Below are 72089 nucleotides of genomic sequence, written 5' to 3'. Positions count from 1 at the left end.
CCTTGCTTATGTCTCAAACCCTTCTGTAGCTTGTGGATGTTGTCAATAGGCTGTTGAAGACTATCTTTGCCTTTTGACCTTGTGTGCATCAACAAACTCTACTACGGACTCGAACAGGTACACGGTCGAGCGCAGGCTCGAGTGGGTGGTCGAGTCGACTGGGAAGTAATGGCTAATTTGATCCGGATTCTGGCTCGATCAAGTGCTCGATCATAGCTCGGTCGAGTGGTGGTCGAGTAGGTGGTCGAGTGGGTACCTGAAACACAAAACAGCCAAGCAAAGGAAGATTCCAGTTCAGTAACTTCACAAGTGTTGAAAACGAACTTAATCTTAGACTAATAATGATCCTAAATGTCACAAAACACACTCAAATGGGCAACGACGCCAAATTGAAACTGACTTTCTTTGTGTATGAATGAATGATGTATGGAATGATGATGTATGGAATGAATAGAAGTCAGGGTGTTTCAATTCCCCTTATGCAGTTGCAGTATAAGAGGTGTCAATCCTATCTGAGTGATTGTGAACAATTAAGATGTGCATATGAGTCTAAGTCAAGCCAATTGTAAGATTGTTTGTCACTAACAATCCTAAAATGAGATATGAAATGGAGAAAGTAAAAACAACTAGAACAAGATACTAAATGCAAACAGAACAGACAAATTAAAGCTATAAAGAAACTAGAACAGAGATAGACACTATGCTAATGAACTAATGCAAGACAAGTAATGAAGAGGAAACTATGTGAATGCAATGGAAATGAAACAGGAATGAAACAAGACAATCACAAATCAAAAACACAAGTTCTGGGGATGAACTCGAGCAGCACTCGACCGAGTGTAGGTCGAGTACGTGGTCGAGCTAGACTTAAACGTGAAAACAGAGCAACACAAGAAAAACAGAGCAATGCTAAAACTAATCAAACAACAAGCAAGCAATGATATTTAGACTAGGATTTCAATAAACAAAGAAGGCCTTGAGGAGGGATTCATGGGCTGAGCTAATCATTGTGGTTATCTAACTTGGTCAACAAATCTCAAGCAAACATTGAGCTGATCTCTAGACATACTATTCTAATACATGTTTAATCCACTCTCATGGCAAGAAACAATCAAACCTATGCAATTCTAGACTTGTTCTCACAAAGAAAAGAATCTACACAAGCAGGCATTAAGCAATACATCTCAAACCAAACAAGACTTCTAATCTCTTAGCAAGCCTAATGGTAAGCTCTAGATCTAGCCTTATCTATGCTCCTTAGACATTGGTGTGATGCTAAGATGCTTGAAATCAAACCCTACCTTCTCAGATATAGGATCAGCATTAAGATCATCTAGCCTAGAAGAGATCTACAACAATCAAGCTTGACCAAATCAAACAAACCACAAGATCAACCCAGCCTAACCCATCCTCAAGGTCCTAAACAAACTACTCACAAGAACACATGGTGAAATATGTCAAAAACCCAGAAAATAATGAAACTTGCATCATTAGAAAGATGAAACAGAGATCTACAATATTGATGAAGGAATAAAACTCGAAATCTTAATACTTTGAAAGTTATGAAACAAACAAAATATAAGAATCTAGTCTTTCTCTCTCAAACAAGTACAAGATCTAAAAAAAATAAAATAAAAGTGCAAAAGGAATAATATCTAAAAAAGGTAAAAACTAGGTTTTAGACTCTCTAAAAAGCTGGACCCTTTGGTGGCTGCAAGTACAAGGGCCTTATATAGGAGGTGAGGTGGAAGCCCTAAAAATACAAAAAGTCAAAGTGGTCAACGGCTCGGTCAACTCGACCAGTGCTCGGTCGAGTGGCTGGTCGAGCTGGCTTCTCTCGTGCATTCTCCACTCGGTCGAGTCCTCCTCAGCACACGGTCGAGTGGTGGTCGAGTGGTGCGGTCGAGTTGGACTCCGGACCTTGATTCTACAGCCTTAACTCTCTTGTTTTCTCCTCAGGACAGCTTCACTTCTCCTCAGCATTGCTTCCATGCTCCTTAAGCTCCAAAATCACCTGTTTATGCATGAAAAGATGCAAATGCAATGCAACTATACTCTAATGCATGATTAGTCCTAAAGCTACACAATAATGGCCTAAATGGATAGCAAAAGATGCAAAAGTTGTGAATAAACTAAGGGAAAACAAGGTAAAATATATGAACATCAACACCCCCAAACTTAGTCTTTGCTTGCCCTCAAGCAAATAATCAAAGACAAAAGAAGGTAGGTGAGGTTTGAAAGTGGGATCTCAGCTTCTAAAGCTTGCAAATAGACTATCTAGAATCAATGTCCAAGTTACTAGTACTATGATGCAAGTTGAATGAGCTATACTTAAAGACTTTAGACAAGCATATCACAACCTTCACTGATTTGAGCCTTAGACATCCACATGCATTCAAATCAACCATTTCCTTTAACATTCATTAATCAAGAACATGAATCAATTCTATGCAATGCTTAAACTCATTTGGTTTGGCGGTAAAAGGTTTAGAGACAATGATGGTCTCTTTTTAGAGTAGGGCTTATCAATATCAATGTTTAAACTCATTTGATTGTTTCTATCACGAGAGTGTTTTAACAAGATTTTGGAGATTCATTGTCTAGGAAATATTTGCTTGAGCCATGTAAGACATTTGTACTGGTCAAGAATACTTAGGATTCAATTACCCCATCCTTAGAAGTTTTCGTATTTTAATTGCTTACATTTTCATTAATCACTCGATAACTTACCCGAACAGGTACACGATCACCTGCTTCGAGTAACCCCTCGAGTTGTTCATACCACATTTGCTTACTCGATCACCCCACCTGATCCTGTACTCGAATGCTTGCATCGAGTGCTTAGGTCGTGTGGTTCTTTATTTTTATTCTTCTCTTTTATTATTTTAGGATTGTTAGTTTAAAACCCTATTTGCTTGGCTTGACTTGCACTGTTTAGATCACATCATTCCTGCTAGCATAAACAACCATTTGGATTGATAACCCTTTGTACTACAACTACATACAGAATTGATATCCTTGGTGAAAACCTGTTTATCAATTTGGCGTCGTTGCCATTTGGTTGATTCTATTTTGCTGCGCTTAGGATTTCAACACTTGCTAGATCAAGTTCTTTTGTTTATATTGGTTCAGAATTTGACTTGTTTGCTTTCGCTTTTGCTTGTTTTGAATCTCAGGTACAACCCGAGCACCCACCCGACCCGTCACTCGATCATCTGGATCGGGTTGACCCTCGTGTACACACTCGGTCACCTACCTGTGCATGCAAACATGATCCAGAGGTAGCCAAAACTTGATTCCTTTCATCGACAACATCGACAGACCAAGGCTACTCAGACAACAACAAGTTCAACCGCAACCAGCAATAATTGAGGAGACAATGGACAATCAAAACGGTCCACCAGCTCCTCAAGCAAGGACCAACATAGAAGCAGGAGATGCTCCATCTACTCACACTCAGCATTGTGCCACCTGCTGTCCAGAACAACAATTTTGAGATCAAGAGTAGTCTCATCCAGATGATACAGAGCAACAAGTTTCATGGATTGCCAATGGAGGACCCATTGGATCATCTGGATGAATTTGATAGGCTCTGTAGCCTCACCAAGATAAATGGAGTTAGTGAGGATGGATTCAAACTTAGGCTTTTCCCATTCTCTTTGGGAGACAAAGCAAACATTTGGGAGAAATAACTCCCCAAGGAGTCCATCACCACTTGGGAAGCGTGCAAGAAGGCATTCCTGGCCAAATTCTTCTCCAACTCCAAATCCGCAAGGCTACAAAATGACATTTCCAGCTTTGTTCACAAGAACAATGAAACTTTCAGTGAAGCTTGGGAACGTTTCAAGGGATACACTACCCGATGTCCTCATCATGGCTTCAGCAATGCTTCATTGCTGAGTACCCTTTACAGAGGAGTGGTCCCCGACATACGGATGTTGCTGAACACCGCAAGTAATGGTAACTGTTAGAATAAGCGGAAGACTTATGAGTTTGATAGAGTTTGGTAGAATAAAGTGAGAGAGAAATCGTGTAACAAAGAGAATGAGAAGTAGAATTGAGTCAACTAGAATAGAATACAGCTAATGTGGTCTTACAACCCATAAATAGGCTATAGAGGTAGGGCAACCTCACTAAGACTAAATTAGAAACAACCGATAGTGACATTAAGAGAGAGGTGTATGCGACCGAGGTGATAGAGACATATCCGATTGCTTCAAGAGACATGTGACTTCTTCCTCTTCTCATACTAATGGCTAGAATAGATCATTCTAGAACTCTTGGATGGGCCGAGCACACACACACACACTCCTCTTGTCCCAACATTCGGCCCGTGTGATGTTGAGTTTGGTCTGATGTCCGTACGGTACGGATGGTACGGTCACCTCGGACACAACCTTGATCAATACTCCCCCTCAAGCTTAGCCGAATGCAATAGCTAAGCTTGGAACCCGTGAAGCAGCACCTCGTTAAAAACCTTGACTTAGAAAACCACATGGGACAAAACTAAGCCAAGGGAAAAAGAGTGTGCTGTCCACGGATTAGAGATGTCGATCAAGGTCTTGTGATGTCTACAAGCCCAAGTTTGTTATGAATATATTCACAAACCTTAGGACTTGCAGACTTGGTGAATATGTCAGCCAACTGATCTTGACTCCGAGTATGACACGGCAATACCACTCCTTCTTCGATCTTCTCCCGAACCTTGTGGCAGTCACTTTCAATGTGTTTGGTTCTTTCATGGAAAACAGAGTTGGTGGCTATGTGAATTGCAGCCTCATTGTCGCAATGCATATTAATCGGCTGTTTTGATTCAATACCAAGATCCTTGAGCAGCCCCTTTAACCAAGTCAATTCGTTGGTTAGCTTCCTCATCGCTCGATACTCGGCTTCGGCGCTTGAACAAGATACCACCTTTTGCTTCTTTGACTTCCATGTGACTAGGTTTCCACCAATTAAAGTACAATATCCAGTGGTTGGCCTTCTATCCAAGGTATCTCCATTGTAGTCCGCATCACAATAGCCTACTATCTCACTATTATCGTTCTTGCCCATCCAAATGCCTTGACCTGGACTGCCCTTGAGATAGCTGAGAATCCTCTCGACCATGCTCCATTGATACTTGCTTGGAGCCTTCAAGTGTTGACTAACCTGGTTCACAGCATAACATATGTCAGGTCGCGTGATGGTAAGATATATTAACTTACCTACATGCCGGCGATAACGCGTGACATCCGGGAACGGCTCGTCCATGGGTTCTCGCGGCTTGCCTTCTGTTGCCCGAATGCTCTCCCCCTTTCGCTTGAGCTGGTAGTCTTCATCAAGTGGTGTAGAAGCTGGAGACACGCCAAGCTTTCCCGTTTCAGCCAACAAGTCAAGAGTATACTTTCATTGGGAAAGGAAGAGCCCCTCCGAAGAGCGACATATTTCAATCCCGAGAAAGTATTTGAGCTCCCCTAAGTCCTTGATATCAAAGGCAGATTTGAGAGACTGTTTGGTGTCTTCAATACCAGCCTTATCATCTCCAGTGACGATAATGTCATCGACATAGATAAGCACCACCACACGGACAAGGGAGGTTTTAAGCGTGAAAAGGCTGTGATCAGCCTCCGATCGTCGAAAACCTTGAGTCTTGAGGGTGGAGCTCAGCTTGTGATACCAGGCTCGTGGAGACTGTTTGAGGCCATAGATGGCCTTACGAAGCTGCAAGACCTTCCCGGGAGCGACCAAGTCTTCAAGGCCCGGAGGGGGCGTCATATAAACCTTCTCGTCCAATTCGCCTTGAAGAAAAGCATTTTTGACATCCATTTGCCATAAGTCCCGCACCATATGGAGTTTGGCCACCAGGGCGAAGGTCTCCGTTTAGTCGTCGCCATACGTTTGGGTGAAACCACGGGCGACCAGTCGATCTTTATGTCTTTCAATGGCGCATGTGCTTAAGAACTTGATGGTGAACACCCATTTAGAGCTCACAGCCTTTTTGCCCATTTGGAAGGTCAGCTTCGTCCCACATGTGGTTCCGGATCATAGCACCAGATTCTTCTACGACAGCATCTAACCACTCCTTGTGCTCCTTAGCCTCATCATAAGTTTGAGGAACCCAATGAGCATCAACTTGGCCAAAGAAAGCTTGCTGCTCAACCGGAAGCAGCTCAAGTGAACAAACGGTCTGGATAGGATGCGCGATGGCTTGACTGTTGTAATATACTCGTTTATCCTTCCATGTGGACGGGTGAGACCTAACACGTTCACTTATGCGTAAAACAGGTTGAGTAGGCGGCTCTCCTTGATGTGAGTCAACAGCGTCGCTGGCCGTGGAGGCTTCTTCCAAGTGTTCCTCTGTCGGTGTTATGGGAACACCATGGGCTCCGGTCGTCATCGAGTTTGGCTCATGCAGAACATGATCTGGAGGCAAGACATCCTCAGGGACATCAACAGGCTCTGGCTCACCCTCGGTATGAGCCGGGCGTGACTCGGGCCGTGTAGAGGCTATCGGCGGAGGCAGTTACCAAGATGATCAAGAAGGAATTTTAGGCTGGAGGCCCGGTCATTTGGTGAAGAGGAGAGGTCCTTGAGACTGTTCCAGTCCTTGTTATCAAGGTAGACAACATTTTCCATGAACCGAACATCTCGAGAGACATATAAACGACTTGTTGTTGGATCATAGCACTTGTATCCCTTTTGATTCATGGAATAGCCAATGAACATACACTTTGTGCTTTAAGGATCGAGCTTACTCCACTGCTCTCCGGGCACTAATACAAAACAGACACAACCAAAGACACGTAAGTGATCGAGAGATGGTTTAAATTTATTCAATACCTCGAACGGTGATAAGTCGTTAAGGACTTTGGTCGGTGTCCGGTTAATCAAGTAGCACGCCGTCATCACGGCATCACCCCAATATCGCCTTGTAACGTGTGAGTGGAACATCATTGATCGTGCAACCTCCATGAGGTGTCGATTCTTCCTCTCGGCCACACCGTTTTGTTGGAGCGTATATGGACAGCTTGTTTGTTGTAGGATGCCGTGCTTAGCCAAATGTTCTTTGAACTTGTGACTTGTATATTCCCCACCATTGTCTGATCTAAGGACCTTAATTTTAGCATTGAAATGGTTAGTGACATAATTTTGAAAATTAATGAAGGCATCAAACACTCTATCCTTTGATGGTAACAAAGTAATCCATATGTACTTAGATTTTTCATCAATAAAAGTCACAAAGTATTTGATATTATCTCTAGAAAGACAGGGTGAAGTCCACACATCAGAATGCACTAGATCAAAACAATGCTCATAAATAGTAGTAGACTTAGGGAAAATAGACTTGCAATGTTTACCAAGAATACAAGACTCACAACTTGAGTTATCAAAAGAAACATTTGGTAACATTAAAGCAAGAGCACGAGAATGAGGGTGGCCTAGTCTAGCATGCCACATACTATCCGAATTAACAACAAAACAAGACTTAATAGAGGTAGATAAGATCGGTGAGGTTTTCTCTAGGACATAGAGATCTCCACTCCCTTGTCCTTCTCCAAGAACTTTCCCAGTCTCAATATCCTGAAAATGAACACTATTAGGACCAAAGATTGCATAACAATTTAAATCATTAGTGGCCCTTTTAATCGATAGAAGATTAGAGGTGAAGGTAGGCATAAAGAAATCTTTTGAGGTCTTATCAAATAGTTTCAAGTCCCCTATCCCTTTCACAGGTATTTGTTCTCCATTGGCAATAATAACATTCCCTAAAGCCGGTGTTATATTGTTAATTAGACTAGGGTTACTAATCATGTGGTGAGAAGCACCCGAGTCAATGACAAGTGATTTACTAGGCTTAGAGGTAAAGAAAGAGATACCAGACTCCTTGAGTGAGGCAATGGAGCGAATGAGCGCTTCAAGGTCTGATTTCCTCACCACCTCTCCATAGGCTGTGGTCATGGCCGCCTCATCTCCTTGCTTCGATGAACCGGCTCCCTTGTCACTAGTCGCTTCCTTCGAGAGGTTAGCCTTGAACTTGGCCGGTTTGAGATGGGGATGGAGTATCCAGCACTTGTCTTTCATATGACCTCGCTTCTTGCAATGGTCACATATCCACACCTTCCTATACTCTTGCTTGTACACTCCTTTGTTAGCCGTAACAAGCTCCCCCTTACCGCTAAACAAGTCGAGTGATCCTTGTTCCTTTTGGATTTGAGAGCAAATGTCTTCAAAGGAGGGTAGTTTTTCAGCCCTAAGGATGTGCTTCAAGAGGTCATTGAAGGATGGGTTCAAGGTGAGAAGAAGGCCAAAAACCTTGTCTTGCTCCTTCCTTTCACTCAGCACCGCCGGATCGAGTGTACTTGGCCGCAACATGTCGAGTTCGGACCATAGTGCTCGAAACTTACCAAATCATCTTGATTGAGCTCATTAATAGCCTTCTTGACTTCAAAAACTCGAGTCAAGTTAGAGACATTACCATAAACGTTTTTAAGCGTTTCCCAAAGTTCCTTGGCCGTCTCACAATAGGAGTAGGCTTCAAGGATTGGTGTGTCGAGAGAGTTTTGGTGAACAGACAGGACAACTTGGTCTTCTTGAAACCACTTGGCCTTCCTCTCGCTCTCTTCCTCTACTTCCACCTCGGAAGCGCACTCATCTTCTCCTTTGAGGTTTTTCTTTGGAACATAGTCCGTTTCAACATGACTCCAAAGGCCACGACCTCCAAGGGCGGTTCTTGTGGTTCTTGTCCACAGCAAGTAGTTTGTTCCCTTAAGAACAATCGATGTAACGATGGGCTTGGCATTTTCCATGGTTTGAATGCTATGGACCGTTGGATAAAACGTTTACCCGGAGAATAAAAGAAACAAGAATGAGAAATCGAGTGGGAAGGGTTGAAGAATAAGAGAATCGAAGAGTTAGATTGTCAAGAACAACAACCTAGCTCTGATACCATGTTAGAATAAGCGGAAGACTTATGAGTTTGATAGAGTTTGGTAGAATAAAGAGAGAGAGAAATCGTGTAACAAAGAGAAGGAGAAGTAGAATTGAGTCAACTAGAACAGAATACAGCTAATGTGGTCTTACAACCCTTAAATAGGCTATAGAGGTAGGGCAACCTCACTAAGACTAAATTAGAAACAACCGATAGTGACATTAAGAGAGAGGTGTATGCGACCGAGGTGATAGCGACATATCCGATTGCTTCAAGAGACATGTGACTTCTTCCTCTTCTCAGACCAACGGCTAGAATAGATCATTCTAGAACTCTTGGATGGGCCGAGCACACACACACACTCCTCTTGTCCCAACATTTGGTCCGTGTGATGTTGAGTTTGGTCCGATGTTCGTACGGTATGGATGGTACGGTCACCTCGGACACAACCTTGATCAATAGTAACTTCCTCAACAAGGATGTTGATGAAGTATGGGACCTAGTGGAGAACTTGGCTCAATCTGATGGCAATTACAATGAAGAATACGATCGCACAGTGCGATCTACAAGAGAGGAAGATGCCAAGTACAAGAGGGACATGAAAGCCCTCAATGACAAGCTCGATAAGCTCCTTAACCAGCAGCAGCATGTTCATGCAATATCAGAGGAAGAGCAGTTCTTACAACAAGATGGGGAGACTATACAGATAGAGGATGTCAACTACATCAACAACCAAGGAGGTTACAACAAAGGGTACAACAATTACAAGCCAAATCCGAATCTATCATACCGAAACCCGAATGTTGCCAATCCTCAGGACAAAACTTACCCATATGCAGTTCAAGGGAACCAGGTCCAACAGAAGCCTTTTGTCCAGTACAATCAAGGCTATGCACCTAAGCAGCAGTATTCTGGAAACTACCACCAACCCATTACACCACCTGGATTTCAACAAAACCAAGGCCCACAGAACAATTCACAAGAAGCTGACCTACGTGGCCTAATTCACAAAATGATTCAGAATCAGGCATCAGCTGCTATAGACACCGCAAAACGTTTTGCGGAGATGAGCAACAAGATCGATTCAGGATACAATGATTTGAACGCCAAGTACAATTCGCTCAACACTAAGCTGATGTACCTAGAAGCCCACCACAACAACCAACCAGCTCCAAAGATCAACCAGCTACCAGGTAAAGCTGTTCAGAACCCTAAGGACTATGCCTCTGCCCAAGCCATTTTCCTTGATGATGACTATGAGGATTACCTCACTGGGGACAATGATGATCAAGATGGGGAGGATATGGATCACTATGGGATAAATGAGGCCAAGTACTACATATCCGAGTATGAACCAGCTGGTGTCGACCAACAACGATGCCGAGCATTGATTTCTTTCGATCAGAAACTCTGAATCTCACCTCAAACCTTCTCCCATCTGATACATGCATCCTCAAAATCAAAACGCAACCATAGGAACCACGAAAACCCATAGAGAACTCAAAGGAAACAATCAAACAAGCACAAAATCACATAAAATAGAGATCTTAGCTTAGACAAAGCATGATCAAGCACTCACCTTAGCCAATCAACGAGATCTAAGCCCCAACAACAAAAACTAGCTCCACATCAACCTCCCTACACGTACCTAGCCTTGAAAGCTTACTCTCTAGGAAGAAAACCACACTAACAGTGACAAGAATCTCCAAAAACTCAAGAACGCTAAAACTCTCCCTTTTCCCTTTTCTCTCTAGAAGTGTTAAAAAGCAGCTAAAGAGGTGAAAGAAGTCGACTTTTCCCTTCTAAGCTCGGCACTAGGGCTCTCCTAAACCGAACACACGAACCAGAGAAATAAAATCGAACCAGCTAACCCGTCCACATAAGGTGTCAATCGACACCACCACTAGTGTCGCTCGACACCCTCACCGAATTCTTACAATTTTGTTATCTTTACTTTTCGCCATGATTTTTTTACCATATATACATATATATATTTAGATGATAAAAATTTAATTTTAAAATTTAAAATATGAAATGTAGAGATATTGTCACGTACATTATATCTTCTTTCATATTAATTCGCATATACTAATATAGAATTTTAGCGAAAACATATTCTAGTAGAAATCAAAATTGACTTACATTGTATGTTTTGCTTTCATGTTTGTTATCTTTGAATTAGTTTTGTTGACTAGAAAAATATAATTAGAAAGAATCCACACATTCATTGCACAATATAACACTTTTTTAGTTACAATTTCAGATCCTAGGCTATATATAATAAATTTATAATCACTAAACTCTTAAATAAAATTTTTAATACAAAAAAAACATTGGAATCAAAAAGAAAGTCAAAACATGAAGTTTACAACATTAGTTTGCATCACATTTGTTGTAATCTTCCTGTCATTTATGGTGCCGATCAAATCACAAAGGTTCGAAAACTCGGTGAAACCACCTTGCAACCAAATTGAGATCACAAAATGTGTACCATCGATACTTTTTGGAGATAAACCAACAGTAAAGTGCTGTGGAGAAATGAAAGCACAACAACCATGTTTTTGTGATTTCATTAAGAACCCGGTTTTTAATAAATACGTCACTTCACCAAAAGCTCGCCAAATTCTAAAATTTTGTGGTATTCCTTATCCTGTTTGTTAATGTATAAAATATTATTAAAGCAACTGTTGATGTTAAATAATGTTTTGTAACTCATTGTTATGTCATGAATATCTTAATTTCATTAAGTATTTTTAAAAATCATATTTAACTTATGATATACAAAGTAGTTGTGTTCTTGAAAAAAAATTGAATAATTCCTTGCATTTTAAAATCGGTAATTAACGTTGATTTTACTACTATTAGAGTAAAATCGATTATAAAACCTTGAAGCGGTTAAGATAAATATTATAAAGAGTAATCACAAATCTAAGAGTTTTTGCGTATGCCGTGAGAGAAAGTCTTTCAAACCCTAGTTTTCCGGTATTATGAGAAATCAACAGATCTCTAGTTTAATTCCTTATTAGATTATGCTCGACTATTGTTCCATATTATTCTTCCCATATATATCGGTCAAGAAAAATCTGGATAGATAGTCCTTGGCATTGAAACCAACTTCTATCATCGCAACATAAGTATGCTCAGAAATCCCAGTTATCACTTTGGCATATCAACATCTAGATATACCTCAAATATGTCATGTGTGCAACGTTATACTGTACATATATCCACATATTTATTCTCCAATGCAAGTATATTCAAAGCATATCTTGAAAATCTCCCTTGTGTTTAAATGATTTCTTATTACTCTTAAAAATATGTGTTATTATTCCTTGTCTCCTTATTGTTTTCAGCAATAGAACTATTGTTTGGATGGTGGTTGAGTTGACTGACTCAGTAGCTTTAATAAAATTGATATGATATAATTGCTATCAAAACTTCTTTGATATATTGCTATGATTAGTGTGTGACTCTATAATGTCTGTTTCCCGAAGCAAAGTGGAAGAACCGATCAATTTATGTGAAATCATGAAATTTACCGGTTTGGTTTTAAGTTTACCCGGTTTAGGGCCAGTTTTGGAAAGTCCTAGATTGACCTCTTCTATCTTGTTTTGTGGCTATTCTTCATTCCTGGTGTTAAGAGAAAGAAGGATAGAGAGAGAAGGAGAGAAACCTGTTGTGGTGTGAAGGAGATTTAAGTAGGAAGCATAATCGTTAGGGCTTAGGAGAAAAGAGATTTGACATAGAAAATAGTATGAAAATGTAATGAAATTTTGTGGAGTTATACATAAACCTTTCATATATATGCTTATTTTTACGGATTTGTATTTGAATTAATAATCGAGGAATTATTTGCAGTTTTGTTAGGTGCTTCGTCTCAGACATGAACTGAAACCAACGGAGACTGTAAATGAGATCGTGATCTCATATATTACCTAATCGGTACAAGATTTTGTGGGAAGCTTTGTGACGTCTAGGGTAAGATTTTCACTGGAGGGATTTGATAGTTAACTGTTGGTTTTAGTTTTAGGGTTTCGTCTTTGAGACTGTAATTTTTTGTTATTTCAGTGAGTTTTGCTTTAAAGTCATTTTGGTTGTGTGGCCTGTTGTAAGGCGTACCTGGGCTGTTGCAGATGCATTGAGAGTCTCTCATGATTGTAATTGTTTTTTGAAAACATCTTGATTAGGTGAGTGCGTGACCATGAGCTTATCTGAGCTATTGGGTTGTATGACTTGTTTGATGTGTTGATGTTTAGGTGTAGTGAATGTGTTATTGGGTGTTATTTTCAATAGCTGGTTTTTTATGTTTTATTTGTGGATGTACTCTTAATTTGCTTGTGTATATAGCTCGTAGATGGGATGATCGCCTCACTTGGTATTTCTTGTAATACTCACATATCCACTGTGTTTGTGGTGCAGGTAATGTGTGACGTTGAATCACGGCGATGAAAAGGTGGATGATCTAGAGTCTCAGGTTGTTGTGTTTTGTTTATGTTATTTTGTTGTTAGAACCTTTTTAGAAGTATGCTTCATTGATGGTTTATAATGATTGTTATTGTATTTTAATATATTGGAGTTGGTTTGATATGCCTTTCGCTGTGTATATTGGGTTAGTGTTGGTTTATTGGTTGGATTGTAATTAAATATTATGGAGTATTTAACTATATTATTATTATTATTAAAAAAACTGGTCGGGTTGTTTCAGACTCATTTGTTTATGATTAGATTAAGAAAAAAAAGAACTTATTTGTAAAAAAGAAGAAACAAATGAGGAAATATTGAATAGACACTACAATATTTCATATATATGATTATGAACTTTGAGGAATATTGTAGTGTCTATTCAAATAAGGGAATATAGGAAAAAGATGCAAACAAAATATTTATTTATATAGTATAGAATATGTCTTAATTTGCAAAAATTATATAAACTATTTGCTATAGCAATTTATGTTTTTGGTTTTTAATAGTATACATAAAAAATTAGAATATTTTTTGGTCAATATTGGTCAACGCCAGTTAACTGGTGTACCAGAATTGTATGTTTATAGTGTTAACCACATGACGTCATATAGTTCATGCATGTGGTCATGCAATACATCTACTTCGTGTAGTTAAGAGTACAATATTATACTTAGCATGTGTGACCATGCGTTCTCGCATACTTCGTGTAGTTAACAATATTGAATAGACACTATGCTAATCACATCATTTGGGTACATAATATTTTACTATCTGTATTGATTTATTATTATTATGTTTTTAAAAATTTATGAATACTTTAATATTAGAAATCATAATTTCATAATTTCTTATTAGTTTACATAAATAATTTATAAAAAAATTAGTTAACTTTCTTAAAATAGGTTCGTTAATAAATTAATCAAGTTAATTTAAATGGTTATTTTTCAAAAAAGTTGTGACTAAAGAATACAATTTAACTGGTTATTTTCAAAAAAGGAAAAAAATAATATTTAATTGTAATAAGTCATATATCCACTAGTTTCCTAACCATAATTAAACCAAACAGCGAATATAATACCAATACCATTAACCAATAAATTATCCATTAATTAATAACCAATAATTAAAACGTAACAATTACAATAGCAACCATCAGGAAACATAGAACCAGCAACCTAACAATGTTCTAGTGACCCAACTCTATCAACCTAACAATTCCAGACAACAACCAATCGAGTCCCTAGAACATCCTCCTCTTCGTTGCCTTGATTTCACGATAACACTTTGCCTTTACCTGCACCACAAACACAAATTGAGATGCATGAGTATTTGATAAACACTCAGTGATGCAATCCTCCCATCTACTGGGCTATACATACAAGCAATAAGATCTCTACATGCCACAAACAACAATCAATAAACAAACCATGCATTATACAAAGCATTGCATCATCCGTAGCAACTGAGGAAGGGTGTCGACCGACACCAGATGGTGTCGATTGACATTGACAATCTGGTGTCGACCGACACCATGCTCGACACATTCCCGAAACCCTAGTTTGTGTCGACCGACACCTCCTGATGTTCATATATTTTACCATGTTTTCCCTTAGTTTATTCACATCTTTTGCATCTTTTGCTAGCCATTTTCATCATTATTGTGTAGCTTTAGGACTAATCATGCATTAGAGTTTAGTTGCATTGCATTTGCATCTTTTCATGCATAAACAGGTGATTTTGGAGCTTAAGGAGCATGGAAACAATCCTGAGGAGAAGTGAAGCAATCTTGAAGGGAAAGCAAGAGAGTTAAGGCTGAAGAACCAAGGTCCAGAGTCCAACTCGACCAAGCACTCGACCGAGTGGGTAGATGGACTCGACCGAGTGGGTAGATGGACTCGACCGAGTGGAGTGTGCACGAGAGAAGCCAGCTCGACCATGGACTCGACCGAGCACTGGTCGAGTTGACCGAGCCGTTGACTACTTTGACTTTTTCTATTTTTAGGGCTTCCACCTCCTCACCTATATAAGGCCTTGTACCTGCAGCCACCAAAGTGTGCAACTTTTTAGATATTCCCTAAACCTAGTGTTTACCTTTTTTAGTTTTATTCCTTTTGCATATTTATTTTTAAGATCTTGTACTTCCTTATAAAAGAAGACTAGATTCTTATATTTTGTTGGTTCTATAACTTTCAAGATATTGAGAATTTGAGTTTCATCCTTTCATCAATATTGAAGATCTTTGTTTAATCTTTCTAATAATGCAAGTTTCAATATTTTCTGGGTTTTTGACTTTGATCACCATGTATTGTTGTGAGTAGTTTCCTTAGGATCTTGAGGATGGGTTAGGATGGATTGATCTTGTGGTTTGTGTGACTTGGTCAAGCTTGATTGTTGTAGATCTCTTCTAGGGTAGATGATCTTAATGCTGATTCTATATCTGAGAGGGTAGAGTCTGATTTCAAGCTTCTTAGCATCACACCAATGTTTAGGAAGCATAAATAAGGCTAGATCTAGAGCTTACCATTAGGCTTGCTAAGAGATTAGAGGTCTTATTTGGTTTGAGATGTATTGCTTAATGCATGCTTGTGTAGATTCTTTACTGTGTGAGAACAAGTCTAGAATTGCATAGGTTTGATTGTTTCTTGACCATGAGAGTGGGAGAAACTTGTCTTAGATTAATATGTCTAGAGGTTAGCTCAAAGTTTGCTTGAGATTTGTTGACCAAGTTAGATAACCACAATGATTAGTCCATCCCATGAATCCATCCTCAGGACCTTCTTTGTTTATTGAAATCTTAGTCTTAATCCTATTGCTTGCTTGTTGTTTGATTGGATTTAGCATTACTCTGTTTTTATTGCATTGCTCTGTTTCTGCGTCTAGTCTAGCTCGACCACCCACTCGACCTACACTCGGTCGAGTGCTGCTCGAGTTCATCCCCAGAACTCTGTGTCTATGATTTGTGTTTGTCTTGTTTCATTCCTGTTTCATTCCAGTTGCATTCATTTAGTTTTCAGTTCAATACTTATCTTGCATTAGTTCATTAGTAGTAGTCTCTGTTTCTGTTCTTGCTTTATCACTGTTTCAATCATTCAGTTTCATTTGCATCTAGTTGTTAGTTCTTGTAGTTTATTTTCTGCATTTTACATTTTCTTCCTAGGATTGTTAGTGACAAACAATCTTTACATTTGTCTTAACTTAGATTCATATGCATATCTTAATTGTTCACAAACACTCATTTAGGATTGATACCTCTTGTACTGCAATAGCATAAGGGGAATTGAAACACCCATCCATCATTCCATTCATATCTCACCATTGCATACATCATCATTCACACCACAACATAAATCTTGTTTCAATTTGGCGCCGTTGCCCATTTGAGTGTGTTTTTGTGACATTTAGGATCCATATTAGTCTAAGATTAAGTTCTTTTATACGCTTGTGAGGTTGATGTACTCGAATCTTCTGTTTCTGGGTTGAAGTTCCATTTCAGGTATCACTCGACCAGTCACTCGACCACCACTCGACCGAGTCGTGATCGAGCACCTGCTCGAGCCAGAAGCCGGATCTCTATAACCATCATTTTCCAGTCGACTTGACCTCCTACTTGAGCCTGTGCTCAGTCGCTTGCCTAGCAAAAATCGTTTGTGTCTGTTAATGCACACAAGGTCTAAAGCAAAGGAAAATCTTCTTAGGCCTATTGACAACATCAACAACAAGACCAAGAGTTTATGAGCTAAGCAAAGGAGAGTTGTTCAGCAACAACAAGAGGTTATAGTAGCTATGGATCACCAGGATCAGATTCAGAGACCAAGGAACATTGGTGCTGGAGATGCACCCAACACTCACAACCAAAGAGCTGGCATTGTGCCACCAACTGTTGCCAACAACAACTTTGAGATCAAGAGTGGATTGATCTCAATGATTCAGGCCAATAAATTCCATGGATTGCCTATGGAGGATCCACTAGATCATCTTGATGAGTTTGACAGAATCTGTGGTCTTACCAAGATCAATGGAGTAAGTGAAGATGGTTTCAAGCTGAGGTTGTTCCCTTTCTCACTTGGGGACAAGGCTCATTTATGGGAAAAGACTCTCCCTACTGGTGCAATCACTACTTGGGATGCATACAAGAAGGCTTTCTTGGCCAAGTTTTTCTCCAATGCTAGGACAGCAAGACTAAGGAATGAGATCTCTGGATTTGCTCAAAGGAGTAATGAAAGCTTTTGTGAAGCTTGGGAGAGATTCAAGGGATACCAAACTCAGTGTCCTCACCATGGTTTCAGTGTGGAGTCTTTGTTGAGCACATTGTATAGAGGAGTGCTTCCCAAGTTCAGAATGCTTCTTGACACAGCCTCCAATGGAAACTTCCTCAACAAGAATGTGGAAGAAGGCTGGGAGTTAGTAGAGAACCATGCACAGTCTAATGGGAACTACAATGAGGACTATGACAGAACCATAAGGTCATCATCAACTGATCAAGAAGACAAGTACAAGAAGGATCTGAAAATGGTGAATGAAAAGCTTGATAGGATCTTGCTAAGTCAGCAAAAGTCTATTCACTTTGTTAGTGAAGAGGAGCCTCCAGCTCAAGAGGGAGAGAATGAGTTTACTGAGTTATGCTATATGCAAAACCAAAGAGGTTTCAAGGGTTATAACCAAGGAGGGTTTAGGAACAATAATCTGTCCTATAGGAGCACAAATGTGGCCAACTCACAAGATCAAGTCTACCCTCCTCAACAGCCTCAACAGCACCAAAACTATGTCCCCAAACAACAGCAACAGGTGTTCCAGCCCCAGTTGTGTCCCCCACCAGGGTTTCAGACTAACCAAGGCCAGGAACAAGACCTTAGAGCCATGGTACAACAGCTGTTGATTGGTCAAACACAAGGGAAGATAGAGGAAGCCAAACAGTTTGTTGAGCTAAACCAAAGGCTCACATCTCAATACAATGATCTGAATATGAAGTTTGAGGGTCTGAATTCCAGAGTCAAGTACATGGAGAGTAACATAGCCTCTTCTTCAGCTCCAAAATCCAACCAACTCCCTGGAAAAGCTGTCCAAAATCCAAGGGAGTTCACAGCCAAAGCCATTCAGGTTCATGAGGAAGAAGCCACTGAGGACAGTGCAGTTCAAGTTTGGGGGAATTCATTAGTTACTGAAGCCCCAAGTGATGTTTGTAACAAGCAATTGGAGCTCGCACCTGAGCTCGACCATGGACTCGAGCAGCCACTCGACCGAGTAAGTGGTCGATCGAGCTGGACAGTCTGAGGCTGACAAACCTGCCAAGTACATTCCTCCTGCCTACAAGCCTCCACTACCTTTCCCAGGATGTTTCAAAGCACAAAAGATTAAGGAGCTTAGGGAAATCATTGAGAGAAAGGAGATGATGGCTAGGCAACAAGAAGAAGAGAGGGTTTTAAAGGAAGAAGCTGTGGTTGAGGAAGTGTTGGCCATACAAGAGATCACCATTGCTTACCAAGAAGAAGAGAGAGGACCTGCCTTGGAACAGTATGATCCATATCCTCTCTACAAAGACTTTTTGCTTGACTTGTCAAAGAAGAAGGCTGAAGCTCAAGATGAGAAGGATCTTGAGGACCTTGGAGGAGTTATCATTCCAATCAAGCTTAAGGATCCAGGTCCATTTTATCTGCCTTGCATACTTAGCTATCTTCACTACAACCAATGCCTTTGTGATTTGGGAGCTTCAACAAGTGTCATGCCATATTCCATAGCTCAAAAGCTTGGGAGAACTGACTTCAAATCTACTAGACTCCATGTGTGCCTAGCTGATGGGACAAATAGAGAGGTAGTTGGGAGGTTAGAGAATTTCCCAATCAAGATAGGAAGAGCAAGGATCCACACTGACTTTGTGGTGATAGAGATGGACAAGGAGCCTGAAGATCCAATCTTACTAGGGAGGCCATTCTTAGCTACTGTTGGAGCAGTTATTGATGTCAAGGAAGGTCTTGTGACCTTGAACATTGCTGAAGATGTAGTTATGAAGTTCAATATCTACAATCCAACCAACCTTCCCACCATTGATGACCAGCCTTTTACTATCAAGGACAAAGGTGGTCAAGAAGGGTTAAGTGATAAGGCAACTCCAAAAGCTGAGCTCCCACTTCAAGAGGATTCTGTGGAAAAGCTTAAGAGGTCAGTTCAAGAGTTGACTATTATGGTTGAGGATCTTCAAGTAAAGCTGAACAAGAGGTCTTTGAGGAAAGCAAGACCAAGGCTCAAAATCAAGAAGAAATATGGTTTGTGTGCTAAGGGTGAGGTGATCAAGGATCAACTTCACAGTGACCAAGAGGTTCCAGGGAGGATTTCATCACCTCCTTGGTATCTAGATCAAGTCTAAGAAGGAAATCAAAGTCAAGCTTAGTGACTTTAAACAAGCTCACTAGGGAGGAAATCCCTAAGGTATCTCTGTACATATTTCCTTGGAATTTTAGTATTTTGATTTTTGCTTTCGTATTTTCATGGTTAGGCAAGCTAGGGAGTCTGAATCGAACAGGAAGGGACAACTAACGGAGACTCGCGGTCCAGCTCGACCCCCCCACTCGGACATGCACTCGACCGAGTCACGGTCGATTGGCATTGTCGAGCTGCCCGAATCACCTTCCTCCAGTCACCAGCAGGACCCCAGCTACAACTTTGATAGTATGCAGGAGGATGTGGACAGCTTCTTCTCCAATCCTTGAGGTAACATTATCACCTTACCATTGTACATACCATAGCATTTCATATGTTGTGTTTTGTTTTAACTCTTGAATCCTCAAGCAAATTTCTTTCACACAAGGGACTGTGTGATTTAAGTTTGGGGGAGGGTTTGAGATAGCATTTGATGTTGTGTTTTGTTTTCTTATTTCAAATTTTTATCATCATCATGTTAGCACTTGCATAATCATCTAAGGCATAGGAAAACCATAAAAATTTGAAAATTTTTTGCAAAAATCTTTATAAAAAAAAGAGTGTTCATGTAGTTTGCATTGCATAATTAAGTATTTTGTTTATCATATAGGACTGTTTGCATTAGGGATCTATGATGAGTTTTTCCTTGTTAGCTTGCTTAATTCACTAGACTAGGATCAATGCCCAAGTTAATAGTACTTTGATGCTAGTTGAGTGGTTAGAAGCATAAGATTGAACCAAGCCTTGAATTCCTGAATTGCATTTGGTCTAAATTGAAGCATGTTGTGATTTGATGCCATTTCCTATCTATAAGAACCTAATATTGACTTTCAATTATCAATGTGTGCATTGCTTTAAACTCATGGATACCATATACATATTTGGATCATCTTCTTCCTTTTTACCACTCTTGTTGATCCAAGTAGCTGATTTCACTTTTAAATCAGTTTCCCTACCCCTAACCAAACCTTCTTTCAAGCCATGTTTATTCTTTTGTGTGTGAGGCCTATTTTTGGGATTGAGCTTGGTAGAAAGTGTTAGTTTTGAACTGACAAGAGTAAAACCTTGTGTAGTTCTAGTTTGCATTTTTCAAACTAGATAGGACTAGGTGGTTCACTTATTGGGTTTGGGACTTGGCTGTCATGAAAAGAAAAGAGGAAAAAGAGAAAGAAAAGGTTAGAGTCTTTAGGAGGGGGATGTGTTTAAGTAAATTTAAAGTCTAGTGAAAGAATGGGAAGAATAAGGTTATCTAAGATGGTTCTAGTTAAAGAAAAGAAAAGCAAGCAAAGTGAAGTTTAGCAAAAAGCTTATATGTCTTAAGAATAACAAGAAAAGAGAACCATAACAAAAAAAAAAAAAAAAAAAAAAAAAAAAAAAAAAGAAATTTCCCATTCCACTAGAAAGATCAATTAAGAAACCTCTCCTAAGACTTTAAAACCAAAAGAGAAAAGGGTGAAAAAGAAGAAAAGAAGTTAAAGGGTAGCACTAGGATCATTTGGGTTTAGATTGATAGGATAAACACTTTGGGTATCTTTGGGTAGACAAGGCTTTATTCTTGTATGTGTCTAAGTGTTCTTACCTTTAGCATTCTTCTAAAGCTCAATCCATTTTTTTTTTTTTATGAGAGAACCTTGATATTGATAAGCCCTACTCTAAAAAGAGACCATCATTGTCTCTAAACCTTTTACTGCCAAGCCAAATGAGTTTAAGCATTGCATAGAATTGATTCATGTTCTTGATTAATGAATGTTAAAGGAAATGGTTGATTTGAATGCATGTGGATGTCTAAGGCTCAAATCAGTGAAGGTTGTGATATGCTTGTCTAAAGTCTTTAGGTATAGCTCATTCAACTTGCATCATAGTAATAGTAACTTGGACATTGATTCTAGATAGTCTATTTGCAAGCTTTAGGAGCTGAGATCCCACTTTCAAACCTCATCTACCTTCTTATGTCTTGTTAATTTGTTTGAGGGCAAGCAAAGACTAAGTTTGGGGGTGTTGATGTTCATATATTTTACCATGTTTTCCCTTAGTTTATTCACATCTTTTGCATCTTTTGATAGCCATTTTCATCATTATTGTGTAGCTTTAGGACTAATCATGCATTAGAGTTTAGTTGCATTGCATTTGCATCTTTTCATGCATAAACAGGTGATTTTGGAGCTTAAGGAGCATGGAAACAATCCTGAGGAGAAGTGAAGCAATCTTGAAGGGAAAGCAAGAGAGTTAAGGCTGAAGAACCAAGGTCCAGAGTCCAACTCGACCAAGCACTCGACCGAGTGGGTAGATGGACTCGACCGAGTGGGTAGATGGACTCGACCGAGTGGAGTGTGCACGAGAGAAGCCAGCTCGACCATGGACTCGACCGAGCACTGGTCGAGTTGACCGAGCCGTTGACTACTTTGACTTTTTCTATTTTTAGGGCTTCCACCTCCTCACCTATATAAGGCCTTGTACCTGCAGCCACCAAAGTGTGCAACTTTTTAGATATTCCCTAAACCTAGTTTTTACCTTTTTTAGTTTTATTCCTTTTGCATTTTTATTTTTAAGATCTTGTACTTCCTAAAAAAAGAAGACTAGATTCTTATATTTTGTTGGTTCTATAACTTTCAAGATATTGAGAATTTGAGTTTCATCCTTTCATCAATATTGAAGATCTTTGTTTAATCTTTCTAATAATGCAAGTTTCAATATTTTCTGGGTTTTTGACTTTGATCATCATGTATTGTTGTGAGTAGTTTCCTTAGGATCTTGAGGATGGGTTAGGATGGATTGATCTTGTGGTTTGTGTGACTTGGTCAAACTTGATTGTTGTAGATCTCTTCTAGGGTAGATGATCTTAATGCTGATTCTATATCTGAGAGGGTAGAGTCTGATTTCAAGCTTCTTAGCATCACACCAATGTTTAGGAAGCATAGATAAGGCTAGATCTAGAGCTTACCATTAGGCTTGCTAAGAGATTAGAGGTCTTGTTTGGTTTGAGATGTATTGCTTAATGCCTGCTTGTGTAGATTCTTTACTGTGTGAGAACAAGTCTAGAATTGCATAGGTTTGATTGTTTCTTGACCATGAGAGTGGGAGAAACTTGTCTTAGATTAATATGTCTAGAGGTTAGCTCAAAGTTTGCTTGAGATTTGTTGACCAAGTTAGATAACCACAATGATTAGTCCATCCCATGAATCCATCCTCAGGACCTTCTTTGTTTATTGAAATCTTAGTCTTAATCCTGTTGCTTGCTTGTTGTTTGATTGGATTTAGCATTACTCTGTTTTTATTGCATTGCTCTGTTTCTGCGTCTAGTCTAGCTCGACCACCCACTCAACCTACACTCGGTCGAGTGCTGCTCGAGTTCATCCCCAGAACTCTGTGTCTATGATTTGTGTTTGTCTTGTTTCATTCCTGTTTCATTCCAGTTGCATTCATTTAGTTTTCAGTTCAATACTTATCTTGCATTAGTTCATTAGTAGTAGTCTCTGTTTCTGTTCTTGCTTTATCACTGTTTCAATCATTCAGTTTCATTTGCATCTAGTTGTTAGTTCTTGTAGTTTATTTTCTGCATTTTACATTTTCTTCCTAGGATTGTTAGTGACAAACAATCTTTACATTTGTCTTAACTTAGATTCATATGCATATCTTAATTGTTCACAAACACTCATTTAGGATTGATACCTCTTGTACTGCAATAGCATAAGGGGAATTGAAACACCCATCCATCATTCCATTCATATCTCACCATTGCATACATCATCATTCACACCACAACATAAATCTTGTTTCACCTCCACATGGTGTCAATCGACACTCGCCAAAGTTGTTGAGCCGTCTTCGTGTTGGTGTCGACCGACACCCTAACTGGTGTCGACCGACACTGATGCCGAGCATCGATTTTCTACGACCAGAAACTCCAAATCTCGCTTCTAATATTCTCCCACAGCAACAAAACCCAGCCGTAACAGCCACGAAAAACCAAAGAAAACTCAAAGGAAACAATCACATAGGCATCACATCCCAGAATAACTAGAGATCTTAGCTTAGATAAGCCATGGTCATGCACTCACCTCTTTGCAAGAAGTTTCTGACCAACCACGACGAATCCAACCTTCCTAGCAAGCTTCTAACTCGTCCCTAGCCCTGGATCTTCACTCCCACAGCAGGATCTCACCAAAAACGCCTCCAAATCTCACCAAAACCTTAAGAAACTATTTCTCTCCTTTTCTCTCTGTTTTCAACAGCGACAACACAACTCCCCAAAAACACTTCCTTCGTAGATTCCCCCTTAAGTAACCCGCTTCAATGGTTTCCTTAAACCAAACCTAACTAAATCTACGATTAAATCAATAAGGCCAAACCAGAAAAATATTGGTGTCGACCAACACCCCCTTGGTGCCGATCGACACCCATCCCTAAAATGCACATTTTGGTTTGCGGATGTTACAATTCTCCCCCACCAACATAGATCCGTCCTCGAATCTCAAACAACCATCAGTTAAGGACTCCCATGCAACTGTCTCCACTGTCCGCACTCCTTCGACTGTCTCACGTTCCAGGCATTATTTGCTCTCGACTTTTGGACTTTCCTTTACTCACATGCCTAAACCTTGAGTTTTTATTGGCTCCTCATCAGGCCGAAGCCTGCATGCCATGATATTAGCTCCTCATCAGGCCGAAGCCCGCATGCCATAATATAGGGAAGTCCAATAATCGTCTCTTGGGTTGCCACCCTACAGCGCGCCCCCGGATCGCCATCCAAAGTCGATATACCAACCATACTCTCAAGCCACAAAGTCTTAGAATATGGAGGTACTAGGAGAACCGAAGTCCCCCAAGAGTCGTGAGCAAACAATTCCGAACACGTCTGAGTCCTATGCCTAACCAGGTTTCCTTCCTGTGGCTCGCGTAGAACAACACAATACCCTACCAACCACATATCCCCTCACTGGAATACCTCATGACCACACAAGGATCATCTCAATGCCCACCACGAAGGCCAACAAATGTCCTAATCAGGACCGTCCCAAAGGCCAAACAAATGTCCTAAACAGGACCGCCACCAAGGCCAAACAAATGTCCTAAACAAGAGCGCCACCAAGGCCAAACAAATGTCCTAAACAGGACCGCCACCAAGGCCAAAGAAATGTCCTAAACAGGACCGCTACCAAGGCCAAACAAATGTCATAAACAGGACAACCAGCAAGGCCACTCGTCCCAGAGGACCGTCACAAAGATCACACGTCCTGAAGGACCGCCCAAACAGGCACAACTGGCTAAACAGCCCGCCACAAAGGCATCACAATTGGCTAAACAGCCCGCCACAAAGGCCACACAATGGATAAAAACAACCCACCACAAAGGCCACACACGGCTAAACATCCCGCCACAAAGGCCACACAATGGCTAAACAGCCCGCCACAAAGGCCACACACGGCTAAACAGCCCGCCACAAAGGCTACACAATGGCTAAACTGCCCGCCACAAAGGCCACACACGTCTAGCAAGACCGCCGCTCACGGCACACAATGACCCCATGGTCCGCCACTAAGACCACACTAGCCTCTCCAAGGCTCACAACCACTAAAAATGGACAAATTCTGACTCACATAAAACTTTCCATTTTTAGAACGATCCACATCTGGAAACTTTCCTCTTTTAGCAACTAATAATAAGGAAACTTTTCCCCTTTAAACAACAGGCTTGCGAAACTTCGTATCCCGAACACCACCTCATATGTTATTTAGTCGGAGTCAATGACCTGTTCGGACCCCGCAAAATGGCATCTTAGAATTCACTCTATCTCTAACCTAAAATTCAAGATCTCTCCTCCCTTGTCGGCATAACTCCTCTGCCGATCCTGAGCTTCCTTCATGTTCAGCTTGAGAACTTGAATCTTCTATGAAGTCTCCTGAACAAAATATGCCCCGAACATGCTCTTCTCCCCCACCTAAGTCCAGCATAATGGTGTATAACACGACCTCCCATACAAAGCCTCGTAAGGAGCCATCCCAATACTCGCCTCGTAACTGTTGTTTTAAGCAAACTCTACCAAGCTCAAGTGATCTGCCCAATAGCCACCCGAATCCAGCACACACATCCTCAGCAAATCGTCCAATGTCTCGATCTTCCTCTCTGACTGTCCATCTGTCTAGGGATGATAAGATGTACTTATATGCACCTCATTGCCTATCTTTGCCTGAAATGCCTTCTAGAACACGAAGTTAACTTAGAATCCCTATCAGACACTATACTCACTGCCACTCCATGCAATCTGACTATCTCCTTCACATACTTCTTAGCCAAGACCGTTGTTCCATTAGTCTTCTTAATGGCCAGAAAATGTGCCGACTTAGTCAATCTATCCACAATGACCCAAATAGCATCAAACGTCCTGGACACTGGTAACCTACCATGAAGTCCATTGTAATCATATTCCACTTCTACTTTGGAATGGGAAGACTCTTCAGCAATCCACCTGGTACCTGATGCTCAGCATTCACTAGCTGACACGCATTACAACTTGCGACCTATCTAGACACATCTTTCTTCATCTCGACCGAGTGATAGTACCTCTTACGATCACAGTACGTCTTAGTCGCTCCTGGATGAATAGAGAACATGCTCGCATGAGCCTCTCTTAGGATCTCCTACCTCAACTCCTCATCCTTAGGCACACAAATCCGCCCATGTACCAAAACAAATCCGCCCATGTACCAAAATAGTACCAATAGCTGAGACCTGATACTCAGAATCAATAGCCTTCGAGGCATTCACCAGCCCCTAATCATTCTCCTTAGCCAATCGCACCCTGCTCAGAAGATCTGCTCTATCAGCCACCTCCACACCCAATGGCTCATGAGATACCGCACACAAACTCAATGCACTGATCTCTCCTACCAGAGAATCCATGTCATGCTCCTGAGCCAAAGCTGCTATCATCCGACTTAGAGCATTTGCAACCAAGTTAGCCTTACCAGGGTGATAAGCTATCTCCAGATCATAATCCGCCACCAACTCCATCCACCGTCTCTGCCTCAAGTTCAGCTCGGGCTGAGTGAATATATACTTCAGGCTCTTATGATCTGTAAACACCTGTTTCTTTGCACCATAAAGATAAGATCTCCAAATCTTCAGGGCAAAAACTATATCACCCATCTCCAAGTTATGAGTAGGATAATTGTCCTCATGCCTCCGCAACTGCCGCAAAGCGTAGGCAATAACCTTCCCATGCTGCATCAACACACATCCCAAGTCAACTCTGGATGCATCTATATAGACCACATAGGGTTCTCCCTGCTCAGGCAAAGCCAATATTGGAAGTAGTAGTTAACATCTCCTTCAGGCTTGCAAAGCCCTCCTCGCACTCCTTTGACCACACAAAAGGAACATTATTCCCTGTCAACTTAGTCATAGGACGTGCTCTGCTTGCCAAGCCCTGCACAAACCTCCTCTAATAACCTGCCAACCAAAGGAAACTCCTGATCTATGAGGCATTCTGCGGTCTAGGCCAATCCATGATAGCCTGAATCATCTCCTGATCTACAGAAACCCCACCTGCAGAAACTATGTGACCTAGAAAACCCATCTCACGCTGCCAGAAACTGCACTTGCTCAACTTGGCAAATAACTTCTGCTCCCGCAGCTTCTCCAGAACTGCCCTCAAATGCACTACATGCTCCTCAGGACTCTTAGAATAAACCAAGATGTCGTCGATGAAGATGATAACAGACACGTCCAGAAACTTCTGAAACACGATGTTCATCAACCTCATAAACGTTGTTGGTGCATTTGTCAACCCAAACGGCATCGCCAAGAACTCATAAACCCATACCTCGTCCTTCTACTTAACGAACAACAACGACGCTCCCCACGGTGATGTGATAAGACGTAAGAATCCCCTATTTTCTTCCTCAGCTTTACTAGACTAATAATCAAGTATGCTGACATCAACTCACCACCACCCGGATATCAACACCTCTTGTCCATCCAAGAAAATCTAGTAACTTGTCCCTTAGAGAAACTTCCACAAGATAGCTCATTACAAAATTAGCTTTCTGCTTAGCAATTTTCCACAGCAAATCATCAATACGAGCGTAATAAAACAAAAAAGTACCATACTTTCGCATATTATGATTCACCACAGCAAAAGCTTTGCAAGCCGCCAACTCAAACCACTTGCCTTGTTTTCCCAGCAAGCTTACCAAAACCTTGAATCTAGCAACCCTGTCCATCTCCAATGAACTTAATCCAACATCGTCGCAACGATTAGATTATCCTGCCATGAAGGATTCTCGTGAACTTATGTATCTGGCAAACATGTCTTTCCCGGCTCAAACTTGCTGCAACTCCCCTTCCCAGGACTCCAGCACCACCGGCCTCACAATCCTGGCGCAACAGCCACACATTCATAATCGCTCTGGTCATAAAACCCTGACCCATTGGTCAACAAATCCAAAACCCGAGATTAAACCACCATCAATCTCTAGAGGTCTACATTCAATCGTTATGTTTATACTCACGTCCTAGGCATTGCCTGGTCCCAACTCCCCCACCTTTTGGTCGCAACCTTCGACCCATACCGATCTCACTCTCTGACCAGCGTCTTCGAGTTATATCATCTCACTCTTGGACCATAATCCTCAAGATCTCGGAATCAGGAGAACTACTCATCCCCTCAGGGGAACATCATCCCCTCGGCCACTCTCAGAGCCCCCAGCCCCTCGAGCTATCGGGATTCAGGAGAATCACCATCCCCTCAGAAGCAACAATCCTTAACGATTATAAACATCTCCCGACCAAAAGTACCTCATGTGGTCCGAGTATAACATTGCAATGTTACACCTGCCCACTCAACTTCTCATATCAACCTGGATTACCCACCAAACAGAGAATTATCTGATCCAACTGCATATGACCACTTATCTGTCCCTCTAGGCTCGATACCTCTCGAGAAGAATCTCGTACCGGTCATCTACAACTGCTCCATACTCCTAAAAAAAGATGGATAGTCCTCAACATTCGCAGCCCTCGGCTGCACCCTGCTACATGCGGTACAACTGGAGCCTGCACTAGTACCCCTCTCGGTAACTGCTCCCACAGCACACCAACAGATCCGCCAAGCGATCATCTCGACCCTGGGCTCCACCTGCTGCAACCCCACACTTGGGTTTCCAGGACCCCCGACACGGTCACCAGCTAACCCCCTTTGTCCCTCCTGATACGCTTGCGATCCTACGGCGTACCTCCTCGTGGAACTCTGGACCACTGATACTAGGTTTTTTGTATGTTTATCCTAGCAGGTTCAATTAACCTTATGTGTTGTAGTACTTAAGGTGTCAATCCAGTTGGGAAACTTTACTATCACTCAAGATGCAATCAAGGAATCACAAGTTAAGCCAATACAAAAAGAGTGTTTATCTAACAGTCCTAGAATGATGACAATACAAAACGAAATTAAGTCACAGACTAGAAACGAGAATGCATGACAAGAAGCGAAAATGAATAAAAACATAAATGAGTCTAAGCATGAACTAAAAGGCAAGAAACGATGTCAGTGGAGTCTCCTAGTCTACAGAGTGTTTAACATGCCACAATCAAACCATCCCTAAACAATGAACATCACTTCTTAGCTAATCCAATCTCTTGACAGAAGCTAGTCAAACTCAACCACTTCCAAACCTAGCTCTCGCTAGAGAAACATGATCAAGCATGGCATGAAAAACAAGTTCATTCGAGTCAACAAACATCCTAGACAACTAATCTCTTAGGCTAGGAACGTAAGTCTCTGGCACTAGTTGGTCAGACATTTCTTCGAACACCTTTTGTGTGCGGAAATGGCTAAAACCTAGTTCCAATTGATCAGAGAGAAATAAGTATTTCTAACCCTAGTCCAGAAGGTAATCATACAATCAAAGCTTAAACACTCTACATCCTAAGATCCTCCACCTAATCTATCCCATCCTCAAGAACAACCACACTACTCAGATCCGAAAATCATTATCAAAGACACAAATCCAGAAAATATTGAACAAAGCATAATAAGATAGATCAAAATGAGAAGAACAACTTTTGAGAAGGAATCAAGTACAAAAACTGAATAAACTCAAAGGTGTTTGAATACAAAGTCTAAGAACGTTTTTGGTGGCTAGGGTAAACCTTCAAGAAAAGAACGAGATAAAAGATAAGATGTCCCCAAACCAAGACTTAACAAAATGTATATGAAGTAAAAATATGTGAATCCCTAAAACTTAAAAAGACAAGATAGAGCGTCGGTTCGAAAATCTCCTGAAGCGTGTGAGACGGAACGTCTTCCTGACATGTGCAAACAAGTGGTGGCTCGAGTGGGTGATGGTGTTGGCTCGACCGGGTGGCTCGAGTGGTGGAGGGTCGAGTCGACGGGCAGCAGCTCGAGCTGGAGGGTCGAGTCGACGAGCAGCAGCTCGAGCTGGAGGGTCGAGTCGACGGGCAGCAGCTCGAGCTGGAGGGTCGAGTCGACGGGCAGCGGCTCGAGCTGGGTGTATACGCATCCACTAAAACGATGATAACTCTTGAACACCTCCGATTGGCTTGAAACAAACGGCATTGGAAAGATGACTAAAATTCTCTATAACTTTGCTGAAGACGTCGAAAGCTAAATCCCACTCGAGTGGAACGGCTCGAACGGGGTGGCTCGATCGATGGTTCCAGCAGTATTGTGAGAGTGGCTCGAGAGATGGTTCCGACAGTGTTGATGACATCCATTCCAAGCATGATGGATCGAGTGGGATGTTGGTGCTTCTTCCTAGGAGCGCGTCCAAGTCGGATGTCGGTCGAGTCACATGATGTCCATTCCAGGCATGCTTGGTCGAGCCGCATGTCTCAACCTCCATTCAGTTCCAACAGTCTGGACATCTCCTAAACACTTGAAGTAACTCCAATATGCAATATGTATGCAAGACAAATGTAAAGTACCTAGATATGTATTATTATGCAAAAGAGACTAAAAACAATGCAAAACAATGAGTTAAGAGAACAAAATGAATAACAAATGCATGATGAAATAGTGTAAAATATATACATATCAACTCCCCCAAAATTATTTTTTGCTTGCCCTCAAGCAAATAAAAAGAACAAAGTATGGAAGAGAGGTTTGAAAATGGGGTCTGAGAACCTGAAACATGTTGAATAAAATAGTTAAAATCAAGGTCCTTGTTTTTAGTTCTATGATGCATGGTGAAGGAACTTTATTTATTTAATCTACACATGCAATCCTATCAATCACTCCCTTTAACATTTATTAACAGAGAACCGTGAATCAAGCTATGCAATGTCGTTGGACTCATTTGGCTAGGGCGAAAGGTCAAAGACGAAGATGGTCTCCTTCTCAAATGGTTTTGTCAATACAGAATAAGGTTATCTCACGAAAAGGAGTTGAGCTCAAAAGAAGGCTAAAGGTTGAAACCAACTGATACATACAAGAGCAGAAGGTCCCCAAGGAAACTCAGTCCTAACATTCTAACCCAGAAGTTGGTCCTATCTCTACCCTTCATCAGAAACATCATCTCAAACTTTTTACACTTAGTCTTAGGAGGAGTTCACTTCTTTTCATTCTAGCGGATTGGGAAATCTTTATTATCATTATGGTTCTTTTCTTTTCTTCTAAATACTCTAAACATCTTAAGTATTTTCACTTTCTTTTCTTTGTCTAATCTTTTTATTTTATGCCCAGAACCAATAAATCTTTTTACTTTGCTCAACTCAAATCCTTTACTAGACTTGTAAACTTTGAAAACACATCCCCCTCCTTAAAACTTTCTACCCTTTACTTCTCTGCCCAAAATAGAGTTCTTATCTAGTCCTACTACTCCGGATAACGCGAACTAGAACTACACAGGATCCTACTCTTGTCAGTTAGAATCTAACACTTTCTAACAAGCTCAACTCGGAAAAGGCCTGACACTTAAGAATACAATTGGCTTGAAAGAATGGTTGGTTAATGGTGCAGGAAACTGTTCCAAAGATAGGAATCAGCTACTTGGATTGAAAAGGGTGGTAAAAATGTGAAAGACAATCGAAGTATGTTTACGGTATCCATGAGTTCAACTTCAATGCATAACAAGATAATTGCAAGTCAGGATTAGGTTCAGATAGATAGGGAGTGATGTCAATTCAAAACATGCTTCAATCTTACATTTTCAAGTTCAATCAACATGCATCAAAGAGCTAATAACAAGGGCCTTGTTCCTATCCTATTGAATCCAACATGCTTACAAGGTTACAATCATCATTAACCCCTATGCCAAATGCAACAACCCTATATGAATAATACTAGACTCAATCCTAATGTGCAAGTTTAAACTACATGAACACACTGTTTTTGTGGAGATTTTTTTTTCAAAATTTTTTCAAATTTTTTGGTTTTTCTATGCAAATAGATGGATGCAAACTCAAACATGATATGATCCAAAAATTTGAAATAAGAATCACAAGACACAACATCAAATACATCATCCAAACCCTCCCCCAAACTTAAATTACACAGTCTCCTGTGTAAGAAAAATTTGCAAGAAGATTTAAGAAGCACAACATAAACAATGCAGGAATGAAATGGTATATACAAGGGAAGGTAGGAGTACCTCAGTATTAGAAGAAGGAGTCGGTGCTCGCCCAAGGAGCAGTGTGGTACTGACTCTGTTCCTCACCTTGTGCTGGATCCGCAGGGGTGACCTCAACTGGTTGGTCGACTTGCTGCTCAACCGCTTATGTGTTCTAATAAACATTCTGCTGCACGTCGCACTGCATGTCATCGATTCGGGACTCACCATGGTCTGACACTAACACCACAACTTATATAGGCTGATAATCTCCATGATGCTCAATCTGTTGCACAATATCTTGGTCACCTTGAGCTGCTGAACGATGCGCTGACCGATGACCTGAGGAGGCTCTATCCCTGGAACTTCGCGAACCTCATCTCCTTCTCTCCCTAGACTCATGAGACAAATACCGTGAACGAGTGGGTGAAGGCTGACGCTCTTTTGACATATGCAAATTGGTGAGCTGGAGAAGGTCTGCTCGAGTGAGATAGAAGAAGGTCGACTTGAGGGCTGACAGATTTGTCGAGTCTCGAGTCGCACGCTAGGATCTATGGTTGAGTGGTACAGGTCATGTGGTGACTCAAGTAAGGTGGATTGAGTCGTCGAGAATGTTTGTTCCAGAAGCAGTCGTGGAACACTGGTTCGAGTCGGAGTTCTGAACATAGAATCAAGTGAAGTTTGATGACGTCGGTCGAGTGGATGTTTATGGCGGTGACAGAATTGAATACCAAGACAACGGTTACGACAAGATGAGAACAGAGCAAATTATGTCGGTTGAGTGACAACGTGGTGACTCGAGGGAATAGCTTCACAGGTCGAGTTGGCAATGGTCGATTCGAGTGACAAAAAAAACATTGTCAGTCTAGTTGCAGGGATTTGGTTTGACGGATCGAGTGGAACGGTGAGTCTCGACTCGAGTCAGACATAATGGTCGACTCGAGTCGCAGGTGAACCTGGAGAGAACAGGGGTCGAGTGGAACAACACAACGAATCGAGTGGAACAACACAACGGATCGAGTCTGGTTCCACGATGTCGGTTGAACCTTGGTCGAGTTGACGATGGTTGAGAATGCACGATGGTGGTTGAACTCTCTTGGTCGAGTCATAGCGCCTTCTTTTGACTTATACTTTCACTTTTTTTTTTGTTGCCCATACACCCTTCTGCAGATTCCTGAACACCAGAAAACTAAAAACGAAAATCAAAAACACAAGGATCATAAAAAAATATTTATAGTGATACCTTTGGGACTTCCTTCCAAGTGAGTTTGTTTAAAGTCTCGGAGCTTGACTTTGCATACTTCTTATGCTTTGGGAGGGTCATAGAGAGGCTCCAGAGACCCCTCTAGAATGTCATATCTTTCAGATACTCTTTAACATTCTGCCCAGGTTCAACAACAAATGAACTGCTCTTCTTCATTATCCCAAACCTCTTCCTTAATTTCCTTGGAGGAGAAATTCTCATTGTACCTTGGAGCTTCTTGATTTGGTTACTCATCTCTTTCACCATAGATGTTAACTCTTTCACTGAATCCCTTACAATCTTAGTATTTTGGAGATCATACAAAATGTCAAGCGCGGGAGGACTTGACTCTTGCGGTTGGTGAGGTTTAGGAAGCAGGTCTTGACGCGTAGGGAGGGTGACGACTGCACTCGAGTTGGAGAATGGTCGCATGACACTTTAAGTTTTCTCTTTGGTTACCAAAACCTCAGTGTCTGCCTCATTCACACTCTCAAAGATGTCAAACCCAGCTTTATGATCTTTCTCTTCAATCACGAAGGTCTGCCCATCAATAGTTGGTTTCTTCTTAGAATCCTTCATATCAAAATTCATCTTGAAGTTTTTGCCCAGATTAAGATCAATTATTCCCTTCTTGATATCAATGACTGCCCCAGCTATAGCTAAGAAAGGTCTTCCTAGGATTAGTGGATCTATAGGTTCTTCATCCATTTCCAGCACCACAAAGTTAGTAGGAATCTCAGCTTGTCCAATTTTGATGGGCAGGTTCTCTAGTAGACCATAAGGGAGTCTAGTTGTCCTATCAGCCAATATTAAGCAGAGGTTGCATGACTTGTATTTGTTGAATCCTAGCCTCTGAGCTACAGAGAGTGGCATGAGGCTGACTGAAGCACCAAGGTCACATAGGCACATTGTGAAGGCCAATGGACCTAGAGAACAAGGCAAGGTGAAAGAACCAGGGTCCTCTAGCTTCTTTGGGATAATCATCTTCTGAGTAACAGCCTTGCATTCATGAATAACTCCACCTATGACATGTACTACTCTCTCATCTTCCAGAGCCTTAGCTTGAACTCCTTTATCTATCTCCTCCTTCTCTTTGATCCTTTCTTTTACCAAATCAGTTAAAAACTTTTGATATTGAGGCACAAGTGCAAATGCATCAAGCAAAGGCATCCTAAGTTCAATCTCCTTGACTTGTTTTTCTAACAAAGCTTTATACTTCTCAGTAAACTGCTTCTTAAACCTCACTGGAAATGGTAGAGGTGGCTTGTATGGTGGAGGACTGAATCTCACAGGTTTATCCTTGGGAGCAGTGGGTTGGTTAGTAGCTTGAGGATCAGATTGCTTGGCTGACTCAATTGGATCCTTAAGCTCCTCGACGGGATCCTTTATCTGAACTTCATCTTGAACAAAATCCTCCCCATCTAAACTCTCATTGTCCTCAGTGAGCTGTACATCTACAGCTTGGGTGGTGATGGCATGGATAGTAGCATAGTCCTTGGGGTTTTGAACTGCTTTTCCAGGTAGTTGGCCAGGTGTTGGGGTAGAACTAGAAGTAGTCTTGCCTTCCATATACTTCATCTTGGAGTTAAGAGCTTCAAACTTGACATTCAGATCATTGTATGAACACTCCATTCGCTGACTGAGTTCAGCAAACTTCTTGGCAGTTTCCAGAGAACCGCTAGCTTGACCCTGAAGAAGTAGTTGCATCATGTGCTTCATTTCTTGATCAGAAGCGTGAGTAGGCTGAACTTGTTGAGGTGCAAACCCTGGCGGTGGTCCTGAAGAAGCTTGGTAACCTTGATGGAACTGTTGTTTAGGCACGAATCATGGATTGTAAGGCAGAAAAGGTTTTTGGTTACCTTGTTCTTGCTGCTGAGGAGGGTACACATGATCTTGGGGATTTGCAACGTTGGTACTCCTGTAAGACAAATTGGGGTTTGCCTTATAGGGGTTGTAACCCTTGTTGTAACCACCTTGATTCTCGATGTAGTTGATCTCCTCAGATTGCTCACCCTCCCCATCTTGAACTTGGAAAGGGTCATCCTCAGCTACGAAATGGATGGTCTGCTGCTGACTTAGCAAGAGGCGGTCAAGCTTGTCATTGAAATTCTTAAGGTCCCTCTTGTAGTTTCCCTCAGACCCAGCGTCACCTCTAATTGTGAGGTCATAATCTTCATTGTAGTTGCCGTCAGACTGGGCGAGATTCTCAACTAGTTGCCATCCTTCATCAACTTCTTTGTTCAGGAAATTACCGTTCGAGGCACTGTCAAGCAGCATGCGTATTTTTGGGAGTACACCACAGTATATACTGCTCAGCAGTGACTCGTTGCTGAACCCATGGTGAGAACACTGGCTCTGGTAACCCTTGAAACGGTCCCAGGCTTCACAGAATGTTTCTGAGCTCTTCTGAGTAAAACCATAGATGTCATTCCTAAGACATGCAGTTCTGGCATTGAAGAAGAACTTTCCAAGAATGCCTTCTTGCAGTCATCCCAAGTAGTGATGGATCCCTTGGGGAGGTTTTTCTCCCATTGGTGAGCTTTGTCTCCCAGGGAGAATGGGAAGAGTCGCAACTTGAAAGCATCCTCACTCACGCCGTTGATCTTGGTGAGACTGCACAGACGGTCGAACTCGTCGAGGTGATTGAGTGGATCCTCTATGGGCAACCCGTGAAATTTGTTCCCTTGGATCATGGACATCAAACCACTTTCGATCTCAAAGTTATTGTTCTCCACGGTGGGAGGGACGATTCCAGCATGCTGTTTGGTGCATCCTCAGCACCAATGTTTCGCGGTCTCGAATTTGGTCCATTCGGTTGTTCCATAGCGAATGCTGCGGGATGATCAGTGAGAGGAAGAGTTTGTCTTGGTCTTTGTAACCGATAGATGTCGTCGATAGCAGGAAGAAGATTCTGATGTCCTTGATCTGGGGAGCATGCAAGGTTGCAATGAACAGGTTCCTGTGATGCAAAACAAACAAGTAGACAACCAAAACAAGTCAGTACTCAGAGTAACAAATGTAACAGAACTTAATCTTGCAAAACTTGAAATCTTAATTGTAGCAAAGTAAATCCCAAATGGCAATGGTGCCAAATTGATACTAGGATTTTTGTGTGTCCTATCCTAGCAGGTTCAATTAACCTTATGTGTTGTAGTACTTAAGGTGTCAATCCAGTTGAGAAACTTTACTATCACTCAAGATGCAATCAAGGAATCACAAGTTAAGCCAATACAAAAAGAGTGTTTGTCTAACAGTCCTAGAATGATGACAATACAAAACGAAATTGATTCACAGAACTAGAAACGAGAATGCATGACAAGAAGCGAAAATGAATAAAAACATAAACGAGTCTAAGCATGAACTAAAAGGCAAGAAACGAAACAGTCTCAAGAATGTAATAAAAATCAGAAAGAAAGAAGTCCTAAGGATGGGAGTAATTGATGTCATTGGAGTCTCCTAGTCTACAGAGTTTTTAACATGCCACAAGCAAACCATCCCTAAACAATGAACATCACTTCTTAGCTAATCCAATCTCTTGACAGAAGCTAGTCAAACTCAACCACTTCCAAACCTAGCTCTAGCTAGAGAAACATGATCAAGCATGGCATGAAAAACAAGTTCATTCACATCAACAAACATCCTAAACAACTAATCTCTTAGGCTAGGAACGTAAGTCTCTGGCATTAGTTGGTCAGACATTTCATCGAACACCTTTTGGGTGCAGAAATGTCTAAAGCCTAGTTCCAATTGATCAGAGAGAAACAAGTATTTCTAACTCTAGTCCAGAAGGTAATCATACAATCAAAGCTTAAACACTCTACATCCTAAGATCCTCCACCTAATCTATCCCATCCTCAAGAACAACCACACTACTCAGATCTGAATATCATTATCAAAGACACAAATCCAGAAAATATTGAACAAAGCATAATAAGATAGATAAAAATGAGAAGAACAACTTTTGAGAAGGAATCAGGTACAAAAACTGAATAAACTCAAAGATGTCGGAATACAAAGTCTGAGAACGTTTTTGGTGGCTAGGGTAAACCTTCAGGAAAAGAACGAGATAAAAGATAAGATGCCCCCAAACCAACACTTAACAAAATGTATATGTAGTAAAAACATGTGAATCCCTAAAACTTAAAACGACAAGATAGAGCGTCGGTTCGGGAATCTCCTGAAGCGTGTGAGAAGGAACGTCTTCCTGACATGTGCGAACAAGTGGTGGCTCGAGTGGGTGATGGTGTTGGCTCGAGCGGGTGGCTCGAGTGGTGGAGGTTCAAGTCGACGGGCAGCAGCTCGAGCTGGAGGGTCGAGTCGACGGGCAGCGGCTCGAGCTGGGTCTATACGCATCCACTAAAACAATGATAACTCTTGAACCATACCTCCGATTGGCTTGAAACAAACGGCATTGGAAATAGGACTCAATTCTCTATAACTTTGATGAAGACGTCAAAAGCTAAATCCCACTCGAGTTGAACGGCTCGAACGGGGTGGCTCGATCGACGGTTCAAGGAGTGTTGTGAGAATGGCTCAAGAGACGGTTCCGGGAGTGTTGATGACATCCATTCCAGGCATGATGGATCGAGTGGGATGCTGGTGCTTCTTCCTGGGAGCCGCATGTCTCAACCTCCATTCAGTTCCAACAGTCTGGACATCTCATAAACACTTGAAATAACTCCAACATGCAAGATGTATGCAAGACAAATGCAAAAACTACCTAGATATGTATTATTATGCAAAAGAGACTAAAAACAATGCAAAACAATGAGTTAAGAAAACAAAATGAATAACAAATGCATGATGAAAGAGTGTAAAATATATACATATCAACCACACACTCGCTGGCCTCGGAAACCCGCCCGACCACGACCATGACAACGCCCCTGTCCACGACCAACAACTCAAACACCTTTAACCACTGCACTTCCACGAACAGAGGCTAACAAGCAATCTTAACATAACACAAAAACACAATAACAAAAACTCACCGTGGAATCACACTGTAGGCTCGAAGAGGATGTTCTTGGAGTCCATGCCACATAAAATTGACTAACTCACATAATCAATCAAAGCATGCAATCCCAACATCAACAACGAAAACCTAGTGAATCCAAACCTAGAACCGTAAGGGCTCTGATACCAAACTGAAACGACAAGACCCGTTTTTTTTAATAATAAATATAACATAAATAAATACTCTACAACTAGTGGTCCCATACCCACTAGTATACTAACCACAATTAAACCAAACAGCGGAAATAATGCCAATACCATTAATCAATAAATTATCGAATAATTAATAACCAATAATTAAAACGTAACAATTCCAATAGAAACCATCAGGAAACATAGAACCAGCAACCTAATAATGTTCTAGTGACCCAACTCTATCAACCTAACAATGCCAGACAACGACCAATAGAGTCCCTAGAACATTCTCCTCTTCATTTCCTTGATTCCACAATCACACTTTGCCTTTACCTGCACCACAAACACAAATTGAGATGCATGAGTATTTGATAAACACTCAGTGAGGCAATCCTCCTATCTATTGGGCTATACACACAAGAAATAAGATCTCTACATGCCTCAAACAACAATCAATAAACAAATCAGGCATTATACAAAGCATTGCATCATCCGTAGCAACTGAGGAAGGGTGTCGATCGACACTGACAATCTGGTGTCGACCGACACCATGCTCGACACATTCCTGAAACCCTAGTATGTGTCGACCGACACCTCCACATGGTGTTGATCAACACTCGCCAAAGTTATCGAACCGTCCACGCGTTGGTGTCGACCGACACCAATGCCGAGCATCGATTTTCTTCGACCAGAAACTCCGAATCTCGCTTCCAATCATCTCCCATCCACTCCATGCATCCACAGCAACAAAACTCAGCCGGAACAGCCACAGAAAAACCAAAGAAAACTCAAAGGAAACAATCACATAGGCATCTCATCGCAGAAAAACTAGAGATCTTAGCTTAGATAAGCCATGGTCATGCACTCACCTCTTTGCAGGAAGTTTCTGACCAACCACGATGAATCCAACCTTCCTAGCAAGCTTCTAACTCGTCCCTAGCCCTGGATGTTCACTCCCACAGAAAGATCTCACAAGAAACGCCTCCAAATCTCACCAAAACCTTAAGAAACTGTTTCTGTTCTTTTCTCTTTGTTTTCAACAGCGACAACACAACTTCCCAAAAACCCTTCCTTCGTCGATTCCCCCCTTAAGTAACCCGGTTCAATGGTTTCCTTAAACCAAACCGAACCAAATCGACGATTAAATCAATCTGGCTGAACCAGAAAAATGTTGGTGTCGATCGATACCCATCCCCAAAATGCACATTTTGGTTCGCGGATGTTAAAAAATGTCACCAATATCTCTACTTTATTTTTATCAACTATAGTTTATTTCCAAATTACAATGTTATCTCAATAGAATTAATAAATATATAAGAATTTAAATGAAATATCTTCATTTGTTTAATTCATTAATATTGTGGACAAAAAATTTGTTTAATTAAGTATTTTTGAAGTTTAATTATTTTTTCTAGTTACTAACCCACCGTAGACCCTACTGATGTTCATATATTTTACCTTGTTTTCCCTTAGTTTATTCACAACTTTTGCATCTTTTGCTATCCATTTAGGCCATTATTGTGTAGCTTTAGGACTAATCATGCATTAGAGTTTAGTTGCATTGCATTTGCATCTTTTCATGCATAAACAGGTGATTTTGGAGCTTAAGGAGCACGGAAACAATCCTGAGGAGAAGTGAAGCAATCTTGAAGGGAAAGAAAGAGAGTTAAGGCTGAAGAACCAAGGTCCAGAGTCCAACTCGACCAAGCACTCGACCGAGTGGGTAGATGGACTCGACCGAGTGGAGTGTGCACGAGAGAAGCCAGCTCGACCATGGACTCGACCGAGCACTGGTCGAGTTGACCGAGCCGTTGACTACTTTGACTTTTTCTATTTTTAGGGCTTCCACCTCCTCACCTATATAAGGCCTTGTACCTGCAGCCACCAAAGTGTGCAACTTTTTAGATATTCCCTAAACCTAGTTTTTACCTTTTTTAGTTTTATTCCTTTTGCATATTTATTTTTAAGATCTTGTGCTTCCTTATAAAAGAAGACTAGATTCTTATATTTTGTTGGTTCTATAACTTTCAAGATATTGAGAATTTGAGTTTCATCCTTTCATCAATATTGAAGATCTTTGTTTAATCTTTCTAATAATGCAAGTTTCAATATTTTCTGGGTTTTTGACTTTGATCACCATGTATTGTTGTGAGTAGTTTCCTTAGGATCTTGAGGATGGGTTAGGATGGATTGATCTTGTGGTTTGTGTGACTTGGTCAAGCTTGATTGTTGTAGATCTCTTCTAGGGTAGATGATCTTAATGCTGATTCTATATCTGAGAGGGTAGAGTCTGATTTCAAGCTTCTTAGCATCACACCAATGTTTAGGAAGCATAGATAAGGCTAGATCTAGAGCTTACCATTAGGCTTGCTAAGAGATTAGAGGCCTTGTTTGGTTTGAGATGTATTGCTTAATGCATGCTTGTGTAGATTCTTTACTGTGTGAGAACAAGTCTAGAATTGCATAGGTTTGATTGTTTCTTGACCATGAGAGTGGGAGAAACTTGTCTTAGATTAATATGTCTAGAGGTTAGCTCAAAGTTTGCTTGAGATTTGTTGACCAAGTTAGATAACCACAATGATTAGTCCATCCCATGAATCCATCCTCAGGACCTTCTTTGTTTATTGAAATCTTAGTCTTAATCCTGTTGCTTGCTTGTTGTTTGATTGGATTTAGCATTACTCTGTTTTTATTGCATTGCTCTGTTTCTGCGTCTAGTCTAGCTCGACCACCCACTCGACCTACACTCGGTCGAGTGCTGCTCGAGTTCATCCCCAGAACTCTGTGTCTATGATTTGTGTTTGTCTTGTTTCATTCCTGTTTCATTCCAGTTGCATACATTTAGTTTTCAGTTCATTAATTATCTTGCATTAGTTCATTAGTAGTAGTCTCTGTTTCTGTTCTTGCTTTATCACTGTTTCAATCATTCAGTTTCATTTGCATTCTAGTTGGTAGTTCTTGTAGTTTATTTTCTGCATTATACATTTTCTTCCTAGGATTGTTAGTGACAAACAATCTTTACACTTGTCTTAACTTAGATTCATATGCATATCTTAATTGTTCACAAACACTCATTTAGGATTGATACCTCTTGTACTGTAATAACATAAGGGGAATTGAAACACCCATCCATCATTCCATTCATATCTCACCATTGCATACATCATCATTCACATCACTATAAAAATCTTGTTTCAATTTGGAGCCGTTGCCCATTTGAGTGTGTTTTTGTGACATTTAGGATCCATATTAGTCTAAGATTAAGTTCTTTTATACGCTTGTGAGGTTGCTGTACTCGAATCTTCTGTTTCTGGGTTGAAGTTCCATTTCAGGTACCACTCGACCACCACTCGACCGAGTCGTGATCGAGCACCTGCTCGAGCCAGAAGCCGGATCTCTATAACCATCATTTTCCAGTCGACTTGACCTCCTACTTGAGCTTGTGCTCAGTCGCTTGCCTAGCAAAAATCGTTTGTGTCTGTTAATGCACACAAGGTCTACAGGAAAGGACAATCTTCTTAGGCCTATTGACAACATCAACAACAAGACCAAGAGTTTAGGAGCTAAGCAAAGGAGAGTTGTTCAGCAACAACAAGAGGTTATAGTAGCTATGGATCAACAGGATCAGGTTCAGAGACCAAGGAACATTGGTGCTGGAGATGCACCCAACACTCACAACCAAAGAGCTGGCATTGTGCCACCAACTGTTGCCAACAACAACTTTGAGATCAAGAGTGGATTGATCTCAATGATTCAGGCCAATAAATTCCATGGATTGCCGATGGAGGATCCACTAGATCATCTTGATGAGTTTGACAGAATCTGTGGTCTTACCAAGATCAATGGAGTAAGTGAAGATGGTTTCAAGCTGAGGTTGTTCCCTTTCTCACTTGGGGACAAGGCTCATTTATGGGAAAAGACTCTCCCTACTGGTGCAATCACTACTTGGGATGCATGCAAGAAGGCTTTCTTGGCCAAGTTTTTCTCCAATGCTAGGACAGCAAGACTAAGGAATGAGATCTCTGGATTTGCTCAAAGGAGTAATGAAAGCTTTTGTGAAGCTTGGGAGAGATTCAAGGGATACCAAACTCAGTGTCCTCACCATGGTTTCAGTGTGGAGTCTTTGTTGAGCACATTGTATAGAGGAGTGCTTCCCAAGTTCAGAATGCTTCTTGATACAGCCTCCAATGGAAACTTCCTCAACAAGAATGTGGAAGAAGGCTGGGAGTTAGTAGAGAACCTTGCACAGTCTGATGGGAACTACAATGAGGACTATGACAGAACCATAAGGTCATCATCAACTGATCAAGAAGACAAGTACAAGAAGGATCTGAAAATGGTGAATGAAAAGCTTGATAGGATCTTGCTAAGTCAGCAAAAGTCTATTCACTTTGTTAGTGAAGAGGAGCCTCCAGTTCAAGAGGGAGAGAATGAGTTTGTTGAGTTATGCTATATGCAAAACCAAGGAGGTTTCAAGGGTTATAACCAAGGAGGGTTTAGGAACAATAATCTGTCCTATAGGAGCACAAATGTGGCCAACCCACAAGATCAAGTCTACCCTCCTCAACAGCCTCAACAGCACCAAAACTATGTCCCCAAACAACAGCAACAGGTGTTCCAACCCCAGTTGTGTCCCCCACCAGGGTTTCAGACTAACCAAGGCCAGGAATAAGACCTTAGAGCCATGGTACAACAGTTGTTGATTGGTCAAACACAAGGGAAGATAGAGGAAGCCAAACCGTTTGCTGAGCTAAACCAAAGGCTCACATCTCAATACAATGATCTGAATATGAAGTTTGAGGGTCTGAATTCCAGAGTTAAGTACATGGAGAGTAACATAGCCTCTTCTTCAGCTCAAAAACCCAACCAACTCCCTGGAAAAGCTGTCCAAAATCCAAGGGAGTTCACAGCCAAAGCCATTCAAGTTCATGAGGAAGAAGCCACTGAGGACAGTACAGTTCAAGTTTGGGGGAATTCATTAGTTACTGAAGCCCCAAGTGATGTTTGTAACAAGCAATTGGAGCTCGCACCTGAGCTCGACCATGGACTCGAGCAGCCACTCGACCGAGTGCGTGCTTGAGTGGTCGATCGAGCTGGACAGTCCGAGGCTGTCAAGCCTGCTAAGTACACTCCTCCTGCTTACAAGCCACCTCTTCCATTCCCAGGACGTTTCAAAGCACAAAAGATTAAGGAGCTTAGGGAAATCATTGAGAGAAAGGAGATGATGGCTAAGCAACAAGAAGAAGAGAGGGTTTTAAAGGAAACAGCTGTGGTTGAGGAAGTGTTGGCCATACAAGAGATCACCATTGCTTACCAAGAAGAAGAGAGAGGACCTGCCTTGGAACAGTATGATCCATGTCCTTTCTATAAAGACTTTTTGCTTGATTTGTCAAAGAAGAAGGCTGAAGCTCAAGATGAGAAGGATCTTGAGGACCTTGGAGGGGTTATCATTCCAATCAAGCTTAAGGATCCAGGTCCATTCTATCTGCCTTGCACACTTAGCTATCTTCACTACAACCAATGCCTTTGTGATTTGGGAGCTTCAACTAGTGTGATGCCATACTCCATAGCACAAAAGCTTGGGAGAACTGACTTCAAATCTACTAAACTCCATGTGTGCCTAGCTGATGGGACAAATAGAGAGGTAGTTGGGAGGTTAGAGAATGTCCCAATCAAGATAGGAAGAGCAAGGATCCACACTGACTTTGTGGTGATAGAGATGGACAAGGAGCCTGAAGATCCAATCTTACTAGGGAGGCCATTCTTAGCTACTGTTGGAGCAGTTATTGATGTCAAGGAAGGTCTTGTGACCTTGAACATTGCTGAAGATGTAGTTATGAAGTTAAATATCTACAATCCAACCAACCTTCCCACCATTGATGACCAGCCTTTTACTATCAAGGACAAAGGTGGTCAAGAAGGGTTAAGTGATAAGGCAACTCCAAAAGCTGAGCTCCAACTTCAAGAGGATTCTGTGGAAAAGCTTAAGAGGTCAGTTCAAGAGTTGACTAGTATGGTTGAGGATCTTCAAGTAAAGCTGAACAAGAGGTCTTTGAGGAAAGCAAGACCAAGGCTCAAAATCAAGAAGAAATATGGTTTGTGTGCTAAGGGTGAGGTGATCAAGGATCAACTTCACAGTGACCAAGAGGTTCCAGGGAGGATTTCATCACCTCCTTGGTATCTAGATCAAGTCTAAGAAGGAAATCAAAGTCAAGCTTAGTGACTTTAAACAAGCTCACTAGGGAGGAAGTCCCTAAGGTATCCTTTGTAAATATGGTTTAATTTGTTAGTAGTTTTGATGTGTTTTCTTTTATGTTTTTGTTGGACAGGCTTTTTATTAAGAATGTAGTTGGGTAAGAAGAGATTTGGACTTGGGCAAGGAGGTTCGCAAGCCCACTCGACCAGGCCACGAGAGGTACTCGATCTAGCGGGGTAAGGATTAAGGCCCATTTGGTTTCCAAAGCTTCTAGAACGATCGAGTGGAGGGAGAAAAGGAAGAAAAATTTTGAAATTTCAAATTGGTCAAGGAGCTCGACCACGTGCTGGTCGAGTGTGGGGTCGAGTGGTAGCCAAGAAGCAGGTCAAAGATTCCCATTTCAAATTTGAATGGTATGGACGCTCCACCCTTGTCTCCTTGTCCCCTTAGCTTCTTTATATACTACTAGCACGAGATCATACCTCTCACACTCTCTCATTTGCTCAAAATATCTAATTTCAAGCTTTAAAGTCTCTCTCAAGTTCATCTTTTGCTCAAAGCTTAGTTTTTTCTAGTTTTTGGGTCACTAACCTATTAACTTTAAGTTTTGAGTTTATTCCTCTCAGTTTTTGTTCAAAAATGTCTTCCAAGATCACTAAGAAGTCCAAGCAAGCAGCTGCAATCTCTACGGGTCGTCATGATGTTGATTTAGAATCAAGAGAGGATGCTGGAAGGTCCACTCGACGTCCCACTCGAGCATGCACTCGACCGAGTGGCCGTCCGAGTGACCGATCAAGCCAGCGTGCGAGTTCCAGAAACCCAGCTGTTGAGGAAGATCCTGAGAGAACTGAATCAGAGGAGGAAAGGGAGCCAACACTCAGTGATTTTATGAGGAGAGCAAGGGCCAAAGGAAAGAGGCCAGCTGTTGAGGTTGAACAAGAGGGGAGTGAAAGTGAGAGTGAGGAAGAAGAAAGTGAGGAAGAAGAACTAATGGATGATGGAGAAGCTGAGTCTTGTGGATTGTCAAAGAAGCAGCTTTATGATGCTTTCATGAGGATGGAGTTCTTGGGAACCAGATATCCACATAAGGAGACCATGGAGAAGCTTGCCATTGATGAAGATGTGGAGTGTCTCTTTGAGAAGAGCAGCCTTACCAAGTTCATGGGGCTTTGTATGGAGGGGTATAGAGAGGAAAGCTGTGAGTTCCTAGCCACTGTCAAGCTGTACACATATGTGAGGAAGGATGCTGTAGTAGGAGCTGGTCACATTTCTTTCACAATCAAAGGGAAGAAGCATGAGCTCTCAATGAAGAAGCTGGCTTATGTGTTTGGTTTTGAGGTTGGGAGCAATAGGAGCTTGATGGTTCCAAGAGAAGAACTGTATGCTGTGTGGGAAACCATTGGGGATAACAAGCTCTACTCATCCTCCAACTCCAAGAGCTCAAGGATTAGGAGCCCAGTCTTGAGGTACTACCACAAAGCTCTTGCCAACACCTTCTTTGCTAGGAAGGAAACTGGAAACATCAATGAGGGAGAGCTAAAGATGATTGACTTGGCTCTCAATGGAGTTCTTCTTCAAGCAAGGAATGGAACCATCATCCTTGGTAGCACTGTGGAGACTGATCTTGCAATGGGGCTGATAGACCATATGATATATTTGAGAAGTTGGGTAGGCAAGCTTGAGAACAAGGGTTCAAGAGGAGCACTTACCATTGGAGGCATCATTACTCCAATTCTTCAAGCTGCTAACATTCCACTTAGAGGAGAAGGGGTCTCACCAAGATGGATTGATTCCAGCTACCTAACCTCTACACTCATCCTAGCCAAGGAGATGCATCAAGGAAACCATATCTTTAACTTTGAGCTGCCAACAGTTGGGAAGAAACAAGTGATCCTACCAAACAAAGAGCTTACTACCATTCAAGAAGGAGCTAACATTGATTTTTGGCCAGCTGATGAGTACTTATTTGATGGAATAGTACAGCCTAGAGTTGATGCAGCTGGAGATGTAGAGATGGGTGATGGAGAGGAGCAGTTCTACTTTGAGAACTATGAGCCCAATCCAAGGGATAGTAGAGGAGTGAGAGAGCATAGCAAGAGGTTGACATTGCTGCAAAAGTGGAACAAATGGCATGGGAAGAGGTTTGACAATCTCAAGAAGAAGGTAACCAACATGGCTAAGTCCATTAGAGGCCTGAAGAAGGAAGTTGCTGACTTGAAGAGTGGAAACTCTTCACCAACTCCATCAAGCCCTTTGAGGAGGAGTGGCTCAACTAGAGCACTTTCAAGAGCTGCAAACCCTGTGGAACCAGCTAGGGCTTCAATGTATGAGCCAAATCAGAGGAAGAGGAGCTCAAGTACCCGAGAACAACAGTTTTCGAGGCACTCGACCGAGTCACTCGAGCACCCACTCGACCGAGCACCTTGGAGCCACTCGACCGAGTTCCAGCCTAGACCACCATTTGGCTACCCACCTCCAGCTGCTTATCCAGGCTATCCAGGTTACCCCCCCCCCCCCCATACCACCCCAGTACCTTATGGATCCAGCACTATACCATCAGTACCAGCAGTACCAGACTCAAGATATGGAGACTCGCGGTCCAGCTCGACCCCCCCACTCGGACATGCACTCGACCGAGTCACGGTCGATTGGCATTGTCGAGCTGCCCCAATCACCTTCCTCCAGTCACCAGCAGGACCCCAGCTACACCTTTGATAGTATGCAGGAGGATGTGGACAGCTTCTTCTCCAATCCTTGAGGTAACATTATCACCTTACCATTGTATATACCATAGCATTTCATATGTTGTGTTTTGTTTTAAGTCTTGAATCCTCAAGCAAATTTCTTTCACACAAGGGACTTTGTGATTTAAGTTTGGGGGAGGGTTTGAGATAGCATTTGATGTTGTGTTTTGTTTTCTTATTTCAAATTTTTATCATCATCATGTTAGCACTTGCATAATCATCTAAGGCATAGGAAAACCATAAAAATTTGAAATTTTTTTGCAAAAATCTTTATAAAAAAGAGTGTTCATGTAGTTTGCATTGCATATTTAAGTATTTTGTTTATCATATAGGACTGTTTGCATTAGGGATCTATGATGAGTTTTTCCTTGTTAGCTTGCTTAATTCACTAGACTAGGATCAATGCCCAAGTTAATAGTACTTTGATGCTAGTTGAGTGGTTAGAAGCATAAGATTGAACCAAGCCTTGAATTCCTGAATTGCATTTGGTCTAAATTGAAGCATGTTGTGATTTGATGTCATTTCCTATCTATAAGAACCTAATATTGACTGTTAACTATCAATGTATGCATTGCTTTAAACTCATGGATACCATATACATATTTGGATCATCTTCTTCCTTTTTACCACTCTTGTTGATCCAAGTAGCTGATTTCCTCATTAAGAATCAGTTCCCCTACCCCTAAACCAAACCTTCTTTCAAGCCATGTTTATTCTTGTGAGTGTGAGGCCTATTTTTGGGATTGAGCTTGGTAGAAAGTGTTAGGTTTGAACTGACAAGAGTAAAGCCTTGTGTAGTTCTAGTTTGCATTTTTCAAACTAGATAGGACTAGGTGGTTCACTTGTTGGGTTTGGGACTTGGCTATTATGAGAAGAAAAGAGGAAAAAGAGAAAGAAAAGGTTAGAGTCTTTAGGAGGGGAATATGTTTAAGAAAATTTAAAGTCTAGTGAAAGAATGGGAAGAATAAGGTTGTTTAAAGATGGTTCTAGTTAAAGAAAAGAAAGAAAGAAAAAAGAAGTCTAGCAAAATGCTTATATGTCTTAAGAATAAGAAGAAAAGAGAACCATAGCAAATAAATAAGAATCCTCTATTCCACTAGAAATATCAAATAAGAAACCTCTCCTAAGACTTTAAAACCAAAAGAGAAAAGGGTGAAAAAGAAGAAAAGAAGTTAAAGGGTAGCACTAGGACCAATTGGGTTTAGATTGATAGGATAAACACTTTGGGTGCCTTTGGGTAGACAAGGTTTTGTTCTTGTATGTGTCTAAGTGTTCTTACCTTTAGCATTCTTCTAAAGCTCAATCCATTTTTTTTAGAGAACCTTGATATTGATAAGCCCTACTCTAAAAAGAGACCATCATTGTCTCTAAACCTTTTACTGCCAAGCCAAATGAGTTTAATCATTGCATAGAATTGATTCATGTTCTTGATTAATGAATGTTAAAGGAAATGGTTGATTTGAATGCATGTGGATGTCTAAGGCTCAAATCAGTGAAGGTTGTGATATGCTTGTCTAAAGTCTTTAAGTATAGCTCATTCAACTTGCATCATAGTACTAGTAACTTGGACATTGATTCTAGATAGTCTATTTGCAAGCTTTAGGAGCTGAGATCCCACTTTCAAACCTCATCTACCTTCTTATGTCTTGTTTATTTGCTTGAGGCAAGCAAAGACTAAGTTTGGGGGTGTTGATGTTCATATATTTTACCTTGTTTTCCCTTAGTTTATTCACAACTTTTGCATCTTTTGCTATCCATTTAGGCCATTATTGTGTAGCTTTAGGACTAATCATGCATTAGAGTTTAGTTGCATTACATTTGCATCTTTTCATGCATAAACAGGTGATTTTGGAGCTTAAGGAGCACGGAAACAATCCTGAGGAGAAGCGAAGCAATCTTGAAGGGAAAGCAAGAGAGTTAAGGCTGAAGAACCAAGGTCCAGAGTCCAACTCGACCAAGCACTCGACCGAATGGGTAGATGGACTCGACCGAGTGGGTAGATGGACTCGACCGAGTGGGTAGATGGACTCGACCGAGTGGAGTGTGCACGAGAGAAGCCAGCTCGACCATGGACTCGACCGAGCACTGGTCGAGTTGACCGAGCCGTTGACTACTTTGACTTTTTCTATTTTTAGGGCTTCCACCTCCTCACCTATATAAGGCCTTGTACCTGCAGCCACCAAAGTGTGCAACTTTTTAGATATTCCCTAAACCTAGTGTTTACCTTTTTTAGTTTTATTCCTTTTGCATATTTATTTTTAAGATCTTGTACTTCCTTATAAAAGAAGACTAGATTCTTATATTTTGTTGGTTCTATAACTTTCAAGATATTGAGAATTTGAGTTTCATCCTTTCATCAATATTGAAGATCTTTGTTTAATCTTTCTAATAATGCAAGTTTCAATATTTTCTGGGTTTTTGACTTTGATCACCATGTATTGTTGTGAGTAGTTTCCTTAGGATCTTGAGGATGGGTTAGGATGGATTGATCTTGTGGTTTGTGTGACTTGGTCAAGCTTGATTGTTGTAGATCTCTTCTAGGGTAGATGATCTTAATGCTGATTCTATATCTGAGAGGGTAGAGTCTGATTTCAAGCTTCTTAGCATCACACCAATGTTTAGGAAGCATAAATAAGGCTAGATCTAGAGCTTACCATTAGGCTTGCTAAGAGATTAGAGGTCTTATTTGGTTTGAGATGTATTGCTTAATGCATGCTTGTGTAGATTCTTTACTGTGTGAGAACAAGTCTAGAATTGCATAGGTTTGATTGTTTCTTGACCATGAGAGTGGGAGAAACTTGTCTTAGATTAATATGTCTAGAGGTTAGCTCAAAGTTTGCTTGAGATTTGTTGACCAAGTTAGATAACCACAATGATTAGTCCATCCCATGAATCCATCCTCAGGACCTTCTTTGTTTATTGAAATCTTAGTCTTAATCCTGTTGCTTGCTTGTTGTTTGATTGGATTTAGCATTACTCTGTTTTTATTGCATTGCTCTGTTTCTGCGTCTAGTCTAGCTCGACCACCCACTCGACCTACACTCGGTCGAGTGCTGCTTGAGTTCATCCTCAGAACTCTGTGTCTATGATTTGTGTTTGTCTTGTTTCATTCCTGTTTCATTCCAGTTGCATACATTTAGTTTTCAGTTCATTAATTATCTTGCATTAGTTCATTAGTAGTAGTCTCTGTTTCTGTTCTTGCTTTATCACTGTTTCAATCATTCAGTTTCATTTGCATTCTAGTTGTTAGTTCTTGTAGTTTATTTTCTGCATTTTACATTTTCTTCCTAGGATTGTTAGTGACAAACAATCTTTACACTTGTCTTAACTTAGATTCATATGCATATCTTAATTGTTCACAAACACTCATTTAGGATTGATACCTCTTGTACTGCAATAGCATAAGGGGAATTGAAACACCCATCCATCATTCCATTCATATCTCACCATTGCATACATCATCATTCACATCACTATAAAAATCTTGTTTCATACCCTGAACATTTTATTTGAAATTTAATTTGAAATAAACCCGTTTGTTATTGTGTTATTCATAATCTTTAAAAATATCTGATTTTTTTTTTTGCTTTACTTATTGTTTTCACCCAAAAAAAGTGTATAAAATCAGATAATATTTATGATACTATATCAAAAAAAATCTTACTTGTTTAACTGAATGAATATTTCTACCAGCATATGTAGTGGTGAGAACCCATCATAGTCTCTCAAATATATTATTTTAGTAAATTTTTATTTTTGTTTAAAAATTATATTATGAGTAAAATTAAAAAATAAATATACAGTTACAATTATAAAATAAGTATCTAGAGAGGTTCTCAAAATCTCTCATTTAATAGACTCACTATTCTCTCCACATGCTCTAAAAAAAATTTCTTTGCAATGAATTTAATTAATTAATATTTTGTCAACTCTAATTAAATTTTCTTAATTACCCTTAATGATCATATCCTTTTTGTAGTATTTCTATTGGTATTCTAATGTAATTTCTTATACCTTTAATGTTATTTTTATAAATGTAATTCTCAATTAATATACAAATAAGTGATGTGAGCACGGGATCGGACACTCGGCCAGGAAGGCTCGCACCGAACCCGGACACCTCTTGGACGCTCGGACAATCAGTACTAGCGTTCATCAGCTAGCGTAGGCGGCAAGTATCTGTCTCGGAACAACAATGTAGCATCAACCAGTCCCTACGGATCATCAAGGAGGAGCCAAACAAGGTCATCTAATGGACAGCTTTAGGCCAAGCTCCAACCTTTACACCAATGGCTCATGGCATGCGACCAGCTATGGGATGCTTGATACGCGTGTCTTCACCATCACGCTAGTGTGAAGACATCCCTAAGTCATAAAAAGGAGCTGTACTCTTTTACCTACTTCGGATTTGTCTCAATGGATTTACCGAAGGGGTTTTAACGAGGCAGCGATCTCTAGTGCATCTTCACTTCGTTCCCACTGGGCTCATGACTTGGAAAATTACATTGACATAACAATGGGCCAAGGAAGTGAAGATTCTATCCACCACATCCAGCCAATGACTTGGCAATCCTATCTCCTTCCTTCCTTTCTTTTATTTCCTTTGAACTCTCTTATGACCGTTGGATGGTTTTTGTTCTCCTTTTGCTTTTGCTTTTATTTTTTGGCCAAGTGTATGGTTCTGATCATAGCCGCGCGTCTAGGCTTTTAGTGTCCCCTTTATGTAAGCTTGCCTATATAAAGGTCTAAACCCTCATTGTAAAAGGTAGACTTGAATAAGACTTGAATAAGGATTTCCAAAGAGAGAATTTTTGTTTCTTGTCTCACCCCTCTCCTTAGCCCAAGTCCGGGACTTGGCTCTTGAGAAACCCTAGGAGATTCACGAACCGGGTTTGTAATCCCCTAGTCTAACCGTATCATTGGCCGTGCCATCTCCCGTGTGTCATCGCATCAATTCACCCTTCCATCTGTCGCGTCCGTACATCCGTTAGTACATCGCGTCTCTTCCGTCCATTTCTTTGAGAATCGATCGGGTCGAGTTTCTCACTGAGACGTTCTCCCATCCGTCCATCTCTTCCGGAGATCGCCGAGTCGAGTTTCTCATCGGTCGATCCCCTCCATCCCATCAAACCTTGAAGAGAGCCAACTAGTTCGAAGGCCATACGTCGATCTGCAACCGCAGATCTGCGTCCGATCACCCGCAACGACTGTTTGACCATCCGCAGTGACTCTCCATCCGCAGCGTCCATCCGTCCGTCCGTAACGACCGTCCGTACACGATTTAGAACTCCATGTGAGCCTTTAGGCCGTCCTGGGTTCACATTAATAAGGGTATAGCGGATTACTTTGTCTGACTCCATGCATATATTTTATGTGATCTTGTGAGGAGCCACTTATCAACACATATAAACTAACTAGGTAAGTTGCGTGGGTTATATTAATATAGTAGTAGTATATATATATATTAAAATATAGTTATTTATTTTTAATTTTGTATCAATAGTACTCGTTCTTACACATTTTTTAAATTATGTAAAATCCGTAAACCTTTTTTATTTATTTAAAAGTGTATGGATATTTGTTTCTTTCTGTTTTAGTGTTAGTGTTTGAGATATTTTTTTATTATAAGGGAAAATACCTCAGTAGATGCTAATTGAAATATTGGTTTTTTTTGTATTATGGATTATTTGTGATAGGTGTGGTTATCTTTTGTTCTGCCCGTTTGTTTGAGTTTTTTTTTTATTTGGAGATTTATGTGGTTTTTATTTAAGAAACTCTGTATTTTTTGTATAGAATATTATATTTGTATAAATAAAGATTTTGTGTATATTCAGTTTGATTGTTGTCATATAGTTTTTTTGTAACTACTGGGCATACCAATATTGGTTATTGGTATTGGTGTACCAAAAACCAGCAATCCTAAACAACATTCTAGGACTCCACTTTAGTAACCTAACAGAAGCCACACAACAACCAAACGAGCCACTAGAATATCTTCCTCTTCATTGTCCTGATTCCACGATCACACTTTGCCTTTATCTACACTCCAAACATAAATTGAGATGCATGAGTATTTTATAGTCAGTCACTAAGGCAATTCTCTCATCTATTGGGTTATACACACAAGCAATAGAGACATCTCTAACAATCAACAAACAATCAATAACCAAACAACAACAAACCAGGACAACACATCGACCGACACCAACCTATGCATCGACCGACACCAACTGTGGTTACATCGACCGACACAAGCTTGCATCGACCGACGCAAGATTCACTTGCATCGACCGACACTCAAACTGCATCGACCGACCCATGCTCAACAGTACACAAAATCCCTAATTGCATTGACCGACGCCTCCACATGGCATTGATCGATGCTCTTAGGTCAATCCGCACCGTCCTCGCATTGCATCGACCAACGCACAAACCGACGCAAATGCCGAACACCATTTTTCTCTGAAGTTTCTCGCCGGATCTCCATTCCTACAACCAACAAACTCGATCCCAAGCCACAAAAAAGCCTCACAAAGTCTCAACTAACGTTCTAACAAGCCACATAACACATAAACAAACAGATCAGAGATATCTCAAGCTTAGATAAGTCATGGTATTGTACTTACCTTTGCCACAGAATATTCTGAACCTTAAACAGGAAAGAAAACACTCCTATAAAGCTCCTACAATTATCCCAGCTACAGATCTTTACAGGAATAGCCTCAAAACACCAAGAACTCTCAAGAACAACCAAGTATTTCTTTTCTCTTTTCCTTTTCTCCCAAAAGCGGCTATACTCGATCAATGGCGACAAAACTCCCTTTTAAACATGATTTAAGAGTTTTCTAACCCAAAACGCAGCGTTTAACTTAAACTACTCTGCATAGAACCAACCTTGCATCGACCGATGTATTATAGGTCGTGTATTGTTTGTTTTATGAATATATTTTATTATTTTTCCAGCCTTTTTTGTTATTACGGGCTGTAATCTAGTATTGTTTATTACAGCCCGTTTGTTTGAGTTTATTTTTATTTACGGATTTATATGGTTTTTTTTATTAAGGAACTCTGTTTTTTTATTTTTATTGAATATTAATTTGTGTAAATAAAAATTTTGTGTATATTCAGTTTGATTGTGGTCATATATTTGTTTGTAATTATTGGGCATTTAATTGTGTTTGTTTTGATTTAGTGGTTTACTTGCGATCCTTTGTATATTCAATGTGTTTGTATTTTTCTTCGTGGTTTTTGATTTCAAATTTAAAGTGATAATCAGGGTTTTTTTCTTTCCATTTCTTGATTAATGGCTTTTCTTATTTTCTGTTTTGGGCAACATCTTTCACGTTAGTGTTATACAGAGGCGATAGAAAAAGAAGGAAGGCTTTATAGAAGACGCCAAAATTCTTTGGTCAATTAACCATTTATAGTCCATACCTCAATTGGCATACACATGAGATAAAAAATTAAAAAATAAAATAGAATATCTAAAAATATCATGTGGCAGATAGATAGAGTTTTTTATATGGTGTAAATCTATTTTATTATATTAGATTGATTGGACACATTGCATTATCTAGTTGATCTAAACCTCAACAAAATCTTTATCATTGTATCTTTATATAATTACCCCTCTATACTGTCATGAGCTATCTCTTATTGTAATGCCCCGACCGCCACCTCTTAGTGGATCCCATGTCCACTGCTAGTCCATGGGTCCACCTTCTTTAATGGCCCTCAAGTGCTCTCATTTGGCCCGTGAGCTCATCCATATCCAACGGTCGGTTTGTTACGTCCGAGAGGCTTTAAAGACTTGTTACCGTCCCTACAAATCACCACATCATCTTTTCCTGTGTTTTGTCCTCACTCGCACAGTTCCGATAGTCACTTCCTGGAAGGTCACCCATCCTGCGACTACTCTAGCTAAAGCACGCTTAACTCTCGAGTTCTCTCAGGCCCTTTGACCGTAAAGATAAGTGCACTTTGGTGACATAGGTGGCCTAATCAATTCTTTTAACCCTCTCCACAAGTCTCTACAACCGGGATGTCACAATTAACCCACACTGACAGATCGCAACGTCCTCATTGCGCACAAAGACCGTCATCCCCGACAGTGTGAGCCCACTCTACTCCACACTTGTCTTCTTTCGGCTATGATACCACTTGTAACGCCCCGATCGCCACCTCTTAGTGGACTCCATGTCCACTCCCAGTCAATGGGCCCACCTTCCTTAATGGGCCTCACATCTTCTCACTAGGCCCGTGAGCCCATCCATATCCAACGGTCGGTTTGCTACGTCTAAGAGGCTTTAAAGTCTTGTTACCGTCCCTACAAATCACCTCATGATCTTTCCTTGTGTTTTGTCCTCACTTGCACAGTTCCGACAGTCACCTTTGACTGAAAAGAGAATTGCACCTTTGTGACATAAGTGGCCAAATCAATTCTTTTAAACCTCTCTCGAAGTCTCTGTAACCGGGGTGTCACACATATCTTCTCTTTTGATTCTAAAATAATGTGGCATTGGTTTGTAATTTAATTATTTTTATTAACATTTTGTGTTTTTACAATTATTTTATCTCTATAATTCAAAATTCAACGATTAATCCCGCTTAAGCTGCTCGCGTGGAAAAAAATCCAAAAAAAGAAGTGTAATAATCTTTAACTTTAACTCCGAGAAGGGGAACAAATGCTTATTGAAGGAATCATCGATGAGGATTGTGACACCCCGGTTTCAGAGACTTGTAGAGAGGTTTAAGAGAATTGATTTGGCCACTTATGTCACAAAAGTTGAAACAACCTGACCCATTTTTTTTTAATAATATCAATATATAATTAAGTATCACATACTACTTAATAAAACCAACCAACCACAATTCAACAATAAACCAACAACAACTAATATGGACAGCAGAAATATACCAACAATACATAACCAACATATCACCAATACAATAACACTCCAAACCATTATATCTAACCACCTAGCATAACTCTATCCAAGGTTCCAACATCAATAACATAACCATAACACAATAACCGAGAACCTAGATCATTCTCCTCCTCATCGCCATGATTCCATGTCACATACTTGCACATCACAAACAACAATTGAGATGCGTAAGTATTACTACAAATACTTAGTAAGGTAATCCTCCCATCTACTGGGCTATATACACAAGCAACTGAAAAACCAATGTTTAACAATCAACAAACAAACACAACAAACCAGGAACACAAGCGTTAAACAAGTTGGTGTCGACCGACACCGACCTGGTGTCAATCGACACCAACTCCGCAGACACGATCTACTCGAAGCCGAAAGTCGAAGAACCATTTTCTATCTCCTCCAAATCGTTTGAATCTCACCCAAAAGTCATGGAAACTCATGGGAAACACAACCCAACCAAAAGCATACAAGGAAACAACACAAACAGCCACAAAACAAGTAAAACAAAGGATTCTCAGGCTTAGATAAAAATTGATTTTTATGTAACAACCCGTCCCGTGGACCCCACTAGCCTCACTGCTAGCCGTCCCAACAGACCCCAAGCTGGCCCTTTATGTAATAACCCATCCCGTGGACCCCTCTAGCCTCACTGCTAGCTACCCCAACGGACCGTCTGCGGACCCCACTAGCCTCACTGCTAGCCGTCCCAACGGACCCCAAGCTTGCCCTTTATGTAACAACCTGTCCCGTGGACCCCACTAGCCTCACTGCTAGCTGCCCCAACATACCGTTTGTGGACCCCACTAGCCTCACTGCTAGCTGTCCCAACGGACCCCAAGTTGGCCCTGCAGGGCATCGATCCTAACCCATCACTGTGGACATCCAAATCCACCAGTAGGTTATTGGTGCATCAGGCGTTCCTCGAACCCTAGTCCCCACCTTTTAACAACCTTCCCACAGAACAAACTATCACCAATTGACCTGCACCACTAGCCTCACTGCTAGCTGTCCCAACGGACGCCAAGCTGGCCCTGCAGGGCATCAATCCTAACCCCTCACCGTGGCAAATGGAACTACTCATCCAAATCCACAGTAGGTTATTGGTGCGCCAGGCGTTCCTCGAACCCTGGTCCCCACCCTTTAACAACCTTCCCAAAGGACAATTTGCCATCAAATGGTCAATTGGTGGCAACTTGTCCTGTGGGAAGGTTGATAAAAGGTGAGGACCAGGGTTCGAGGAATGCATGGCGCACCAATAACCTACTGGTGGATTGGGATGTCCACAGTGATGGATTAGGATCGATGCCCTGCAAGACCAGCTTGGGGTCCGTTGGGACGGCTAGCAGTGAGGCTAGTGGGGTCCACAGAAGGTCCGTTTGGGCAGCTAGCAGTGAGGCTAGTGGGGTTCACGGGACGGATTGTTACAACACAACTCTCTAATCCACGACCTAGTTAGACTTCCTCCTTAAATAACCCGATTATTAGTTTTAAATTAACCAAACCAAACCAAAACGAAAAATTTAAACAAACCGGCGAACCCAAATTGTTGGTGTCGACCGACACCCTCCTTGGTGTCGACGGACACCCTCCTTGGTGTCGATTGACACCGACTCCTAAAACCAAAAAAATTTGGTTCGTGGATGTTACAAAAGTTCACTTATCTTTTTTGTCAAGAGTCCTGAGAGAACTCCATAGTTAAGTGTGCTTATGCTAGAGTAGTCTCGGGATGAGTAACCTTCCAGAAAATGACTGTCAAAAATGTGCGAGTGAGGACAAAACACAAGGAAAGATCATATGGTGATTTGTAGGGACGGCAACAAGTCTTTAAAATCTCCCAGAAGTAGCAAACCGGCTGTCGGATAGAGATAGACTCACGGGCCTAGTGAGAGGACGTGAGGCCATTAAGGAAGGTAGGTCCATGAACTATTGGACATGGGGCCTAGTAAGAGGTGGCATTTGGGGCGTTACAAGTTGTATTAGAGCCGAACCTAGACAAGTGTACGTCCAGTAGGCTCACACCGTCGGGGGTGACGGTCTTAGTGCACAACAAGGGCGTTGCTATCTGTAAGTGGGGGTGAACTGTGACACCCCAGTTTCAGAGACTTGCAGAGTGGTTTAAAAGTATCAATTTAGCCATCTATGTCACAAAATTGCACTTATCTTTTCGGTCAAAGGTCCTGAGAGAACTCCACAGTTAAGCGTGCTAATGCTAGAGTAGTCTCAGGATGGGTGATCTTCCGGGAAGTGACTGTCGGAACTGTGCGAGTGAGAACAAAACACAGAGAAAGATCATGTGGTGCTTTATAAGAACGGTTATAAAGCTTTAAAATATCTCGCACGTAGCAAATCGGTTGTCGGATAAAAATGGACTCACGGAGCTATTAAAAGATGGTGGTCAGGCGTTACAAGAATAAGAATATGGAAAAAAGATTTAAAGGGGCATGATGATTACAATGACAGTATATTTCACGCTATAGTTAGCTTTTTTATTCCAGCTTGAATTGTTGTTCTTTATGTTAGTCGGAGTGATGATGATATAAATGACGAAGATCATTTTGGGAAGTTATTAGGAGATGATGACGACATTCTTTACAAATGGGTATGTTGTCGTTGGCTTACTCTATTGCATATGTATTGATTGAAGCAATGGAGAGCTACATCGTGTTGCATTTATGGGATTGGCGACTATAAGTCATAGCAAAATTGCATATATGATGATTTCTTTCAAAATATTTTTTTTTTAATTTTTTTTTCTGAATTTTGAAAACTTAAATAGTTGGAATAAAAACGAAAAAATAATACATTTAAACTAGAAATTAGAACAACAACAAACCTATAAAAGATGAAAATCAGCTAGGAAATAAGTGCCCGTGGAAAAAGAATGACTGTGTCAAAATTAAAAATGTTGTTTTAAGTAGCAATGGTGTTTTGTGCTTATTGAAACTCTGATTCGTGTGATCATCATCATCACATTCTTTCAAGTCATTTTACATCATCAAAATTTTGGCCCCTAACTGTGCTACTAGAAGAACTGAAAGATATCATACTTAAATTTAGAACCAATAGTATAATTATTCAATTCATTAACATTACTAGATTCTTTTGTTTTAATTGAATAAAACAAAAAAATTTATAATAACCTAAATTTGTTAAGACTTTCAATAACTTTTTACAAATCACTAACTAATAACACCAAATTTAAATAGAGTTTAACAAAATATTGATCTAATAACAACAGAGTTTACATAACATTTAAAGTATTTAAAACTCTTTTTAAATTCCAATCAATAACTCTCTGGTTTGGACTTTACTTTTTATTAAGTTTAACAAGATTCTTCTTTGAGCGGGTCTTTTCACTACCTAGAGTGGACGTGTTTTGTAAATATAACTAATATACTGTCTTTTTTGGTTAATAAATAAAAAGTTATCAAAGAAAATGTATAAAGTCAGTTTTTCTTTTTGGCCATGGATTTACATTCACATATTCATATGTCTTCTTTGTCTTCTCAAATAATAATAATAATAATAATAATAATAATAATACTAATAATAATAATAATAATAATAATAATAATAATAATAAATAATGATGATAATAATAATAATATCTCCTTTTCATATTAAATATTCACATAAACAAATATAGTATTTTAATCCAAAAAACAATTTCTAATAAAGTTAAAACTGACATACATTGTATGTTTTGCTTTTCCAGTTTGTTATCTTGGATTAGTTTTGTTAAATAATTTTAACAAATTATAATGAGAAAGAATCTAAACATTCATTGCACAATCTTTCACTTTTTCAGTTACAATTTCAGATTCTAGGATATATATAATAAATTTATTATCACTAAACACAATAAATAAAAATCTTAAATAAACTCTTTAATACAAAAAAAATCATTGGAATTGAAAAGAAAGTCAAAACATGAAGTTTACAACATTAGTTTGCATCACATTTGTTGTAGTCCTCATGTCAATTATGGTGCCGATCAAATCACAAGGGTTCAAAAATTCGGTGAAACCACCTTGCAACCAAATTGAGATCACAGGATATGTACCTCCAATACTTTACGGAGAGAAACCAACAAAAAAGTGCTATGAAGAAATGAAAGCACAACAACCATGTTTTTGTGATTTCATTAAGAACCCAGTTTTTAATAAATACGTAACTTCTCCAAAAGCTCAAGAAATCCTAAAATTTTGTGGTATTCCTTATCCTGTTTGTTAATGTACAAAATATTATTAAAGCAACTGTCGATGTTAAATAATGTTTTGTAGCTTATTGTTATGTCATGAAAAAGTTAATTTCATGTAGTATTTTCTTAAATCTTATTTTACTTATAATACAAAAAAAAATAGTTGCGTTCCTGAAAAAAATCAAGTAATTGCTTGCATTTTAAAATTGGTGATTCACGATCATTGTACCACAATTAGTGTAAAATTGAGTTTAAAAGGTTGATCCGACCCCATCTAAATGTTGAAGAGGTTTAGATAAACCACTATGAAGAGTATTCACAAACACAAGAGTTTTTGCGAAAACTCTTAAGAGGAAATTTCTCAAATCCTAGATTTCTGATATTTTGAGAAATCAACAGATCTCTAGTTTTATTCCTAGATGCTTCGGGTCGACACAACACCTGAAACTCGACCCGAATTCGATTTCAAGCACTTCTCGGCCACCAAAATGTAACTCCACGACCAATACTCTTTCCCCAACGATTAAGCACATAACCAATGTATTCACAATGACAACAATAATAATAACAACCCCTGGATTCTTCTTAATCCATCTTACCTATGAAAAATCCTAGATAAGCCTAACATCAACTACTTACCTTGGATTAAGGACTACATCTGAGGAAGGAGCAATACCTCACCACCAGCAGAACTTCCCCCTCCTCCTCCACACCACATCATCACCACTCCCTTGTCTTCCCATCCCCACATCCAACCCCTCACCTCCCTAACATCTATAGATCCTCAATTCTCTCTTCTCAACTCTAGGCAGGAATATGGTTGGGGAAAGGAACCCCTCAACCGAACAAGGCGTCTTCCTTTTGATAAGGAACTTAAGGGTTTTTCCAAAACCACTTAACCACAAAAAACTGGAGAACGAAATAAACCGACAATCTTAAAACAACATGGTGTCGATCGACACCAACCTCTGAAACTGGAACTCAGTTCTTGGGCGTTACAATTCCCACCCACCAACAAGTATTCATCCTAGAATCCCGCAACATCGTCCATCCGCCAAGGACCTCCATGCAACCGTTAGCACGACCCGCATATCCTTCGACCAGACTGAATATTGTTAGCCAAGGTTCTCCGTGCAACTGTGGCAACATCCCGCACATCTACGTGATCCAACGGTCCACATTACCCTGACCCTACTAGTCAGTAGAACCCATAACACGAGATCAATCTCGACCCCTGAGGTCTACATCTAGTTACTATGCTCATATCCACGTCCTAGACATTGTTTGTTTTCTCACTCATACATTCTCAGGTCGCAACATTCGTACTGCACCGCCGGCACTTTCAGACCGTCATCCTCGATCCATACCGTCTCACTCTCGGATCGTCACCCTTGTGATTTTGATACCTGGGGAACTACTCATCCGCTCCGGGGAACTAATCATCCCCTCATGAGCAAACAAGTCATAACGTCTATAACCATCTCCCGACCGGAACTACCTCCCCTAGTTTACGTAAAACTTCGCAATGTCGTACCAACCATCATATTCCCTCACCGGAATATCACCACCCCATGACAACTCTTCAGGCCAACTCTGAAACATCTCTGCCACTAAAGCTGTTTATCCACCCACTTCCCAAAAATAGGTAAAATTTAACTATTCATAAAACTTCCCATTTTTAGAACCCGCATATTCTCTTAGCACAATGACATGACCAAACAAAAATCCTTGAAAATTAATCATCTTATCTATGACCACTCTACAGGTCACCGACTTAACTTAGCACAATGACCGACTTAACTTCTCGAACACCGAACAATTTTTTTCCTACTTGATCACTTCAGGATCAAATATCTCAACAACATCTCTGTGCTTTTTTCATAGAAATTACCACATCTAAAAGACCTAGACAAGTCTATAACCATTATAGAGTTTGTCTTAGAACCATATACACTCTGATACCAAACTGAAACGATCGCACCCAGATTCCCAAACCTCACACAGGATCCACGGGAAACAATCTCATCATAACCATTATTCAAACGAGACAACCAGCATAGAAATCGCTCCTTACAAAAACTCCCAAATATACACCCAAATCCCACCTCATATAGTTACTGAGTCGTACAACCAGCCACCCATGGTGACTGAGTAAAAAGAGAGGTGGGCTGGAGTATTTGATTTCATCCAGCCACATACAACATTTCCCCACGAATACTCCAATTCACTATCAAATCCTCTAGTGTCAAACGACACCTCCACCTCATGTCGAACGTCACTCTCCTAGTGTTGGTTGACACCAGCGGCCACAACATCACTTCTGTCGATCTCTCCTTTCATCCAAACCTAACTCTAGCTGTCCTTCTATCACCCAAACATGCAACAACATACTGATATTGACTGACACCACCTTGGTTTCGCTCGACACCACTTGGTGTCGCTCGACACCTCAACCTTACTACAAAACCGTCTATGCCATACCACAATACAAACACTTAACTAAAACACAAACCAACCAATCTTTTTACAAACTCACCGTTAGATATGAATCTTATACCACCACGAAGTTTTCCACCAAATTTCAGCTAAATCAGACATTATTTCATCCTCCAAACGTTGCTTCGAAGTAGCCATCCCAAACCAGTTCTCGATGTATGTTTGTAGGTGTCTGAAACATGTCTCTCGGCCATCACAACCTAACTCCACGACCAATACTCTTTCCCCAACGATTAAGCACATACCCAACATATTCACAATGACAACAACAATAAAATTAACCCATGGATTCTTCTCAATCCATCTTACCTATGACAAATCTACCCCAATCATCCCAAAACCCTAGATAAGCCTAACATCAACCACTTACCTTGGATTAAAGACTAAATCTGAGGAAGGAGAAGCACCTCACCACCAGCAGAGCTTCCCCCTCCTCCTCAACGCCACATCATCACCACTCCCCTTCCTTCCCATCCCCGCATCCGACTCCTCACCTCCCTAACATCTATAGATCCTCAAATCTCTCTTCTCTTCTCTTTGGCAGGAAAACGGTTGGGGAAAGGAACCCCTCAACCGAACAAGGCGTCTTCCTTTTTATAGGGATCTTAAGTGTTTCTCCAAAGCCACTAAACCACAAAAAACCGGAGAACAAATCAAACCGACAATCTTAAAACAACATTGTGTCGACCGACACCCTCTTGGTGTCGGTCGACACCATCCTTCGAAACTGGAATTCAGTTCACGGGCGTTACAGATTTTTTTAGATATGCGTTGAAAATTCTTGCATTAGAGAAGAAATCATTGAAACCCATATATTCAGAGACTATCTAGATCTCAAAATAAAATATGTTCAACATCCCACATAAGCTAATATAAATCAATCAGAATTTCAAAAACAAGATTGTATATCCAAGTACACAACATAATTATTTTTAATAACTAAATTTTGAAGATTTTGTTAAGATTTCAAATTATGATTCAAAATTGTACTGATATAGTTTTATTTAATATCCTACTATATTAATTGGGAAGTACAAATATGAAACTAACCTTAAAATATGTAAAAAATTACATTCAATTGTCATTAGAAAAAACTTAGTTAATCTTAGTTAATTAATTAAATAAAGATAATTAATTAAAAAAATAAAAAATGCTGACAGATCAAATATAAAAAAAAAATCTAGAAAAACAAAAAATATATATTTTCTCTCTCTAATAAATTATGGACAAAAATTACTAAATAATTTTTTTAAAATATAAATCAATCAGAATTTCAAAAACAAGATTGTATATCCAAGTACACAACATAATTATTTTTAATAACTAAATTTTGAAGATTTTGTTAAGATTTCAAATTATGATTCTCCTATCATCTTTATTTTCTTTTATTTACAAATTTTTGGAATTTTCATATAATACTTATGATTAGTAAAATACAGAATTTTTTTCTGTATATGTCGTGATTTAAATTTTTTTTTTTTAAATGTGTGTTTTAATTTTCACATTGGCAGGTTGGTAAAACTAAATGTATATAGATGATAAATTAATAATTTTTATTTGTTTACAATTATAATATTAAAACTACTACTTCATATTTCACAAAATAATGATGCAAATACAACAAACAAACAATATAAAACTGTAATATAGGTCAAAAAAATAAAATACTATAATATTCTAAAATAATTAGTATTCAAAAAGACTAATAGATTTACAGAACAATTAAAATAAATATTGTCTCAAACAAAATAATTTTTTGAAAAATAAATTATTATATTAGTATTTTTTTTTTTTAAATGTTGACATGTGAAAGCACACGATATCTCCTAGTTTTGAATAAAATTTCTCTACATTCTACCTCTACCAATACAGTTTTCTAATGAATGCTTTCAATTAAAAATATATATGAAATCTCTTAAAATTCTATTCAAAACTCATTTTCAAAAACATTTTTTATTGTTTGAATAAAACAGCAGATTTCATATAATTTTAACAAACTGTTTTGAATGACAAAATATACAAATATCATTTTCTTAAAACTCATTAACTGAATAATAACCTTAAATATATATTTATTTTTCATGAAAAAAAAAAAAAAAAAAATCTCTCTTTTTTCAGAGCTCTCTGTCTAGAATTGTCTGTCTTGGCCGGATCTCCGCGTCATCCACATTCCGTCGTCATCTTCTTCTCTGCAGATCGATTCGGGTTCGTTAGTTTTCTTTCCTCCCCTCCGCAAACCTAATTCCCTCTTTCTCCTAATTATCTTTAACCTGTGGTCTCCATATATCTAATTTCCCTTAATTTCACATCCGCTTTTGCTCCGGCGATGTTCTCTTCATGATCGCTTCAATTTCGATGTTAATTTTAACGATTTAGCTCAAATGTAGATTGATAGATATCATGGTGGTGGTGTATTATTAGGTTGTTTTTTAGAGATTAATTTCTTGTATTGTTTTTGAAGATCTTCGCTTTGATTTTACATTGGGACCTTTTTGCTTCCTTGGAACGATGAGTCTTGTGTTTGAAAGATATGAGAGGCAATACTGTGAGCTTTCTGCAAATCTCTCTAAGAAGTGTACTTCACCCAATGCCCTTGATGATGGAGGTATATTCAATTTTTATCTTTTTGTAGTTATATGTAGCTTGTGAATGCGACTAATAGAATAATAGAGAAGCTTCTTTAAGATCTCCAACTATGATGTTTGCTTTTGTTTTAGACGTCCCTGCTGTTCACCAACTTTGTTATTAGTATGAATAGATCATAACCTGCCAGAATTTGTTCCCTTTTTCATAATATGAATTGAGTGTGGACTTTACTAATTTGCAGAACAAAAGAAGCAGAAGCTATCTGATATAAAATCTGGGGTTGAGGAAGCAGAAGCATTGGTATGTGATCTGCATAGCTCTAATGGGATATGAAAGTTTTACCATAGTCCCGTAATGTGATTGATGGTTGCTTTGTTATTTTTCAGGTTAAGAAAATGGACCTTGAGGCAAGAAGCCTTCCACCCAATGTTAAATCCAGCCTCCTTGTCAAATTAAGGGAATACAAATCCGATCTTAACAATTTCAAGACTGAAGTGAAGAGAATCACATCTGGGAACTTAAACGCTACTGCTCGAGATGAGTTACTAGAAGCTGGTAGGGCTGACACATTGACGGTACGTAGAGATTTGTTCAATACGTCAAATCTTGATCCTGTACTTAAAAAACATATTTTGATTTCTTTGACTGATTAACAAATGGGTTAGGCTTCAGCTGATCAAAGATCAAGATTGATGATGTCAACAGAGCGTTTAGGCCGATCCACAGACAGAGTCAAAGACAGTAGGAGAACAATGTTGGAGACTGAAGAGATTGGTGTTTCAATCCTTCAGGATTTGCACGGCCAGAGACAGTCTCTCCTACGAGCCCATGAAACGCTTCATGCAGTTGATGATAACGTGGGAAAGAGCAAGAAAATATTGACAGCGATGACGAGGAGGATGAATAGGAACAAATGGACTATCGGTGCGATTATCACAGTCCTTGTCCTCGCCATTATCTTGATCTTATACTTCAAACTCACCAGGTGAAGCCTCTCTCTTTACCAGCCTGGCCAAAATCTATGTTGCTGAACAACTTGTGTTGTGTTCTCTTTGTGTCTCTTCTCCTTCTCTCTCTCTCGAGTTACTCTGGTTATAATTGCGATTTTGTGGATGGTGATTCCGAGAATCTAATATTGAAATTAGAGCTCGAGTCTACTTCTGACTTCTGTGTTATTTGATTGAACATGATGTAATTGACTGGTGAGGATGCTCTTCTGAATCTTTTGTTTTTATGTTCTTCACCAAACCCATCAAAATTTGTAAAAACTAATCAAGAGGAAGATAGAATAAGTTAACATGAGTAGTGAAAAGCTGTTAGTTCGTAGTGTGGTAAAAAAAAAACAGAAAATGCTAAAATTGGGGCATTCCGAGAATTGAACTCGGGACCTCTCGCACCCTAAGCGAGAATCATACCACTAGACCAAATGCCCATTTTGCCATTATCCTAAGTTTAAAGCATAATTACTCTACTTACTTGTACAAAACGCATTTGTTTGACAAGAAGAAATCATGAAGAGTAGTGTAATAAAATGACATTCTATGGAAGATCTAAGTTTTTTAGTGCAACTTATTCACTTAAACAAAATATAATCCCAAGTTTTGATACTTGGTACACAGTAGGTTCTACATGATCCTTCGTTATTCTACGCCTCGCCGAGGTAACAACATTTTTTTTTCAGTACTCTATGCCGAATAAGGTAATTTCACTCCCATTCTCAGGCATAACCAAGGCCGGTCCTGATCTGGATCCACAAAACTATGATGCACAAAGTGTCCAGCTTCGTCATCCATCAGTTCTCTTGACCACGGAACACGTCCAGACGAACAGCTACCCGGGCCAAAACACCTGAGGTTTTTACATCCAAAAGAGTATCATCACAAACTGTTTATTTTATGGTAAACTAGTTACAGTCAAGAGATGTCAGGTGATGTGTACCTGTACTCATAAAAGCAAGCACTTCTCTCATTCTCTGCGTTTCCCCAGTTATGCCAACCTACATTTCTCACACAGGCATCCATGTAAGTGTATGCAAAGATCACCCTCCCAAATGGTCCCCATGGCCTTCCGAGATACACATACCCGTTCTGACCATTTCCAGTGATCACACATCTGCCAACAAAAAGTTTGTAGAAGCTGAGTTTCCTTAGAAGAATGTGGAAGCTGTACGAGATGGTGAGTAAAAAACACTGTGAAGCCATACCTTAAAAATACATAACCAGTAGATTCCTGAGATGTTTTCCGGCTTTGTGCTGTTATGAAACCCTGAGATTTGCAGTTAATATGACAGTGTTCCAAAAGCGCGGTACTGTTTCCAAATATGAAATCCACGCTTCCCTCGACGTAGCAGTCTTTCAAATACTGTTTCCCATGATGTAAATACAACGTATCCTGCATTTTCACAGTTTGCATTCAGCTATAAGCCACATCTAAACTACACAAGTACATAGATTCCAGTATTTGCATGACAATCGGATAAAAGTGCCTGCCAGCCGACAATCGGTAATACACTTACACAACTCAATAGAGTAACACAAACAATTGACGTAATCTATATAATAAAAACACAGCTGAACAAACCTGCCAGCCGAGAAATCGACAGTTATAAAAAGCGCAGCGGTCTGCAGTGACTCGTATTGCCACAGCTTGTCCTGATCCCTATATTCATAAACCATTACTAGTATAAAATTTAACACACACAACATTTCATAAGAAATGATTAAAAGCCTAATTTAAGTGTAACGGCATAAGAAAGTTAACATTTTCCAAAGCCTAATCAGTTGTAACATTAAACCATACTCAACTGTTGATTCTAATCTGAACAGTACTGAAGATGTAAAAAGGAAGAGACTTAATTTTGAATACCTCAGGAGCAGAGTTCTCAAAAGTAATGTTCTCAGCAATAAAGTCTTCACCTTCAACAATAACACTCCCACACCCAAACGTACCAGTCCCAATGACTCTAGACGGCTTCACAAAAAAACAAAACAAATCAGAGCCGTATCAAAACACCAAGATATGTAAATAGCAACGAGTACCTGGTGATGTTCAATCTTCGTAGCCGTATTGTTCCAAGTCAAAACCGTGATCTCCGGTGAGATTCCGGCGAAGGTAATGAAGTTTTTCCTCTTGGGCACGTAAACCGGTTGCCGATAAATCCCGGGTGAGAGACGAATCACAGTCCTAACAGTGTTACCTAAAGGCACCGAGTCGATTGCGTCTTGAACAGAGCAGTAATCGCCAGAACCATCTTGCGCAACCCTCACCATTCGAGTCGTAGCCATACTGATAAAAAAAAAACCCCTTAGTAACTGAGAATTCGAAACAGTGGGTGATGAAGACTTGCGTCGATTTGAAGCACAAAATTTAGATTGGAGATTCTTAAAACAGGGGTTATGTTTAATATGTTGTCGGTATGAATGACGGTATTGTTCGATTACACCCATCTGTATTGTTCTGTCGCGGATCATTTTTCTTTATTTGTAATACGTCCCTTTATTTTTGCTTATTTGTAAATTCACCTCACAGTTCGTGGAAGTAGTTTTAAACCGGTCCAACCGTAGCAAAAAGATTGTAAAGGCGAGTTAGACATGATTGGGTACATCCGTACATGTAAGTGACTAGATATTCACACGCAGTACAACGCAGAACTATTTTTTAATAAAAATAAAATATTATTTGTTTTGTAGATTAACTATATGAATAACTGATATTTAATTTGTATTTTTTAAAATGTACAACCTTATAAATACAGATATATATTAGTTAGTGTAGAAAGTATTTTGTTTGAGGTTTATTGTTTTATATTATAGGAACTATAACAGACAATTAAATATTGTGTGTTTATAGAATTAATTCATATTGTTTTGTAAAATTGGAAATTTAATATTAATAAAATTAATTATAAAAAATACTTAATGTTAAAGGGAGTGGTTCCTATTGTTTTAGAAATTTTATTAGGATGAGAAATCTTGTTTTCCAAAATCAAAACTTAATATTAATTACTTAAATGAAAAACAAATTAAAAATTAATGTCAATGGCATGCTTGTAAATAGGTATGAACTTCAGGATTTATTTGCTAAATGTCTCCAAAAATGTATATATTGTTTTGTAAAATTGAAAATTTAATATTAATAAAATTAATTATAAATTAATACTTAATGTTAAAGGGAGTGGTTCCTATTGTTTTGGAAATTTTATTAGGATGGGAAATTTTGTTTTCCAAAATCAAAACTTAATATTAATTACTTAAGTGAAAAACAAATTAATAATTAATGTCAATGGCATGCTTGTAAATATGTATGAACTTCAGGATTTATTTGCTAAATGTCTCCAAAAATGTATATATTGTTTTTAAAATTGAAAATTTAATATCAATAAAATTAATTATAAATTAATACTTAATGTTAAAGGGAGTGGTTCCTATTGTTTTGGAAATTTTATTAGGATGGGAAATCTTGTTTTCCAAAATCAAAACTTAATATTAATTACTTAAATGAAAAACAAATTAATAATTAATGTCAATGGCATGCTTGTAAATATGTATGAACTTCAGGATTTATTTGCTAAATGTCTCCAAAAATGTATATATAGATGTTAATATGGGTACATGTACAGGATTGGGTCAAAATTTAGCCAAATTTAATTGTAATGTTTGTAACTTATATTCTGAGTATGGAAATCTATACCTATATGGCTTGGGATAACATTACTACTCGGTAAATTGTTGGATTATTTTTATTTTTAAAAAGTGGTGTTAACAAAATTATAAAATACTCCCTCCGTTTCATAATATAAGATGTTTTAGCCAAAACACGCATAATAAGAAATGTTTACTTTTAAAAAGTTTAACCAATCATAAACAATACAGCATAAAATAAATAATAAGAAAATATAAAAGTAGTCTAAAAGTTGCCTCAAAAATTGAAAACATCTTATATTATGAAACAAGCAAAAACCTCTAAAACATCCTATATTATGAAATGGAAGGAGTAACAATTTAATTGTAATAATGAAATAATTAAAGTTTAAACTTGTATTAAATTCATATCGAATATAATTTTTCCAGTATTATTATAAAATTTTAATAAATTTTAATATTCATAATATTTTTATTAAGTTTAAAAATATCAATAATACTAAAGTTAACATGTTTGGTACAATTAAACAATCTAACTGAATTAAATTTGATACAAATTTTAAAATTTTAATGCTTATTAGTTAAACTTTCTTTTTACAATAGATTTTTTTAGCAATAGATATGTAGAGAATAGTCACGACGGAGAGTTTCTTATCATTTTGTGCATTTCCACATCCACATACCGGTGTCAAAATAGCCACAAAGATTTTGGCATTGCTCAAAGAATAGAGATTATAAACCGTGGATAATGCTTCATCAAATGAAAGTAATATAAAGAATTTTCAAAAGGTACCTTAGAAAATTTGGCACTTATGCAACAACTGTTTGAATGGGTGGAAGATTATGATCCCCCGGCAGCTCTTCTGGTGTTGACCTTGGATTTTGATTTCCTGAACACGCTCTCTATGTTAAGCAATCCCCCATATGGGTTTGATATTTGGGTGGCTGCCAACAAAACGGCATCTGAAGATTTCTCTACTTTCCGAAAACTTCTTTTGTGGGACGATTTGGTTACGGGAAAACTTCTTCAAGGTCATAGTCCCCCAAACAAATATCGACCTCCTGTTCTTCCTTCTCCTAGAAGAAAAGGTCCTACTTTGCGTAAGGCCGCAACTCTCTTGGTCCCGTTAAGTTTTGGTCTTTGCTTTGTGGAGTTTGTTGGGTTTTGGTCTTTGCTGTTTGTTGGTCTTTGCTTAGTGGAGTTTGGTCTTTGCTTAGTGGAGTTTTGGTCTTTGGCTAGTGGAGTTTTAGTCAGTTTTCTCCTTAAATTACTTTTTTTCTTCCCAGTTTATTAGTTCTTTATTGTCATCATTCTGATAATCATTTATTTTAGGTCTTCTAGGATATAAGGAGTTGTTCTGTTCCAGAAAACACTGCACAACTGACATAAATCTATGATAATCTCGGCAGTTAAAGCCATGAGTTATTTAGGTCTCCATTCAGTCACTTTTTTTGCCTAGTCCAACACTATCAGTCCAGGTAACATTGATAAGCTTAACAAGTCTGGGAATGACCGCTAAGCTTCTAATGCCCCC

The 72089-nt window shown here is 39.7% G+C and overlaps 2 protein-coding genes and 5 non-coding genes across 8 annotated transcripts; 2 read left to right on the top strand and 5 right to left on the bottom strand.

Annotated features, from left to right (window-relative positions):
* Positions 1 to 3773: 3773 nt before the first annotated feature.
* Positions 3774 to 3880, bottom strand: LOC147942343 (small nucleolar RNA R71). Its single transcript, XR_015560505.1, has one exon. It is a non-coding gene; the product is annotated as a small nucleolar RNA R71 (small nucleolar RNA).
* Positions 3881 to 17551: 13671 nt separating this feature from the next.
* On the bottom strand, positions 17552 to 17658 carry LOC147942342 (small nucleolar RNA R71). Its single transcript, XR_015560655.1, has one exon. It is a non-coding gene; the product is annotated as a small nucleolar RNA R71 (small nucleolar RNA).
* Positions 17659 to 35927: 18269 nt separating this feature from the next.
* On the top strand, positions 35928 to 36034 carry LOC147942341 (small nucleolar RNA R71). The gene has a single exon (XR_015560572.1). It is a non-coding gene; the product is annotated as a small nucleolar RNA R71 (small nucleolar RNA).
* Positions 36035 to 42749: 6715 nt separating this feature from the next.
* Positions 42750 to 42856, bottom strand: LOC147942340 (small nucleolar RNA R71). Its single transcript, XR_015560654.1, has one exon. It is a non-coding gene; the product is annotated as a small nucleolar RNA R71 (small nucleolar RNA).
* A 22427-nt stretch (positions 42857 to 65283) lies between these two features.
* LOC104773015 (vesicle transport v-SNARE 13) lies at positions 65284 to 67135 on the top strand. 2 transcript variants are annotated; one of them, XM_010497564.2, is made up of 5 exons: positions 65284 to 65533; positions 65790 to 65933; positions 66156 to 66214; positions 66301 to 66489; positions 66580 to 67135. In XM_010497564.2, exons 2-5 carry the CDS (start codon positions 65837 to 65839, stop codon positions 66901 to 66903), a joined length of 669 nt encoding a protein of 222 aa, XP_010495866.1. In that variant the 5' UTR covers positions 65284 to 65533; positions 65790 to 65836; the 3' UTR covers positions 66904 to 67135. The 2 variants fall into 2 exon arrangements, with proteins under 2 accessions (XP_010495866.1, XP_087312437.1); XM_087456311.1 differs by having other exon boundaries at positions 65393 to 65533; positions 66301 to 66469.
* Positions 67136 to 67274: 139 nt separating this feature from the next.
* On the bottom strand, positions 67275 to 67346 carry TRNAP-AGG (transfer RNA proline (anticodon AGG)). Its single transcript has one exon. It is a non-coding gene; the product is annotated as a tRNA-Pro (tRNA).
* Positions 67347 to 67363: 17 nt separating this feature from the next.
* On the bottom strand, positions 67364 to 69359 carry LOC104773014 (pectinesterase 31). The gene is made up of 6 exons (XM_010497563.3): positions 68953 to 69359; positions 68780 to 68884; positions 68495 to 68572; positions 68118 to 68305; positions 67853 to 68026; positions 67364 to 67762 (listed from the first exon to the last, which is right to left on the bottom strand). Exons 1-6 carry the CDS (start codon positions 69196 to 69198, stop codon positions 67600 to 67602), a joined length of 954 nt encoding a protein of 317 aa, XP_010495865.2. The 5' UTR covers positions 69199 to 69359; the 3' UTR covers positions 67364 to 67599.
* Positions 69360 to 72089: the final 2730 nt, after the last annotated feature.

Source organism: Camelina sativa, chromosome 6 (genome assembly GCF_030686135.1).
Source record: "Camelina sativa cultivar CO46 ecotype springtype chromosome 6, ASM3068613v1".
NCBI lineage: Eukaryota > Viridiplantae > Streptophyta > Magnoliopsida > Brassicales > Brassicaceae > Camelina > Camelina sativa.
The sequence above is the reverse complement of the archived record's forward strand: the minus strand, read 5'-3'. Positions and strand labels throughout refer to the sequence as shown.

Bases quoted from the DNA above. Each gene is read 5' to 3' on its own strand.
- LOC104773015 (XM_010497564.2), top strand. From the start codon at position 65,837: ATGAGTCTTGTGTTTGAAAGATATGAGAGGCAATACTGTGAGCTTTCT. The intron at 65,934-66,155 runs GTATATTCAATT...ACTAATTTGCAG, and splicing joins CAATGCCCTTGATGATGGAG to AACAAAAGAAGCAGAAGCTA. The intron at 66,215-66,300 runs GTATGTGATCTG...GTTATTTTTCAG, and splicing joins TTGAGGAAGCAGAAGCATTG to GTTAAGAAAATGGACCTTGA.
- LOC104773014 (XM_010497563.3), bottom strand. From the start codon at position 69,198: ATGGCTACGACTCGAATGGTGAGGGTTGCGCAAGATGGTTCTGGCGAT. The intron at 68,573-68,779 runs GTATTCAAAATT...TTATGAATATAG, and splicing joins TTGAGAACTCTGCTCCTGAG to GGATCAGGACAAGCTGTGGC. The intron at 68,027-68,117 runs GTATGGCTTCAC...TTTTGTTGGCAG, and splicing joins ACTGGTTATGTATTTTTAAG to ATGTGTGATCACTGGAAATG.